The sequence below is a fragment of the Malurus melanocephalus genome, unplaced genomic scaffold (assembly GCF_030028575.1).
Source record: "Malurus melanocephalus ecotype Western Australia unplaced genomic scaffold, MMel_1.1 scaffold_83, whole genome shotgun sequence".
In the NCBI taxonomy this organism is placed as follows: Eukaryota; Metazoa; Chordata; class Aves; order Passeriformes; family Maluridae; genus Malurus; species Malurus melanocephalus.
The window spans coordinates 1,800,684-1,861,631 of NW_026623315.1; the positions used below are offsets into that span (position 1 = coordinate 1,800,684).

A 60,948-nucleotide genomic window follows, 5' to 3' on the forward strand; every position below is an offset into this window, starting at 1 on the left:
TTCATTCCTTGACTTTATGCATTGGTTATGGCTTCCTCAAAGCAAAGGAGGAGCTAACAACTTCCTTTCCTGTAAATTAAATACACAGCTCCTTCTTCATATGGCAAGAGATCCATCTTGGCAAGTCTGTGCCCAAATCATGAGAAAGGGCATCAGCCAGCCACTGCTTAGGCTACCTTATGGTCTACCATGGTATCTGCCTTCAGCCCAACTCCCAGGAAAGCAGAGACACAAGTTATCCTGCCAGCAAGAGCTTGGTAGAATACACTGAGGATAAAATTTCTATTCTAATTTTTCCAAATCTCACTGCCTCTTATACAGAAGGTGAAAGACAGGGTTCATTCCAAAATTAGACTATTCCTATTCTGTTCTGAAACACCACTCTTCCCATCTCAAAGACAGTGCCAGGTGTAAGCGGCACAGATCATGTGACAATTCCCAAGMATCTCAGCAGCCTGTTCTGCTTTAACTGCAGGGGGCTGATAACTGGGCTGCAAATACCCATAGCTTGCAGCAATCAACACATTTACTTTCACCAAGACAATCAAAAGGTACTCCCCCGATGAGGCAGTAAACACTCCTGAGTACTTGCAATGGTTGCCTAATTCGTTGTGCTAATTTGTTGCTCTATTTAACAGCACTGTTACTTGCTGTGGCAAAGCCCTAACAAAATCGTCTGCTGGTGAAAGCCTAGTGAAATCATCTGCCACAGATTTACTAGAGTGGTACTTTGCTTTTTAGTTCAGTACTTTCCCCATATAAATTTGCAAGGGAGAGCTACTTCYTTTACAGATGTCTTGATTGTAACTGCACTTTTGTATCTTATCACCCCAGAAGGATTTGGCCTCAAGAAGGGCCAGTTCTCCAAAATCCTAAACAAGCTATCTGGTTAGACTGACAAATTTCTAGAAGCCCTAATGAGGCCAAACCCACAGGTGCTGATGTGGAACACCTCACAGTCAATCCACTGACCACTGAACTCAGACGAACAGACAAGTAGTGTTAAAATACACTATGTGGCCAAAGAACTAGCATTAGACTCTMCTGTATTCTGCCACCGACATTATGTGATATCGTTTTACTCAGAAAATGCTCGTTTCAGATGATGTCACTGCAAGGAAAGAAACTGGTGGACAAGACAGATCAAAACAGAGATTGAAGAGTAAAAGTTTTACCATGATCATTTCTTCTCTCAGCCATAATGCTCAAGCTAAATCTTATTTCCATRGAGGTCTCCATTTTATTCCCCTCACAATCCCTCTTGTCCTCTAAAACCCACATATATTCCATTAGGCAATAAGCTTAAGGATATCAAACAGCAGGCAATTAAYGTTAACAACTGACCCAGTCTTCCTTTTATTTCAGCAGTAGTTTGTGTTCTWATTGAGCAGACTTTAAAAGAAATARAAGAAACTGAATACATACCAAYTAGCAAAAAATAATATGCCCCTAAAAGGGAAAAACYCCAGAATCGGATGAGACTGCAGAACCTATATTCAACATGTATTCAATGCCTTGCCATTCACATGCACTTTCACTCGCTCCCAGCARGGAATAGAACAGCAGTAGACATTTGCCATCTTCTATATATGTCTATGTGTCTCCTCTTTACTCTTAACTRCACATATTTTTCTTATAAGTCATTATGCCACATGCCAGGACTTCAGCATTGAGCWGTGGCTTAGTATTCCAGACCTCATGAACCATGTTCAAGTTAGAGTAGCTTTTATAAGACAGTGCAAGATTATTTCCTTCTTTAAGGGTACCATCTAGAGTTAGGAAGTGGTTATACTATTCGTTGGTCAACAACATAATCTAAAATAGTTGTCAAAAAATGTAAAGTAGCTACTARAATTTATTTGCCATGATTAAACCCAGCAAATCCTCAGTGATCTACATTCTAATATGAAAACAATAATTCTCACATAGTCTGAAAAATTAAAAATCTCTACTGACTACACTTTATCTTCTAATGCAATGGACCAGAAATAATAGCAATGTTTTTGACAAAACCAGTGCAAACCCCTGGAGTTTCAGGAAGGCATTATGGATCGTAATCAAACTATTCTGTCACATGCTCCAATCATCTGATTGCTTTTATTCATTTCTACAGGGCCATTTATTAGAAAGTCTYTTGCTCATCTGAAGATACATTTCCACCCCCAAAGGCTTAGTCTGTAACACAAATAATCTGGAATTTCTGGCGCTCTTTCTAGCTAACATAGATGCAACAGCCTTTAGAAAATAAAAGCTAAAGAACATGCTTAGACCTGCATGCAAAATCCCCATACACACCAAGCATCTCTAATGTCCTCTCTCATCACTCAAGAGSGACATGTGGAAACTTCACTCAAAATATTTGCTACAACAAGAAGTATGTTCACCTTCTACTCCTGATGGGTGGTGATTTAAAAGCCCAGAGTGACAGTCTCACTACCGCACACAGAGACAGACTCCATGTTTAAACTTGTGCCAGGCTGAGCCCAGGACTTTAAGATGACTTTCAGTTCCCTGCACAATGGGAGGTCAAAACCCAAACCAAATAGAGGCTGTTCCTCATAAGATAGCACTGAAGTGCAGGGTGGAATAGGATAGAAATAATAGTCAAGTGGGTGTATAGTGCTTTCAAACCAACATTTTAAATGTTTTTCTTTGAACTTGGAAGTCAACCTGAAACAAAAGTACATACTGAGCAACACTCTGCAAACAGGCTGGCCTTCATAAGTTACCCARACTCTGTCACCAGGACCATCAAATTTGATGTTCTGGGAATAAGAGCTAGGCAAACACTGGTCCATTTGTATGCTTGTCTCTAAATCATCGTACAAGCATATACAAGCAGGTCTCCTGAACCCTGATGTTGCGCACAGAAGTGCACCACCAATAAAACATTTATCCTTGTGTTTCAGGGAGGAAAGTCTGTATACACACACCCATTGAAAAATAACAGCRTGTCCCTGCAAAGGACTCTTGGTATGACAAAACCTTTTCTCTCAGAGATCAGTCCTTGATTCTCCTTTCCCCCCAACAGAGAAGTCAGCCAACTGTTTGGTGTGAAAACAAATTCTCCCAGTGTGGCCACAAGCTGAGCTAACACAAGAAACATTTCCTCTTGACCAGCTTCTGCAGATGATGGGACTGGGTCCCAGGGCATTGTATTTAGTTTCAGTCTAGAGCTGCAGATCAGCCCGAGGCTGGGAATCCCACCCTTGCCCGGTTATGAAGGAACCAGTGTTGAAAGGAAAGCATTTGCCTCCAAGAGGGAGGATTATTTTTAAGGACTAAACATTTAGCTGTTTAGAGTACAAACGAAGCAAAGGACTTTAGCCAGAAGTCAACTAGGGGAATAACACACAAATTTTCTCAGTATAATGTAATGATTTTGTTAACTAAATTAAAAAAGGAGCAGCAATTTGGTGGTATTCAAAGAAGAGGCAGCTCGTATTTTAACAGAGCAACTTAGATCTGATGAAGTGTATATGCATTTATTTACCTTTGTCTTGGTCCATAACTCAAATCCATCTAGGCAGCTATCGTGGGCAGCAGTTCTGCGATGGAACAACAAACAGTGGTGCACATACACACAAATTCATGCTGACTTTATGAAACAGTCATCAAATTTTGACCAGATGTGAGCTATATTTAAAGAGATCCAGTTTAATGCTATTGCTTGGAAACCAGAGTAAGAACCCCATTCTTCAGCACCCAGATAAGAACACCTAAAAAAACCCCCCAAAAAAACGTGGTACTTGCATGGCATTGYTATGCAAAGACACTCATCCTCAGGGTCATATAGCTATGGAGAGCCAGATCCTCTCACTCATTGCATGACTTTCACATAAAGTCAGAGCATCCTACTGATTATTTTTGCACATGATCCAATTACTGGAGAGAGAAAAAAACAACGAACCAAAGAAAACCCACCCAAATCTCCTTTCCCCAACCTTTTTGCTTTAGCAGGAAAACAAAAAAATTAGTTTGAACATTGACATTAAACTTTTCAGGCTTCCTGGGAACTTCAAAGCACCATGGCTCTGGCACAAAAAGTGCCCAGATGATAAAACCCCAAAACTTGGACAGAATTAGGTGCCTAATGGGATACTCAYGGGTGTCTGATTGTGTTACGCCTACACTACAATCACCACTGTAACCACAGTTTGGTGCAGAGGTGTTTCAACCCAAAATTCAGCTGAGTAACAGAATTTCAGCGTTTCAACTYCGCTGAGCTCTGACCTAAACTCTGTTGGTTCCTGGATAGGCAGCATATAGTTCAAGAACAGCTGCCATGTACTTCAAATACAGCAGCTGTTGCAGTCTAAGAATAACATAGATGTGTCTCAACACAATTTCTATGAAGCTTTGAAGCCCAGCTTTAAGATCCAACTGGGAAAACAATTGGCTCTGAGAAGGAGGATAATTTCTGAGGGCTAAACATTTAGCTGCTAAGAGTACAAAACRTACAGTAATCTACCCAGATCTATGTGGTGAACTAAAACAAAATCCAGCATCAGAAAGCAACATGGGCTACCCATCTGTACAGTAAAGCTTTAGAACATCTACTGAGGAGTCTACATTCAAACTTTTTAAGAGTCAGGCACCAAACTGCACAGCCCTTCCCACATGTTAATTATGTTAAAAAATCAGAAAAAAATAATTAAGGGATGAAGAAAAAGTGAGACTGTACTTACATTAAGTCTGGCCACTTAATTTTTTTCTTCTCACTCTCATTTAAATAGCTAAGATTTCCTCTCCCAGTATCCTGGGACATGTGGTGGGAAAAATGGGACACATCAATTCACACCTCTAAAATTATGCTACTGTACCCAACACCCACACAGAGAGACTTGCTGGACCAAATCAAGGGGTCCTGTTAGTGCTGGGATTTGCARGCAAAAATCTTCATCACTCATTCTCCTGGCACCAGGCAGGAGCCTGGAGCTTTCAGAAGTTTATTATTCCTGTTCCACAGTGCAGAGTGTTTCACTGATGTATTTAAACAACCTCCAGTTAAAAATAAAAAACAACCAGATACATACTTATCACTGCTAGGGTGTGATGTCAAACTAACACCAGCCAGATCTGTGGGAAGGTCCAAGTCTGCAAGGAGGGAACCACTCAACCAGTGCAGCACAGGCAACACAACTCCCAGGAGAGGAGGCAGCCCAAACAGAGTTCACTGAAKACACATTTTAGCAGCTAGCTCTACTGAACCAAAGTGGATGGCCTCCAGCACAGCTTTATAAGCTGTTCTTYTCCAAGGATTTATTAGCTACTCAAGGCACCAAAATGAGATGGGAGATAGACATCCAGATGCCTTCAAGAAGTCTCAGCAAGTCATTCTGGGTTAGGATTGCTGACATTTCTTTTCTCCTCTTTCAGCTTCAAARTTGTTTTGCTGCACAGAATTTTTTCCTTTCTCTTCACTGAAAATTTTACTCCCTCTCTCCTATCAGCCTCCATGAAGGTCAGTTTTTYACTCAACTTTTAGCCACAAATCACTTGTAGCCATACCAGTCCACCCAAAAAAAAGGAACAGTATCCATTAAAATATGAACCTAGCTCTCTCCATCTATCCTCTCTTACACAGCACTCCTGCATTTTASTGCTGGTTCAGGGAGCTTCACCACTCTGAAAACTTGTGTTTATTAACACAGTCCACAAAGGACAATGATCTTCTTAGCTATTCACTATTCACACTCACATTAACTCAGATGATAACCCAAGATAACCCAACAACTCATTGCAACCCTAAGACTCACTTCTCCCACTCACCCCCTAAGGCTCACAGCCTTTCTCTGGGCTCTTGCTAATTCATAGCAGCTGCAGCTTGGAACAAGCTTTCTCCCAGCTGATGCTGTTTCAAGTCAGCACATACTGAGATAACAGAGCTTAGTAGACAACATTAATTTTTCTGTCTGATATATTTCTTCTTTTGAGGAAAAACCCACAGTGTCAACCGTAAAGGGCTTTTCCCTGATTYACTAGGGGAAAAAGACTAAAAATCTTGCAGTATGGGATCCTCAAGGTAACCAAATCATGCACCAGTTCCTATCCTATAACTACATGATGTTCCCCTTCACTGTCCTGGGGAAGTAACTGTTTTTCCTTAAAAAGTASTGACACAGAAGATCCCAAAGCCTCTCTTCTTCCCAAAAGAAAAGTTTGGCTTTTTAAAGAAATACTCAGAGGTGAGGACATATCAAGATCCATCCCAAATGAAGGAAACAATTAAATCTACACCTTGGCAGGTATTGGTTTCTCACTGAAGTCGGCAGATCTAAGTGTGCAAGTTTCTCTAAAGTTGAATAACAGGCTGAGCCCAGAAACACAAACCCTTGAAAGCCTGGTGGTAGGGTTTGGATCTCTGTAAAGCAATACGTACTTCCCTGAGCACTGCCCAGCCACAAGGCTCTTGTGCAGCTGCCAACACATGCTCTGATAAACTGAAGAAGGGTTTCGAAATTCGCCTGGATAAAAACTGGGCCACAGCTAAAGGACACCATCAGAAGTTTTGCTTAGCAAGGATTTGGATGACTGAGATTTAATAATGGACGATTAGAAAAGCATTGCTGCATTTCAACAATTTGAATAGTGCCACTACAGTACTAGGGAAAGCAATTCAAGTTTGTGAGAGCCAGTAGCAAAGGAAAACTATTTTCATGAGTTAGGCATTGACTAACTTTCACATACAGTATTAAGCTTTAATTTGCCATGGTGGGWAATGAATGATAGACAAAATTCTCTGTGGATTGAGAAGTCACTTTTTACCTCTATTTTAAAAATTATTYTATACATCCAAGGTTACTTGTGGGAAAAAATTAATGGTTAGTCAAACACATAGCACTTAGTTTCAAAAATAATAAAGAACTTTTTAAAAGGAGAGAAATGGGAGTACCAAATTGACTTGAATTTATTTGACTTGAATTTTTTTCCCATATGGGAGGCAAATGAATATTTACATACTGTAAAGTCAAGTGTCTAGCCACCAAAATAATGTCATCAAAAAGCCATTCGGAGAAAAGGGCTTATTATTGGAATAGATTTTTTTTTCCTTCTGTGGTTCTTTCTTCTTGAAGTCTAAATAAACACTTGGGCTGCAGCCATGGTTCGTCTGTTGTAAGTTTGGGGAGGTGGTATCCCTGTCTCAAAAGATAAAAGGTTTTCCTCTTGGTGAGCAGCAATAGTAGGGCCCTGAGGAATCAAGGGAGAGGTTTCACAGCCCGAAACAATCACCCACTTAGACTGATTAAGATGAGACACTGCGAAGACACTTCCAATGCTCCCCAGCTGCAGCCAGAGGAAAGCAAATAGTCATAAGTACACTCCCAAAAGGAGCAGAGATCTCCAACCTTTTGTGATATACAACACAAAACACATGACAACAGTATCCAAGGGAACACCACCTGAAGTCCTAGAGCTGAGACATCTCTTCACTGGAAATCAATTAACCACCAGTGCAATGTGTTTGCCTACACATGTTTTAGGCAGCCATGTTGTTCTGTAAAGCCTTCATCTGTGAGGTGTGGAGGACTCTCACTCTCTTTGCATTGCAGCAGCAATTAAAAGCACTCCAAAATTTAGAAGGATTGGCCTCTAGACCTTCTGGGAAGTGACTGCACACCCAGCTTCAGAGCAGYAGTGAGCACCAACAGAGAAGTGCAGAAGAACAGGGAGGACTGCAGGGTTATGACTTCTCAGCCTGGCTGGGCTGCAGCTCCAAAGTGCCCAGGACATCACCTGGGAGATGCTGCTGGTGAGCCACAGATTTGGCAAAACAGCAACATCTGCCAATTTTCCTTCTGATTCACTGACCCACGTGGAACCCCTCACGCCAGCCAAAACATTGCTGTGAACAAGYTTAGGTTTCAGGTGAATAAGAGCTTGGGAGCTTGGAGCTGTTGTGGATTTTCATGTAAAATGACACTTGGATATTGTAGGACAAATGRCATTTTTCTTATTGAAACTTATTCTTAATTTAAAAAAAATTTCAATAGGAGTTTTCCCTCCTAGTGTAGGCTAGATATAAATATTGTGAAACAAACCCTTCCAGACATCAAAGCAAGAGTCATTGCTTCTGGGTTTCAGGCCGAGCCTGAAACTGGATCCAGACCAGTACTTGCAGACATACTTTTTCATTTTTAAGAGCCATTGCCCAATGTGTTTTCCCAAGGCCTCAAGCCTCACTCCATATGAGCTTCATCTCCCACATTCCTCCCAGTGGCCAGTCCATTGTTTGTGAGCACCCTCAGTAARGCTGCTGTAAATAATTTACACAGCCTTCAGCCAAACGAGGCTGAAACAGTACCACCAGGGCCACGTGAACATTTCAGGCTATAGCTGGGTTACTTTGCACGTGATGTGAAATGAAAAATAAAGCCCTGAGCATTCCAGTCATACCAAGTGTTCTCCTGATAGCACTTTTAAACAAACCTCCACTGTTTCAGGGACAGAGCAGAACTGGAGTCTGTCTGCTTCGATTTAAATCTGTCCCTGAATGATGTCCATGAGTTAACAGGGAGAATTACAAGGGAAGGAACAAATAAACATTACAAAAAGAAAAAGAAAACCAGACTTTTTAAACACTCAGATGCCAGCATAGTTCCCAGGCTAAGCATCCATGTGTTAAAGAAAAAAACTCAATCTTCCCAACAGAGCACAAGCTCTAGCAGCTCTGAGGCTGTGTAACCTATCCATGAATCAGGAAAACCTATCCATGGATTTACAGGGGTGAGGAGAGGGAGAGAGGAGAAGGGTAATCCCTGCCCTGTTCTCGTGACATGTGCCTTGCATGGCATGAGGTCTCAGGCCATACAACAAGGTTGTCTGTGGGCTGGCAYACAGTTTGTCCTCTCCAGAGAGGTRAGAAACCACCCTGGAAAGTGCYTTGGTCCGTCAAGAGGGACAGYACACCTGGTGGTATGGTCAAGTGCAAAGAGCCCTAGCTACTGTAGCTGAAGTATAGGTTGGACTGCTACTGGTTCTTAGGACCATTTCTGCCTTTGCCTTCTACTGGTACAAGGGAAAGATTTGAGTCTTTGTRTGTTTGTAGCTCAGCCAAGGGCATTCCAGTTTTAGGACACTGTCCCCATGAGTTGAGTCTCCATGGGCTCCCCTCCAGCAGGACCCCAAATCTGCAGCCACCAAACACAGGCTGGTGTTAATRTACAGTGCTGAAACATAGCAAGGCCCCAACAAGTGACAGTAGTTCACTTCAGTGGTGTGTGTCCCACAAAAAGCCATCTAAGTTCCAATTTGGCCCAGATATCATTCTTATGTGGTTCAAATTGATGACCACGTTTAATGCAGGAATGTTAGAGATTGAGCATAATTTGTGTTTGTACTTCTAATAGCTATCTAGAAAATATTAGACAAAGCCAATAAAAGGAAAAGCTTTCCCCATCTCTCTCCTGAAACTCCTCTTCAGCTTAACCCAATTTTCCAAGTCACTTAGAGGYCTTTAAATAAAATGAAATCCTAACGATGTTGCTGCCATGAATAATTAATTGTACCAGTAYAATCTCTCAAACAAAATCCATTCTCATTAGATTAGAGGTTTTCTCAAGACACACGAGTTCATTATGGCATTTTTACATCCTTCTTGTCTCTTACGTTYCTTTGTCTTTCCTTATCTATGTCTTTTCTTATTTGTGTCTGAGACACAAGACTCCATCACCTCCGTATCCTCCAAAGCAACATTCCATCACCCAGGGAAGAGAGTTCCTATATAACCAGGCATAAGGTGGCAGGAGTTTGAGAGCTCTGTCTGCAACTGTGCAGCCCAGTGGGGTGGGAAATTCAGTGGACACTCCTGTTTCCAGAGTTCAACGACTCTATTTGAAAGATTTACCCTTCTGCTAAAAGCTCTAAACCTTTAACAGTTTAAGGAGTACGGTCCTAATTCAGTGTGAAATCTTTGTTAAAGTCATTATCAGCATTTTAAGATATAGGAGGTTAACCAGTATTGTTATATATTATTCTGATATTAATAGCCAGACATTYATCTTTTTCTACACAGCTTTCTATTCAGATTAGTAAGGGTAACAGGTGAATTAAGGATAGAAGGTCATAACCCTTGCACATAAGAATTGTCTACAAACACTTTGGCAGGCAAAACTTCTGAGATATTCAGAGCTAYATTTATTCCAAGACCAAAGAAACTATTTTAAAGTATAATAGGAGTCATTCACGTACCCTTAGTAATAGCCTTTGCCACACAAAATAAATCATCTGATCAGACGYGACCCAATTTAAACTCCTGGTATCCAATGTTTTTTTCTTAAGCCTCTGACAGTCCAGGCTGATCCAGTGGAATTTACTTCTTTTGAAAGTGATGATAGTATAAGGAATGAGATCTCCCTGAAGTCTTCAAAAGCAACTATTGCAACTACTRTTATTCTTTTGGAAGAGGCATAAAATAAAGACCAGATCACCAAGTGTCTTCAGGAATCTGATTTTTCACAGAGGCAAGCATTACTTTCAGTGCCAAGGACAGATTCCAAGACAGATAAYTACATCTCTTACATGTGCCCTGTGACTTTAGTGGGATATGGAATCATAAAATTGTTTGGGTTTGAAGGCACTTCAAAGATCATCTAGTTCCAACCTCCTGCCATAGGCAGAACATAYTCCACTAGAACAGATTGCTCCGAGTCCCATCTAACCCAGCCTTGAACATTTTAAGGTGCACAACTTCTCTGTTCCAGTGCCTCACCAGCCTCACAGTAAAGAAATTCTTTCTCATATCTAATTAAAACTATTCTCAGATTAAAGCCATTTCCCCTTGTCCCATTGCTACGTGTCCCTGTAACATAGCCCTCTCCAGCTCTCTTGTTGGCCCCTTTTACACACTGGAAGTCTACCCCAAAGTCTCCCAAGGMTCTCCCAGAGCCTTCTCTTCTCCAGGCTGAACAACCCCAGCTCTCTCAGCCTGTCATCACAGGAGAGGTGCTCCAGCCCTCTAAACATCTTTGTAGCCCTCCTGTGGACCTGCTCCAACAGGCCCATAACATTCCTGTGCTGGGGATCCCCGAGTTAGACTCAGTACTCCAGTTGGAGTCTCACAAGAGCAGAGTAGAGAGGAAGTATTACATCTCTGGACTTGCTGGTCTCATATGATATTGCCTCACCAATATAGAAATTATTGCCCTTCTACTTYGGATGCTTCCTCACACACTGCAAACCCTGAAAGAACATGGTGATAACAAGGTGCTGGATCAGAGAACTGAAAGGAAACTCTGACCTGTAACAGGATTCCTCAAGCACCACCTTACATTTGCTTCTGGTCTTCATCTCCATCACTCTTCTTGGGAAGATACTACTTCCATGGTTAGGAATCATCTTCTGCCCCAGATTTACTCTTGGAAATTATATAGATTCCTCTTTAGGCCAGTTTTGTCCTTCATGCTAAAGTGCTATTCCTCTTAACAGAATTTATCTCTTTGATCTGTTCATAAGCAACATTCATAATTTCTCACTTTTTACCTTCTTAGATGATTTAAATTCTCCTGGTCATCCAGCTGTTTCTTTCCTTCACACCACTCCATTGCGGAGATTATCTGTGGTGAAAATAAGAGAGTGGAACTACACATAGCAATGCAMACTAACCCCTTGAACAGTGGAGTTGGTAATTCCTACCTTTCTGCCAATTCCTCATTTGAGGTACCAGAAGACATCAGGCTTGTAGATATTTTTTTCTTGGTTATTTTGCACCCATGACTCCCTCTAAAMATCCGACCATGCACCGTGCCCTACATACTCTTCTTTTGCTGTTTCCAAGGGCTATGCTTTTGGTTTGTAAGCGTAATTCTTGTTATCATCATCCTCTTCATATTGCTGGTGCCTCYTAACTTCATGTCAGTACCAAGTTTCACTGGCACTCCAGAGCCTGGCCACAGACGTGCCCTGGCTAGGAGGACCRTAACCACAACATATAACCTACCACAGGAAAAGCCCACAGGGCAGGGATGTTACCCCATTACCATCTGACTGCCCATGGTAATCCATCCTTAGAAATACTGCTAGTTTTTATGCAAGATCATTACTTGAACGATTCAGTATGAACTCTTTTCCTCAGGGCTGTGTTTAAAACATGTCTCCAGTGCTATAATCCCCTGTCAGCAAAGCTTCCCATTATCTCTTCTTTATCTTGCTTTTGTATTCATCCCTATCTTAACCATCTAAACTAATAAATTATCTCAAAGGACTGTAAAAACTGGTCTGCCAGACGCAATGTTTCATGTTCCAGTRGTCTCTCCAGCACTTTCCTATGAARCTTTTGTCTTTATTTGAAGTCAAGTTCTGTACTTCTGATGTCARCAGCTTCAAGACACCTCTAATGCCAAGTCCTTGATCTCGTTACTTCCCTTTGATTCGTTTGTAACAACTCACAAGGTTTGCTCTCCTAAAATAAAGCATCATAAAGCAGTTTTATTTAACAACATCTTGACTTAAAAGAACTCTATGGACATTCAGTCAATCCAAGCAGTTTGGTTCAATTTTGACAATCACTTCTTTGGTAATATCCTTGCTGCTGGAGTTTGTAGCACTGATGACTCCTATTATGACTAGTGAAGAAATGTGCAAATTACCAAACAAACTATCTAGATCCTACTAGTCCTAGCTACTGTTTTCCTACTTAGATTTTACAGATGAATTCTAATTATAGACCCAGCCATTTGTAAATCTAAGCCTGAGTACCTGCAAGCAGGACTCACAACATTATTCCAGCAGATTTTTTCTTTTACCATTTTTCCCATAAATATTTAATCCAAAGTGTGTCTGTTTGACTAGTGTTATCCCTYTTTCCTTCTTTGTCATACTGTGAAAAGAGAATTATCACTGCCTTTAGCTTTATTTATCTGTCCTGAATAATGCACTTCTTTGAACACCTGATTTTCTTTTATGATCTCTGCTCCCAAAGTGTATTTACAATCCCACWGAGATTCTTCACCAGGAGTTCATATGATTTTATTGCAGTGTTAATTACATGTTTGTTTTAATACCCTGATGACAATTGGCCTTGACATGACAATTTTCTTTTTAAAAAAAAAAAAAAACTGAAAGGTTTGTATAATTATACATAACATTAYGCATATACATATGCCCTGGCAGAAAATCTGACAGTCTAAGACCCATATTTCCTCTTTTACACATAAAACATCTTGTGACAGATTCTGCTAGTGTATGTGAGTAGATTAGAATTGAGCAGTAGCTCCTTGGATACACATGTCATTGAAGGTGAGTGCTTGTATGTCTATGTGAATATACAAAGTGAGTCAGTCTGTTATCCCTACGAGGAAGATTACTATAGCTATTAAATTACAATGGGCAAAAACATTAATGCAGCCATTAAAATCAAAATCAAATTGATTTTTGAGGATCACTATCCATGTATGCAATTCCAATTCTTCCTCTTAAAAATGGAAAATTCTACACAGATAGAAGGGCAGTGCAATAAACTCTATAGAGAACATAGAAAATCAGGATAATTCACCCTTGATGTTCTTTGACCTAATTTCTTTATCTTCTGGCATCACAAGGACTAGAGAATATGAAGTATGTCATCTGCATTGTGGATACCAAGGCAACAGGCTCTCTCTCTCAGTTTAAGGATGCAGTAAAATCTCATGGTATCAACAAAGCCCTCTGAAACCTGTTTCAAGGATGTTAATTGTGCTCTCAAATATCTGATTTGAAAACTCACTTGTATTTGTTATCTCACTATTGTTTRTACTGTTGGGACGCTGCAGACCCTCAGTGATGGGCAATTATATGGCTTGAAGTGAAAGACTCTTCCCAAGAAATGCAGGAACAGTTTAACCTGATATCTTAYGGGACATGCTTTCACAATCTTCATTTCAATCAGTGGCATTTTATACTGCCAAATTCTTCACAATAGGACCAGTACAATTAAAAGCCTTGGGCAAGCTCAGTTTTTAAACTGACATGAAACTACCAGAAGAGGAGAGAAGGGCCAAGAGAAAAGCAAAAGATTTTCCCAAGTGATCATTCACTCTTTTCAAACACCACAAAAGCCAACTTCCAAACAGCTTTTCTGCAGCAGCTCTGAATGCACAAGAGTCCAGGATCTCTGTCCACATTAATAGAGARGTTCCAAAAGCAGAACGAAGCAAAGTGCTAACCAAAAAGAAAACACCATGTATGTGTACTATGGAATGAAAAGATAACCACTGGATATTTCTTATTCAAAAAATAATAGAATCCCATTGTATAATAACCTACAATTTCCTGTACAAGTTCTTTTGGTTGACAAAAAAAAAATCTGGTATTATTTCATTTCAACAAATATTAAAATTCTACCTCCTTCTTTAACAGACATCAGGCATTTCAGAATGTTTACAAACACACACCAAAGAGGAGGAGACCGTCCCAACACTTTTTCCTCACAACATATTCCTTGAGCTTCACCATCTGTTTTCTGCCCCTGCCCATCTTCATGTTATGCCAATGTCCTAGAAAAAAAAGCAGTGCCAAAACAAGAAAAACAAACTTTAACTGTATAGTTTACACATTAATCCATGCTTCACATTTGACACATGGAAGCTCCTTAAAGTGCAATCACAAAAAYGGGCGTGAAGTCAGTACAGAGAAAAATGAAAGGAAATTGGGATCACTTTAGACACACAAATAAACCAGGGAAGAGAGAAACTGAAGGATAAACGACATATGATATAACTGAGGGATATGTTTCACAAACAAGTAAAATTATGCATATCTGTAACAGCTCAGATAACTTTGGGGTCAGATCTTTGTATTGTGCAAACAGGCCCAAATCTACCSAGCTTATTAACTGGCTTCATATGATGTGCAAGTACCAGACGAAGTGGGACAATCATTTTAGGGTTCTGCCTACATTTTATTTTCCCCAGAAATTCAAACTCAAGATGCTGTCCAGGCCAGTTTAGTGCCTTAAAAATGTGCATTCCTAGACCCTGAACAAGACTTTGGAACAATAACTATGGTCTCATGAGACAGAATCTTTGACAGTAATGTCCCCTTAAGATATTGCTGCTGCAGAATAATGCTCTCATGACACATCCTGCTGCGTCCCCTCCATTGCACCRACTGCACTACTCATGTGCCTGTGCTGGGATTCAGACCAGAGAACTGATCCAGCCTTTGAAACCTCCTAAAAACAGCTACCTCTACAAGCTTCAGCCCCTGCCTGGTGCTATGCTGTGACACTGGGCAATGTCACCAGTATTACAGTATTGAATCTCTGCAGGTCCTGYCATCTCACTTTAGTAAAGGGCCTCAAAAGCCCTTGGGCCAAGGCCATAGRAATTCCAGCCCTGACCAGGGAAATAGAATTGGAAAAGCAGCAGTAAGAAGGTATCAATTGTCCTCCACAGCAATGCCTGGRAAAAGTTATTCAGATGACTCAAGACAAATGTTTGCTTCAGCAATTAAAAAAAACTTGCTCTGAAGTGAAAAAGGATACATACATCTTAGCTATTTGCTATGAAGACCCGCAAGGACTTTTGCATTACATCTAACTAGTAGGAAGATTAATTTAAGACATATCAAAACGAAGTAATGCACAATCATCTTAATTAACAATATTCATGCTATAACTTATGTATTGCACCGTATCCTTCTGGCCACAGGGCAAAAAAAAATTCCTTTAAATCAACAGCATTGGAAAAGTAGCATACAACCCAACAAACTGATGATTCCACGTTTCCCAGAGCCTACTCTGTGTCACATAATCTGGAGGCTGGGTTTTTTCAACCAGATGAAGACAGCGGGGTGCCTAGCTTGTTAAAGMACTGCTCCACCAAGCAGCAGCATTACCACAAGCATCTGAATGGGAGAATCTAGCGGCTCGGGAACAGGCAAGCTACAGACACGGCTGTTTGGAAGCAGCCTGGAATATGAAGCCCTAGAGCCAGAGAAAAACTACAACAATGGGAGCAATTTAGCAGCTCCCTCGCAACACTTGATCCACTTATCTCAAGCAGGACTCATGGAGTGAGCGAGCCTTCATGCCAGCTGTAGGAACTCACCTCTGCTATGGCTACCGCGGGAGGCTTTGCGTTAGGGAAGCTTTGGGTTAGGAATGCTTTTTGGAAGGGAAAGCTACCCAGCCTTCTCTGGCAGCATTGGCTCTCTCCTGAAGGTGAACGCCACACTCCTGCTGGCAAGGAGACTTGGTAACAGTGAAAAACCCCATCTTTTCACACGCACAACCCCTGCTCAGAACATTCACTARCGGCAGTGACACGCTGCCGCGGGACAAGCACACAACGGGCTTTCCCTGCGCTCGATGCGCACCCGGGAGCGCCGTCCGCGGCCCAAGCGGCAATTGGGCAGCCCGATCCCCGCCTGCAGCAGCGCAGCGCAAGGCCGGCCCGCAGCCGATCCCCGGTAGGCAGATCCCCGGTAGCCCGATCCCCGATAGCCGGATCCCCGATAGCCCGATCCCCGATAGCCGGATCCCGAGTAGCCCGATCCCCGATAGCCCGATCCCCGGTAGCCCGATCCCCGATAGCCGGATCCCGAGTAGCCCGATCCCCGATAGCCGGACCCCGAGTAGCCCGATCCTCGGTAGCCGGATCCCCGACAGCCCGATCCCCGATAGCCCAATCCCCTATAGCCCGATCCCCTATAGCCGGATCCCCTATAGCCCGATCCCGGATAGCCCGATCCCCGGTAGCCCGATCCCCTATAGCCGGATCCCCGCTGCCCCCGGTGCCCTCGAGCCCCCTCAGCCCGGGCGGGCGGCGCGGTGACGGCGCCATCTAGCGGCGCGCGTGTGCAGCAGCGCCGCCCCGCCTGGGCCCCGGCCCTGCCCTCAGCGCCCCCAGTTACCCCGTCACCGAKCGTGTGCTCTCTTATTTTACCTATTACTCATTTCCTTAATTATCTCTGGCTGACAAATTAGAGCTCAAGTGGCTCACCGGCTAGACAAGTGGCTCATATATTTTTACAACAGCGTATTTTCACATCGCTGCGGTTATTTCATGGCTATGGTTTAACCTTGCATCAAGTTACTAAACAAAAYACTCCAAGAAYGCCACCCAAACACGATACCTTTAAMACAAAGATCAGGGTTTGGCTTTCCTTTCCAACCAACAGTTAAGGTCAGCAGTCTTTCTAAGCCATAAAGAAAATATGAGTGCAAATCCACAAAAAAMCTCTCATATTTTAAAATCTAACATATCTACAATCCAATTTAAATCTGTCTCATGAACTTCTCATACCTCGCTTCTCCCTCTCTAGAGTTCTGCAAAGCTAGGGACAAAAAATGTCAAAAGTGTTTCTGTAAGTTGTCCCCCGCTTAAACGCACTCACCACTGTGCCAGAAAATTCCAGTTGCAGCTGCCCTGGTATAAGCTCTCTACTCCAAAAATTACCAGTAATTTTGCACTTTATTCCAAGGACAGCTAAAACTATGTGARAATCACCCATCAGTATCACTGACTTATCACCACTGTCACACATTAGGGGAAAAAATATTGTTATAGAGCAACATTTCTTCATGTTATTTTAAACCAAGTCTAAAACAAGCACAAACTAATCTTGATAGAGAGAAGAAAAATTGTCTTGGTAGAGGAGTAGAAATGCTGCTTATGTACAACAGGAATTCTCCCACTGGACACTGCTTGCCTCTGCAAATGCAAAAGAAGTTAACCAGTCCTAGCCTCTTTATGGACAGCTCCTTCAGGTCCAGTATGTGCTTCCCTCCTGTCCAATCAGTTCGACTGGGTTGACTGTCCTGTAAATAAGTCTAAACTGCTAAGCATTCACATCAGTCACTCGCCTTCCTTCAAAAGCAAGAGTTTGCACAGACAGCTACAAGTGAATAAATCCAGCCAACAAGAAGCTGCAGCTGAACACATACTCCAGATCTAGCATTCTTGCAGAGCCACCACCATGAAAAATGGTCAAATGCTCTTCTTTTGGGGGTGGGAATCATAAGGAAACCTACAGAGTACTTGTATTATCTTGTTACCTGGCCAAGAAGCAGCTTTGAAACAAAGAAAGGTGGTGAGTGATGGGGTAACTCATTTCCAGTTTGCATCATCCATCTATACTACCACTGAAATCTGAAAGAGGAGTAACTCATCCACAGGAACAGGCACACTGGCATTAACCCCCTTAATTTGAATGCGAAGATCATCAAAGCTTTCATATCACACCCTGGAGGCTTTGGCAGCTGGCTGGCACTAGAGTAAAGGCAGGTCCCCAACCTTACTAACAAGGGTGCCCCCAGCTAGGCTGCAGTTGGGTCTGCAACAGCACATCTAAACATATCCTAAAATWGGTCACTGGGGTAAATTCTGAACTGTTTCCTGTCAGCAGCAAAGACTGCTAAAAACATATTACACCAGAAAACTTCCAGTAAGTACAGGAAAGAAGCAGCAGAAACATGACTAATTGCACCATCTGACAGAAGCGTCAGTCATTTTGCATGAGCTATTAAGACTACAAACATCACCCACAATGCTTTGAGGCATTTTCCTTCTGCTGCAGCAATAGTAAGGTCTTAGACAAACTTTTCCTGGAGTATCAGGTGGTAACTTCTCTATGAGTCACCTAAATTTAAGAGCAACAGGGAGCAAGTGGAAAGCCAATTCTGCCTYTCAAGGTCTCCAAACCAACCAGCAGCATGAGCAAGAGATTGCAAGCTCACAACAGGAGAAAAAGGATCCCTTGTCTGCAATTTTGTACCTAAGAATTCTCCAGTTTGACTTTATGTTACATTTGTGGCCTAGTTTCAGCTGGGATAGAATTAATTTTCTTCTCAGCTGCAAGTACTAAGAAGTGCTCTGTTTTGGATTCAGTGTGAGAACAACACTGATAATGCATGGAAGTTTTGGTTGTTGCAGAGCAGTGCTTACCCTAAATCAAGGTCTCCTCAGTTTCTCATGCTCTGCCGGAGAGCAGCTGCACAAGAGGCCGTGAGAGAGCATGGCCAAGACAGCTGACTTAAACTGGCTAAAGGGACATTTCACAGCACAGAATGCCATACACAGCATATAAACTGGGGAAAGCTAAAATGGTGCCTAGTGCAGCTCAGTGACTGGCTGGGCATTCATCAGAACGTGGTGAAGAACTGTATTGTGCCTCCTTTTTCTTGGTTTTTCTCTCTACACTTTCTACTACAATTATTAGCATTACCATTATATTTAAATGTATCTCAGTTATTAGACCACTCTTATCTCACCCTGTTAAGTTTTACTTCTTTCCTGGCTCTCCTCTATTCYATGGGGGAGATAGATGGAAGTGAACAAGCAGCTGCATGTACATAGTTGCCAGCTGAGATTAAACCATGACAAYTTCTTGAGCCAACAGTGGCACTGCTAAACTAAGCGTATGCTGTGGTTGAGAAATTAATGCAGTTCTACCAATACACATCAGTTGCAAAGTGTTTTTCAAAGCATGACAGTAAGAAATCATGCAAAGGAGTAGCTGTGTGTTGCTCTTTTCATACACTTGCTCCACCAGCACTGCTGATCTATTCTCTCTCTTCACAGCAAGAAGTATGATGGATATAAYATGCTACACTTGTGTCTGTTTCTGATGTGAGTTGTCTCTTACATTAACACACCACAAAGGTATTGCACATGTTGCCACAGACTCGCTGCTAACCTACATTTAGAGGAATCAAAATGCATCTGTCATGTCAGGTCTTCCTGCAAGGTAAAGGTAAGAATTAATTTTAATCACTTTTTCTATATTCAAAGCTGCAAAAGTGGTTGATGCACAGGTCAATTAGGGCCCAAACTATGCTGCCTTAATCCTCATGCCTCTTGTTCCATTTTATWCCAGTTTTACTACAGTTCTGCATTTAACTTTGCCTAGAACCATATACTACGTAACTATGTTTTGCTTTATGCTATTGAACAGTTTCTACAAGGATACACTAAGAAAAAGCAACTATTTTTCCCAGTTTTTTGATTTCTCTCTCATCATCACCTGTTATACTTCATAACTTTGAAGTATACTTCATATACTTTTGCTGTTCAATTCTTTACCCAAATTGCTCAAAAACACATACAACAGATCCAGTTCAACTAATTTTCAACAAGTTCTTTCYTTTTCTAAAAAGTGCATCTTTCTTACCTCAATCTGCTTTTCAGTGCTTGCTTTGTATTTACTCATGATCACAGCCTTATCTTACTTTTGCTTCTGCCAGTTGCTTTCCCCTGCCTCCAACTCTTTGGTAASGCTTCCTATCTCACTGTTATTTCCCACTCACTTTCCTCAATAACCATATTTTTGCTTTTCCTTCCTTGTATCTTGATGATTTGACCTTAAGACAATCTCATGGAAGTGTGGCCTCTATGACGCATCGCTCCAGCTCTGTGTTCTGGTTAAAGCTCTCAGAACACCTCCCTCAACATCCAACCAAATGCCAGGATCTCCCATTTCMCTACTTCAACCTTCTGAAACCTGTCAACAAATTTATCCTTGTCTGAATACAAACCTGCAGTGACAATTCTSCACCTTTTAACCAAACCAGGGCTAACAATGTAACAACAACTTTCTTAGTCTAGTCTGCTAGCAGCAGAGAACTGCCACCAATTGCTGCCTATAGCATCRAAAACAAATAAACCTGAACAACATCAGTAAGAAGGAATAAATGGCTGYTGATAGCTGGATACTGGCAGGTCATAACTGCACAGCTTACAAGAATGCTAACACAGAACAAAAAGAAAAATGGTAAAAGAAAAASTTTGGCAAAATTGAGAGGGTGAACACTCACATGAAACAGCTGAAACTTCTTCAATGTATTCCAGAAATAAGGCCTACAACATCCAAGACTGACACTTGGAACAGTGCTTTAAAAATGTAAGTTTTTGTCACAGCTTTTAAATATTAGTCAAGTTAGATCAATCYGCCAAACTAAAAAGGTAACACTTCAGGGAAAGGTCTACAAATTTTATGTATATATAGTAAAGAACCTAAATTATGAGCTGCTTTCCATAGTAAAAATACAAAGMAAACATCATAATTAAACATGACTTATCACTGCTGCCCATACAGCAAATAAAATAATTGATATTTTCAAGACATATATTTGTCCTCTGACAAACTTGTAAATTAGAAATATTTTGTAACTCAAGATTGTTTAACTTAGACACCTCAAAACCATTGTTCAGATTTATTTTTTGCAATTGAGTCATCTCTCAGTGAGGCCTAGAAATCCTTACAGATGTTTCAGAGCTTAAAATTTTAAAGGTTTTCTTTGAGTTTAAAACTTCGTTGCATAGCAGTTTAAGATAAGCAAGCGAAAAATAAATCTCTAYTTATCACTTTTTCAGACTATTCAAGAGTTTTGCCCTTTACTTGGAAATTAGAAAGTCAAATAGCTTTTCCTTTGGTAGTAGTGTAACAGAATCTTTGCAGACATTTTTAAGTGAGAGAGCACATGGCAACTTCAGAATTAAGAATAAACTCAAATGTACCTTCTTGACTATGATTAAAATCTAAAGAAAGCAACCAAAAACCTGACACTGTGCTACTCTCCCATGTACCATTTTCCTTTTCTCAGTTTTAATTAGGTTACTGAAGTCAAAGAATACAGAGAGTCTGCTGTTGAGATCATACTTGCAACTGTATACTGCTACAAACACATCACTTTAGTCAACGTCAGTAATGCCACCATGATAACTTTATTACACTCTCAAATTAATCATATCCTCATCCTTAATGAGGCACTATTTAGCCATTTGCATTCAAATATGCATATAAACATCCAAAAGAGTTACCATAACAGTTTTTATTAAAAAACCTAATGTACATGTTTCGCCCCAGCGCAGTTATATTTTCCTTAAAAAGTACTGTATTTATCAAACATTTAAGGTTTATGCCATCACTGTCAATTGTCTTTGAAGAGCTGTCAAATAACTCCAACTTTAATGAACTTCAGTACAGTGTCAAGAAAAAGCTCTCATTTTTTAAAATTAAAAAGCTTACTATTTTCTGACATGAAGACAACACCGTTAACAAGTAATYCTTGTGTTGATGACATTCTCTCAGGAATGGTATAAGTTCCAAATCCCATGTGATAATTCATACCCTGCATCAAACTAACACAAGATACATTATTCAGAGAAATAGCATTTGTAAAGGTCTGTCAACATTCATATTTTTAACAGCTCTTTAAAGAGGTAATGGTGCAGATTACATACAAGCTCTTTGCCTCAGTGTAACACACATTTGAAATTAAAACAAAACATGGAAGACCAGTAWCTTTACATTTTATTCTTCAGAAAAAGAAGAATTTTAAAGAAAGCATTTAGTAGTCCACTTGTGCTTAAAATATTCAATGCATGAGAAAGCCAAAAGAAAAAAAAAATACACATTTTTGTACACCATGATCAGAAAGATAACATTATAAATTTTCAGAAATTGCACTGTATTTAGAACACTCTCTAGAATCTGCTCCACTTCTACATATGGCTACTGAGGCTGCCTGACACAGTTCCTTTTCCACTTTAATTGCCAACCTGTGGAGGCCCTTCAGGGATCAGTGATGTGAAGAAGGTCGTGATAAAGGACCAAGCAGAAGCCATGAATCCAGGCTGCTGCTCTGTATTGCCATCTTCACCTGCATCTTCTCCGTTGTCTTCATCAATCCCATCATCCATAAGTCGCTCCTTTAAAAACAGAAATTGAAGCAATTCAACTGCTTCTTTTCAGAATTCTGACACAAGGTAACCAGCAGTATTCTTCCTACATTAAGTGACCTCTCTCAGAATAACCTTYTGAAGTAACTAGCATGAAGAAAGTCTGTGACTGGAGACCATCAGTAACTGTCAGACTGRAGAAACAGAATTTAAGCAGCAGGCACAACCCGAGGACAATGCTGAAAAGCTTTCTGGTTAAAMCAGCTTCATTTCACAAAAGTTGACTTCCTGTCCAGGCACTACCACACACTTTACAATATAATACATAGGAGTCTCAAAAGACATGTSTGCCCTTACTCACCATCTCTTCAAGATCAGGATTATTTGCATGTTGCCCATCACGGTTCACTTCTGCATTATTGGCTGCCTGTTGTTGGCCTCCCTCTTGCCTAAAGGGAAACCATCCAGCTTGGTGTCTATGTAAGAAAGTGGAACAGTTGAAAACCTCTCTTTCAAAAGGAACAAAAAGTTTTTTCTTCTACAGCTGACTACTGCAGCAAATTCTGTAAGTACTTTCAAACAAATGAAGTTACATCTATTTTTCTGTAATTCATCCTTCTAGATTGAACAGCTATCCTTAAATGTCTGTGTTAAGGTCTTGCTGTTCCAAAAGACAAAGAATGTGCCATGATTAGGTGATTAAATGTGTAGAATACTTTTTATATTTAAAAAGCATTAACTTTTTATAGGTCTCCTCCCCATTTTTAAGTACTTAAGTTAAATAACTTTCCAAAGGCAGCCGTTATTTTCTTAAATATGGTTTTCTGTGGAAAAAAGGAATTTAACCTTCAGCTAATGCTTGAACCACATCACCATCGTAAATTAAATGAGCCTCTCCTACATTTCCAAGTGTCTGTATTCTGACTTCAMCTACCCTACCTGTCTGAAAGAACCAGGTGAGGACTGAAACTACAATGTAAAGAAGCTCTCAGTGAATGACGTGAGTCCAAACTATCAAGCATATCCACTTCTATTTACATCATTAAGGTATCTTTGTACGCAAAAGGAAGTGATGACAACAGTACTAGTATTACTCAAACAAACACAGTGCTTAGGTCTTTATGACGGGTAGTTAAAAAATTTCTAAGTTTCCGTAATTCTACCAGATTTACTGCTCAGCATTACAGCACTGCTACCTCACCKCTGCCTAACAAAATTCATCGCACACATTCCGTAAGTTATTTTGGAAATATACATGAGCTTAGCTCTGCAATTTCATATCCAAGCAGTAAGTTTAAGTTCATGCAAGTATATGTTTGACCAGTGAGCTTTCCTCCACTTACCTCCACTTTCTAAATATTCATCCCAAAATGCTATATGTCAACAATATGTAAAAACATTGTGTTTCAGGTATAAGTGGAATCCCAACTTACTGTAAAAACATTCTGAGAATTACTTCTTTCTTCACATAGTTTCTCTATTTGTTTAATTATATTTTTTTAACAGACACACCCTACTGTAAAGGAATAGTGTGTAAATTTTTGCAGGAGGGTAATTTTTTAGTTTTAAATTGAATAAACATTAGCACCATACTTCACATCTCAGATCAGCAGCTATACTCAGCTGTTGTACTCACAAATAAACCAGCAGCATGGCTCCCATTACCATGACAAACCGACTGAAAGAAGAATAGAAGTATACAATGCTCAGAAGAATTGCTGCTCTAGAGAACATGTACATCCAGTCCAGCCAGTCCCGGTTGAAATCCTCTTCATTCACTACTGGGCCACCCTGTGCATTCATCTGAACATTTTGGTTTACAGGCCTGTTCTCCTGGACGGCTACATTTGGCACTGCTGCAGGCTCATTTGCAGGAGCATGTTCTGAATTTACAGCCTGGGCAACTGCAGATCTYGCTGGCTCAGTACTGGAAGTCACTTGGGCTGAAACAGCAGCTTGGCTGAAAATTTAAACATAAACTTGGTTTGTCAAAAAACATGCACCGTAATTACTAAGCCTGTCTTCTCTGCTACAGTTTCAGATGTAACACATGTCAAAACAAATTGCATTTTCCCTTAGATTTTTACTTACTAAAACATTAATTTAATTCTAATCCAATAATGATTTCATAATTTTCTGGACAAAACTAAGTATAAAACAGAGCCAGACAAAATAAACAGACATTTTGATCCTGGAAAAAACATTTTAACATATTCTTTTCACTAGTATAGCTCAGTTCTAAGACAATGCAAACTTACTATTGCATGTAGTAYTGACGGACATACATCTGTTGCCACCATATCATCTGTAAGGGACTGAATGCAGGATACATAGAAAATCCAGCAGGAGCACCTTGGCCTGGAAACTGGTTGCCTATATTGCTAGAAAATGATTTAAAGAAAAATATTTAGCTCTGAATTGTGACATTTATCAAGGGTGCTAGTATTAAAAAACAAAGTAGCATCTGTCCTCTCATTCATTACTAAAATAATGCACTGAAATAACATATAGTGAGATCATCCAACACATCCCAAAAAAGCACCGCATTTTCATAAAAGAAATTAAGAAGCAAAGTTATTTGTTTTTGTATTTCGTATGTCACTAGCTGCATCTCTGGGACAAAACAATGACAAAACTTTTTYAAGACTGCTAACTGCAGAAATTGTTCCACACAATTCCTTTTAAATTCAGAGACCACCCTTAAAGGTGCTAAAAGAGCTGWAAAGTGAAAACTTACTATGTTCTGTATCTTTTAGAAGCAATACCTGAAATATCACTGTGATCAGAGACATGAAGAAATAACATAAGACAAAGACAACAAACTAATCTTTCAAATACAGCTTCTGAAGATTGCAACTAAGAACACTAAAGGATTTCCCGCCCCTTCAATATTTTGAGCATATGTGATTCTTCTCCCTATGGCCTTTTAACTCCAATTCACATGCAAGAGAGACAAAACTCTTGTACATAAGTTTTACGTTTGATTTTGTCTGATATTAGACTTCTTATCCTCTCTTACCTCCTAGAGCATATAGCATGTTTTGGCAAGATTTCCAACTCTTTCCCAAAAGATTTTGATGTAGTGAACTGTAGTAAACCAGGACWTCTTTCAGGACAGCATGAGAGTATAAAGCATGAAGAAAAGTTTATTCAGATTGCAGGCAGCAAAAGCTGAGACTGCTGTAATTGTACTGCAGACTACACCTTTCCCTAAGTAAGGCACTCCCTGCAAAGATATCACCAAGAGATTTCATTAGTCTACCAGGCATTCAGATATACACGACATGCCCAGAAAGAAAGATGGGAGGAAGACATTAAAATCTTTTTTTCCGTGTTACACATGAATAAATATTTCACTGTAATTCTGGACAAGAACCTGCCATGCAACTCCATGACCTCTGCTAAAACTGTCAGGTTTGCATTTAGCCATAACCTGTTTTGACAACCGTTTGAGGGGGGAATGGGAGGTGGGGAAGCAAAAGTAGTTTCCTGACACCAAACACAWAGAAGCATTAGTCTAGGTTTGTTTAAAAAATATAAAGGGTTAACTTGCAGCCCCGCTGATGCTATTKATTTTATGCATAATAAACATGTTGAAACAGCAATGCTGTGAAGCTATTACTGAAAAACATTAATTATGATTTACAGTTGCAAGAATTTCTTTTTCTATCCCCTGAACTGGCAAACACTTTGAGAGATAGGATTCCCCCAAAATTCATAAAACATTTGACYTCAAAATGTAAAGATGATTTTAATATTCTACATGAGTGRCAGTTAAGTACTATGCTGAGGCAAACTACTGAGCAATGTCTCAATTTCAATCAGGTAGATAATCAAATGGGGTTCTGAACAGGCAGAATCACTCACTTCTATATCAGTCACCAAAACACATGCTACCCAGCTTGCCCAAGTGAATTCTGAAGGAATTCAGCWGTTGCTTTTCTCATCAGATACAGATTTTAGGGCTCTTCTTTGTAACAGCTATGTTGAGCTCAAAAAARAGTTGAGAAGCCTTGGGCTAACACCTTGCCCTCACAGATACATCTTTCAGAAATATTACTGGACTTGAGCCTCTGCTTTCTTCTAAACTCTTTCAAAAGCAGCTTTCTTGATGTCTTAAAGTTTAGTAGTAGATTAAGTAGACAGTCAAAAAAGACAAACCACAGAAGTTCAGTTATGTCRCGTTCTTTTCTCTCACATTCAATTTTGGTGGGTTTTTAATTTTTTTCCTAACATCTTTTCTAGAAGACGTGACTTTTTAAAAAGCAAGACTTAGTTTTTCAAGATCTGGCTCCATTAATTGAGCAAAAGTAGACTGGCTTACAGCTGGCTTCTGGCTTAGAATGACAACTAGTACAGCAGTATTTTGTTCACTCATCAAAAATCAAAATGAGGCAGATGTTGCCAAATTATACAGCTATTACACTTCCCAGTGTATTAAGCTAGCTTATGAAATTCAGAATCACCACTAAACAGTGTAAGAATGTACTTCAGTGAGAAGAATCTCCCCAGAGGAACAGGATCTTTCTCAGCAAAGAAAGGCAGCTTGCTGTTCAATAAAAAAAAGGAAAGTAGCACATACTTTCTCCTCATCTTTTTTTCCAGAAGGAGGAGAAAGAGGTAGGAAGCAGAGTATTTCAAAAGAATGGCAGCAACAGTGTAAGAACAAAGAAGCAAACAGGAACTGCACAGGCATTCCAAGACTGGAGAACAAAGCAGAGCAGACAATCAAAGAACAGTTGGATAAACCAGAAAACAGTTCAAACGGTAGCTTCAGAATATTCTGGAAAGACACATAGTGCTTCTCAGGATGGTTAGAAAACTCAAAATTACTTACTTAGGTCTATGGAAGACACCCAAAGGAACTAAACAGCACTGAATTTGAGGGTAAGGTCATCATGAAGATACTGCTCACCACCAGTGGAAAAATAAGCCTTTTTATATTCAGACTTAAAAGCTCATTCTCTGTAACCTACCTGATTGATAATAACTGCATTTGTTTAACCGTGACCCACACRCATCTCATTTATGGTTCATCTCATATGAGCCCGGGATATCACTGATATGTCAGTATCCTCTGCTATGCTATTTGCTACTTAGAGGAAAAYACAGTGAGCAAAGGTGACTAATGCAGCGAAGTATTTATGTACTAGAATATACTGCATGCTGTCAGTATGTCATTCTGTTGTTTGCTTTCAAACATTAGTGTGTGCACAATATGAAACATTTCACTAAATGGGCCACCCACACTTGACAAATGATTTCACTGCCTTGACATTTCTGTCTGTTTACTGTTTCCAGCTGCTCTTCAGTGTGAAATGGAAGCCCTGTCAGGGCTAAGCCCATCTGTYCTTTTTGTACCTGCATGGCACAGTAGAGGCCCTGATTCCAACTAAGTCCACAGGAGCAGACAATGCTGTGCTTGCTCCCCACAGTTACGACTAACTCAGTAGATATATAAACTACTTGCCCAGTCCCACCTCAAAAAGTTTACATTTTCTGAAAACAGAATTTGCAAAAACTCAAAAGCAATAGAAAGTTTTAATTTGTTTCCTTGTAATACTTCAACAATCTGAACTAAATGCTCTTTTCCCAAAGTATATTTAACTCACACACTGCAGCTTTAAGCCAGAAGCTGGAAAAAAACAGCAAAACCATAATTTAATCATCTAACATTCACATTACTTATCTGCATAAATCAATGGAAGTATTGCAAAATGCTCAAAGAAACTGACCCTCACAGAAATTTTCAGACACCTGGACTTTTCCCCATCAGTAGTGCCTATAGATCATCTTGTAGCTAGAGTATTTTTCTTATATTTTCATGACCAAACACAACAAAGTAATGCCAGTTTCAGCTATGAATCTTCCTAACAAGTCCTGATCTGCATGTAGTTACATTAAAGCCAGATCCTATTGTCCCAAATGATTTTTAAGAGACAGCTAAAAAAAAAGAGGGCATTTCTTATTGCTGGAATACAAGCAGCAATGGCCAAAAGCAAAACCAGATGAATCTGAGAAGATTACTAAAGCATTAAARAGGGTTTTTAAAGAAGCAAGCAGACTCCAGCAGGCACTGGGAACAGATTATTTGGAGTTGAGCAGAGCCAGCACACAGCAGTTCACAAAGATCTACTTTAAGTTCTGACAGCATTCCATTAAAATACTTAAAAAAAAAAGGCTAGGATTATTTAGGGTTTGTTTATTTTGGCATTTCTGTTCAGATTAGGAATGCACTCCTGGAAACCTCCAATCACTTCCTCTTACTACAGTTCTGTTTGCACCACAGAATGCTCTTGGATCATCATCTGGATTCCTTTTAGATTATACAAAATAGAAATGTGTGATTTGGGTGCACTGCTAATGCACCTTAGCCACATGCAGGACCCGATTCCAGGTAACCAAGCTAGTGACAGCCCAAGTAAGACTCAAGCCCCTGAAATACGTACAGTGGTATCACGTTCTCAGCACTTCTTTCAGTCTACAGATCCACTCCTCTCAATCCACATAACAAGCTTCACATAGCACGTCAGACTCAGTATTTTTAATTTACTTTTAAGTTATTCTTTCTTTCCAAGACAGCAATGTCTCCCAAACTAACATGAATTAATTCAGCCCAAAGACTGAACAATGGTTTTGTTGCCTTTCCGAAATCCACAGCCTATTCAGTTCATCACACTTGACAAAAACTCACTATATGTCTATGTGAAAAGATAATTAGAAAAACAGTAAAACTTCTTACAGGTTAGTAATTTACACAAGACRTAATAAATTGCTTCTAGAATTGATCTACATGACATCAACATCAGTCTTGACAGTCAACCTGGTCTCTCCTAGCTTTGTCAGAAAGGCAAGTATGACCACTTCTGTGAAGATGCATTAGCTCAGAATGACATAAGTGCTCCACCCACTCCAAAGGCAATCTCTTCCTAGCAGACAGTACATTTCCGATCATAAAAAAAAGAAATTAACAAATTCAAGATGAAAACTAGCAATAGTAAAGTCTAAGTTAACTCTAATGAGAACATGTAAATTAAACTGAAACTAAATAAACTTCCAACAGCTCTTGGCACCTKTTTTCTTTCCAGCAGCAGAAACAATTGTTGCTGTTAGCACATTCATACCTTAGGGTTTTTTGTTTCAACATTTTCCAAAGTAGGTTTCTAGAATCTATGCAGTGCTGGGAGAACACCCTCTCAGAAAGAAAACTTGAAAATTCTCCCTGAGGAAATGACAACCATCATCTCAGAACATACCATCCTCCCGTTTCCCCCTTGGAAGAAACTATTACTACTACTAAAAACAAAAACATGTTTGAGCAGTTGCAAAGATCACATGGGTTAAAATTCCTAAAGCTGCTTTTTAAGCACAAAATAAATAACAGATCTGATCTAGAAATGTACACTGGTATGTATGAAAATCCTGATCTAGAAATGTACACTGGCTACCTTTCACTGGTATGTATGAAAATCCTTAAAATTCTGTTGYAGATACACAAGCACTTGCACGTACTCAAAACACCTGCCTACTATTTTTGCACTTTAATCCAATATGGAAAAACRAAGAATTACATTTCTTATGTGTCAGAAACTAAAAACCATCATATTCTGATAAGAATTTAGTGTTGACTACTACAATAAAAGACAACCAGAATTAATAATTCTCAGTTCTATTATTAACTATATCCACTACATGCCCTTGTCCAAGAAATTTGAGCAAAGAAAACTTAAAGAAAAATATGAAAAACCAGCCTGAAGGGGAGCACCAAGAGGACTTCATCTTTCACTGACTCTGGCCAAAAMCACTAATTTCATGCATTTCTAATATGACTTATGCTTCAAGGTGAACTAGCCAAATCATTCTGCAGACTGTGTAAGAAACATAATTGCAACTGAACATTTTAAGCACTTTAAAGAGCATCAAAGAGTAAGGATTGTTTCAGTCTCACTTACCCTTGCATTAAATAAGGGAACTGGTGGCTTGGCGTGGGATTGCTGTGTGCTTGTGGAAGATTACGATGCCTCACTCCATCTGCACTAGTGTTCAAAGACGTAGAAGAAGCTTCTTGGTTTGTGGGTGAGGMAGCAGTTGATCCAGAACGGTCTAAATTCTTAAAAATAAATGAAATCGAGGTTGTGGATCTTTTGCCACAGTTACAAGATTTATTACTGAGTCTTAAAAAAACTRCTTGCTTTAATGTTTTGTCACAAGTTTTATTAAGAATGTAAACACTGGGTAAGTCATCTGTGGTTTCATCGTTTCTGGSAAGCCTTTGTAAAAACAGAAATTTAAAATTGCACTTAGGTGCATGGGGAAAAAAAGGAATTTTTCAGAAAGACTCAATACTTGATAGTTTTCAGACAAAACCACAGGTCACTGGGAATCACAGTTTCAAAAAGCTGAAGCAAACTTAATTGAAAGAATATTTAGCAGGAACAAAAATTCTAGTGGCTATCATTAACAGAAGTAACTACAACCTTAGGATATGACTACCTTCAGAGACAACAGTGCCTGCCTGCAGTCGCTTAAAATACTATTCCTCTATCCTTGTCTTTAGTTGCCACTTCTATTCTTCATCCTGTTCACTGTGCCAGCTGCCCAATCCAAATTGCTGTGCTCACCACTGGAAGGGGGCTATCAATTAATATTAACTTTGGAAGTAAGACAACACCTGGCTTCTGAACTGTCACCTTAACAAGATTACAATTGGGCCACTGAGATGCATTATTTCAGTTTTAATGAATCCCCAAATCCTGTTGCTAAGAACTACTGTAATGTTTACTCAGTAGAAAATCCTCTTTAACTTGGACAACTCAGGAAGTGAGAAGGTTTAATTTCATATGACATCCATATCACATTTGCCCTACAAAGGAAACAAGAAAAATCTACCACTAGTAAGTGGGGGTGGAACGGAGTAAAAAGAAAAAACAAATGGAAGGACAAGGACCATTGAAGCTTTGGGTTTAAGCTGTTGCCTCCAAAGTATGATGAACTTAGCACTTTGCACACTGCCTGCTTTAAGCAGTCATTAATACAGTCATTCAAATACAACATTTACAACTGATGTACACAGCAGCAAAACACTCACAAAGGAGGCCCCTTGCGTCCTACTTGCAAACAGAAATATAAACAGTCTTTGAAAAGATGTTGTAGCCACAATCTCCTCTCTACCAGTGCTTAAACTGCTCATGTTTCCAACTGTCACACTGCAGCCTAACACAGGCCCTTATCAACAGCAGAATGAAGACATCTTAAAAGGGCATTTCCCAAATGCTGACAAYACACATACCTCAGATGAAAAGTACCTACAATGGTACTTTTATATCCCTTTCTGACTAACCTTCAATAGTTGCTTAGTGATACTACCAACTCTGGAAAAAGCAAAGAATTACARTAATGACTACCAAGTCCTCAACAGAAATCATAACTGTATTTAAAACACAGTGCAACCAAAGATCATMATCATTTTTAGAGGGTGTGAAGAGGGGAAGGCTCCAAACGCCATAAASAAACGTGTTCTGTTAACAATTTAATTAATGAAAGTATAAAGAACTGTTTCTACTTTTCACRGTCTTACAGACACTATGACTACCTCAAAGTTCATACATAAATACCGGYCAATTCCTGTCAAACAGAATAAATCCTGGCCAAGTTCCATCTGTATCTCATGACAACACCAATATTTTGACTGGTCTCTCTTCAACTTTYACAAAGCAAACCTGAACTCAGTTTTTTTTTAAAATTCTGAATACACTGTTCAATTTCTGCCAAAGATACGGRTATATGGAAAGAAAGGAAAATAYACTTTTCAATACAGTRYTAAAAAGAAAGAATAGCTTAGAAAAAGTAGTGAGTTATCCTCTAATAAACATAATTGTACTACAATTTGAAAAAAGGTCATATTTGTTTAAATAAAATGGCACCCTTAGATAAACAAGTCCAATTGCACAAATTCATATGGCATGCTCTACTTTCAACATACAATTTTACAGACAAATATAAAAAGTTAAAAGAGAAATTARTGGCAAATTTCCTTAGCATAGAAGGAATTCATGTCCTGTGTATGAAAAAACTCACTGAGCTACTGCTGGAGGTTGAAGCTCCGTGACCTTCTCTACTGGTGCTGGGTTTTGGAGAACTTGGGGGTGTCCGAGATGTACATACCAGATGAACCATATGATATTCATCTTGCTAAAAATTAAAGACATTGAAGAGCTAAAGCAACAATATTAGAGAAATTTACAAGTAAAAATGGTCTTTAAAAATTCACTTTCAAAGTTGCAAGCAACATAGAAACATTATACAAAACAGTGAGACCATAAAGCAACACTYGAGTGTAGCACAAGAGAATCCTACTGTTTCAAAGCTAATGTCTTCTTAGAAGCTGTCCACAATAACATGGAACACTGACTTCATCCCAGTTTTCCCTAGAACTGCAGTGGAAGAACCCTGGGAGAAACATGAGGAAGTCTATCACATGCTTTAACTTTTATTTTGGAAAAATCTCAAACCTTTTAAGGGCTCAGYTTCCCTAAAGTTAAGAATGCTTACATTTGCACTGAGATATATAAAGAGTGTTATTCAATAGACACATCAGGGTACAGGAAAAAATTCAGGCACTGGAATGCCACAAGCAGACCAAGATAAGAACAACGTGCCAGCCACTGCATTCACCTCACTCCTTAGCTTAGCTCAAGCCTAACCTTGAAGGGCCCCTGCAGATATTCCAAGCTCAGGGAATGCTATTCAAAATGCTAGGTGAAGCTTGAGTATTCCTAAATATTTTGAAAATGAGAAAGCAAACGCATACCACCATTTAGCAAGGCCATGCCAATTCTGCAGGAACATACTCATCCCCAATCTGGAGGCCAAAACAACTTTTATCTGAAGCTATTTCACTGCACCAAATGAGAATATCCCTTTACATAGCCATAGCAACAGAATAGCTATGGTTGCATATTTAAATTGCACACTGCAGCTTCCTCAGTARCTAAATTTTAAACAAGAGGAGAAACAAAAACATCCCTCTGTCTTCTTCTGAATTACTATGATGCAGGCAAGCTGCCATTTTTAATGAGATGACATTCAAAAATACTGCATTTGGAGGGTTTTTTTTAAACTATATATAAAAGTGCTGTGACAGCCATTTACCCAGTTTTGAGGTTTTGATCTCTAGGAATAAAGAAAACTAGATAAATACTTTTATACACCACTGTGCACTACTGCTAGCATAGCCAATGCACACTGATAGTCATTTAAACTCCTCCCCATGTACTGGTCCCTAACCCCAAGCACAGCCTCTCTGTTACATTAAGWGTAATTTCTAACCAGTCAGTGATAGCAAGGATAAGAAAGCACTGAACCCAGGTGATCAGCACTTTGACCATGTCAAAAGCCTTTAACCTAACTAATCACCTTCTTCTTAGATAAGGATGTATGCCCTGGGAAAGACAAGGGGAGCTAGACATATCACTGGCAAGCCTACAGCATATGATTTTATTAAATGTGACAGTTTATTGTAACATATTTCTATTCATAAGTAACGTGTTGGACATCACTGTGCTRGAAAACTGTCACAACTTCAAGCCTCAAGGCATTTTGTATCACTGAAATGACACTGGTCAGCACCAAGGAACAAGCATTACAAAGCTAAACTGAATGATTCAGTAAATCCTCAGATAATACTAGGAATTTATAGATAAACCAGTARGAATAATATGGCAGAGAATGAGATTGAATTTAAATTTAATCATACTTTTTTTCCAAAATCTCTTAAAAGCTTTAGCACAAAAAATTCCTCTTCTTCCAACACAGATTTCTAACTTTGGGCTTAAGACTGGTGTGTTTTCAAATCCACCAAATTTCTTTAAATACACCCAAGGCCTGTAACTACGAAAATGCTTTAAAGTCAAGTAAAACCCTTGCATAGTGAAGGAAGACATTAGTTACAAAGTTTCTCCCCTAGCACATATGCACTTTGAAACCTTGTTTTCTAAAACCAGGGTGCAGCAAGAAAGCCAAGTGAATTTAAGGAATTCAGATTTCATTTTGTCCTTAGCAAGCAAAACTGAGCTTTGAGATAAGTTATATAAGCATTTCCTTGAACTTTTAAATGGTAGAGGAGATAGACTGGCTTGCAAYAGTCCTGATTCAGTTTTCTAGTAAACCTACACATAGTAAACTGCAATAATTTTCTTTGGTAAGGAGTTTAATCCCATTTAATAAAMTCTATTTCAGAATAAAGATTACAAAGGAACAGCAGTGTTAATCTGCTGAAGTAATACTCAAGACTCCTCTGCATCTGTTAATACTGAAGTTCAGTTGCCCACTTTCACTAAAGCACAATCCACCTTTAGAGACTTTCCTCCATATGAAGTTTTAAAATGTGACCCACCCACTCTCACATTATCTCAATATWTTACAAAAAAGTATCATTACCAACAGCCAGGCCCTGTATTACAGAGTTACCTATTTCACAGGATTTAAAATTGTGCAAGGACCTGAAGTATTTCCTCAATAACAGCTATTGATTCATCCTGAGCTGTATACAAAGAATTCAGACTSCTCAACAGAATGCATCATGATTTCAGTCACCATCAAAACTGAAACAAAAGTTCTTTATAATCTACTCTAAATATCTTGTTCTATACATTCTTAAGAACTTTACTAACTTAATGAAGTCCTTATTACTTGGTGTCATCAACCCRAACTATTTGAATCAGTTTGAAAACCAAGTGCATGTATTCCAAAATTTTCTCTGCCATGAGATGTCATGCATATTCAGGATTGGGATTTAAATGCTAACTGAAGAATTCAAAATCATATTAATAGAATTATTTGTTCCAATAGGAACCAACAGAATAAAAAAAAAAGGAAATGAAAAGAGCAAGAACCAAAAATCAATCAGGAATGGGTAATAACTCACAAATCATAAACACAACAAACAGCCTTCCCAAGAAATTATTCAGGAATCTAGAATTCTGTTTTTGTGTATTACTCTTTTATATATATTAATTATATATTACTCTTTATCTGCTTGCACARGGGCCATTCTTAATTTAAGTTCCAGATTTAAGCCTGTATGAGAATTTAAATGATGTCCCAAATCAACACAAATACATTGTATTACTCCATTTACATGACAGTGGTARCTGACCAAWKAARTCTATACCAGGTCSGATGGAGCTCTAAGCAACCTARTCTAGTGGAAGGTGCCCTGGCCCAYGGCAGGAGGGTTGAAACTAGGAAAGATCTGTTCCAACACAAATCATTCCATGACTCTGTCATACACMACATATCGCTTGGGACTTAACATAGCCTCCTTGCTCTCCCACCAATTGAAAACATGCCTCAATCCACAATTATCATAACCCTACACACAAGGGATACTCAAAAATACATTTCCCAGAACATAACATTATATGGGTACATGCCTCAATATAAAAATGAAAATGTGAAGTTAAAGAACACAAATCTAAATTCCTATTTTCCAAAAAGGGAGTTTGATCAAATATTGTATGGTGTTGATATAACGCTTACTTTTCTGAGAACGTCTTTCAGCTGCAGATGATCAGGAAGCAGTCTGCCAGAATACACCAGTCTCTGATCCTTTGTAGACTAGGAGATGGGGACAAAGAAAGCAATTTAGCTTTTATCCTGCTGTGCAGGTACAGCTGGAGATAACATTTGCAAATGAGAAAATTCCTTCTAAGCCCAACCACCAAGTCCAGCTCACAAATTACTTCTGAAAAAGAATTCTGCTATTAAGCACTCAGCAAGACAACCATAACAATTAACAGCACTTCATGGCAAATGCTTGTCAGGAAAACTTTAAAGTATATTCAGAAATTCCTGTCTTTTAGTGATTTGTTCTTTACCCTGCTCCTGGTCTCAGGTACTCTCTGAAAATATAGATGGAAAAGTAGCTGGTTAGTGGTCACTAAAGAAAGTCAGAAGAATGATGGAATGCCAATTAAAATATGCAGAAGAGCACAAATTTCAATTTTTTTCAATGTGAACTTTCTGTTATTAGTCCTTGCCCCAACCCTCACACCGCCCAAAGAAAAAAAAAAAACAAAACAAAACCAGTATCATAAAACAAAAAGGAAAGCATTAAAAAGCAAGAAGCAGCAAAAGCATTTTTTAAGGTAGCCTTCCAACCTGAATAAGCGTTTTTCCTTATTCTTACAGTTTCACAACTTAAAATAATCTAGTATTGTAAACAAAGGGATTTTTAAAAAAATACGACATRCTGTTCATATGACAGTAACTTTGAACTATTCTACACAATAGAAATAACAAAATTATTTTTAAAAGGAAACTATTTGGGTACCTATCTACAGTAAGATATCCGGGATGCTAAAGCAAGCAGCTTACTTGGTTAAACACGAGAAAGGAAAACATCAACCCCACTCAACTCAGTTTATGCTGTCAAAAAAAAGGTGTTAATAGTCACTAATATGCTGTAACTACATAAATGCATAGCTCCTTTTTTCCTTAAAAAAAAAAAGCTCCAAAATATTCACCAGTTTTGAGAGAATATTAAAGAAAATCCAATGGTCACATCAGCTCAGTTTAATGACTACTTGCCCCCCAAATTAATTCAGCAGCATTTATCACTTGAAAGTGAGCACTACCATAAGCAAGTGCTAAATGAAGATATCTAGCCTAACATCAATGGAACAGACATGTRTTATCAACATGAACTATTTGAAGAATTTCCCCATCACGAAAACAGCAAGTCTTCCACCTCTCCTCCTTCTATCCCAGCCTTCTGGTGCCCACTCTGATGTCTTGTTCACATTAAAATACTAAGACAAATAACTGAGACCCAAATCTCTGTGATTAGAAAAGGCTTTCACAGAAGTTTTGACATTTTTTTCTTGCAATAGCTTTCTACAGATCCCAAATAACTTAGCAGAATATAGGAACAATACAGATCTGTTTGGGTTTTTTTTAACCTGGAAAAAAAATTCRTATCACTAGAACAAAACAGGTACTCAAAGCAGATAATTCTAACAAGTACACAGTAAATCTGAAAAGCTTTTCCTTTAACTTTTTTCCCAAAGCCCTACCAGCCATTCATGATTCAGAACATGTTTTTAAAAAGAACGAGTTCATAACCTGCCACATACTGTGCAGAACTGTTTATCACTTCTATTTAAAAATCATTTTCTCTATTCTTCTGTGGTTTTCTGTATTTTTAATTAGTGACATAGGACACTATTTTTCTAAGTCTCACAACACAGCAGCTGTTATTAGCAGCTCAAGTTCATAAAATATGACAGTACATTCAACAACAATGCTGTGCTATTTCTATWTACATTTAAACAACAAAAATGCCTGACTCATGTCAGTAATTTCCTTTGAACTATACCATTTTGTTGCTCCTTTCAAGCTGGAACAAGCTGCTAACAGAATGCAAAACTGCATTTTATATTTTGGAAAGACCTTCTTAAAGAAATCAGAATTTTTAGCATCAAGATTAGAGAAAACTTTAATTTCCTGTAAATTGGAAACTTGCTGCTTTASATTGACCAGTGAAGTCAGAAGAAAAATCTTAGTATACTTAATTCTGGGTCCTGAGACAGACAATCTAGAGATTAATTAGAGCAGATAAGAATTTAAAACAAGCAAAGTACAACAGCAAAAACCCCTTAAACTCCAAATCTTCAAATCACCATCCAGCACTCACTCCTAATGCAGGTTTCTACATGGTCAGTCAATTCTTCTTTTCAGTACCTCATGAACGAGTCCCTCTTTGACCCCCTCTAATTAAGTATCTTCTCAAACATGATACAAGTAACTTTTTAATATGAATACTTTACAAAGGTGAGGCTGTCAGATTAAAACAACTCGTCAAAGCTGACTACATGGCCTTCAGAAATGAGTTTCAGCTCCCTAGAAAACCACAAAATAAAAGGTTAAACATACATCTATTAAGACACTGACTTTAAWGGGGAAGATGAGGCCTTAAACCCCATACTACCACCTTTGTAAATTAAAYATCTACCTGAGCACTACAGGATTATCACTTGCAATTCTCATGGTGAAAGCCTGGAATTCTGAAATATGCTCTTTTTTTTTTAATATAGATGGAAGAAGAGGTAATAAATGTGGAAACACAGTAGTCCACACATATGCCAAAGTAAATGGAAAAGGCATTCAACTCATCCTCTGCCAGAGAAAATTTCACTACCTCACCTTCTGCTTCAAGGAACAATAYGCTCACTGGTAGCTCAAACACTGAACTGTGATTGAAAAACACCTAAAACCACATAATTGGAGTAGCCCCATTTTCAGAAGCAAGCACATGGCATCAGAAAATATWATTCAAGAACCTAAAGTTTAGAGTGAGATGGGAAACAATTTGCAGATCAGAATCTAAAAGGTACGTATTCAAAACTAAGACCTTCAGAGCTACTGGTTTTTGGGGCTTTTTTTTCCCCTCCATTTTTCAGGCAAGGTTTTTTTTGCAACGCTTAGTCCAAATCAGCTATGCCCAGCACATTACCAAACACCAAAACTAAGATAGTGTAGTGAACACAAGCAACCTCTGAGCTATACCATTGCAGTTACCTGACAGATATTATTTTAGTTCACTAAGCCTCCCTTCCCATTCTTCTACAGGAAATAAAAATCCAAACAATCACATCTGGTTAGAATTGTAGGCAAACTCTAGATGGTAGATATTACAGGAAATGWGAAATAGCACTTTTAAGTTACTATTTAGGGGTGGAAACAATGCAGCAGTTAATGTACTGAAAGTAGGATCTGCCAGATATAGACTCACTGGCTGTTTTTAAAACAACTTTGTGGTTTTTTATGTATGTATTTCCTTTAGGGACATTATAATTGCAGTACTCTGTGAAAACTGGTCCACTCAGGGAGCAAAAGTATTGATGAACGGGAATCTTAGCAAAGACTCACGAAGTAATTTAACACTTACTTAGCAAAGTATATCAACTTTAACAGCATCTAAACCAATTTAAATCTGCCTGTATTTGAAATTTATATGTATTTAGGCAAGTCATTTACACATATTAATCCAGAAAAATSACAAACAACACTGCCTCAAGACTTAACTTCTCACTTGCATATTCTAATCACCTCACCTTCTGCAGATACTCAATAACCTGCAAATTTAATTAGGACACTTACAGTTACCATCAGTTTACCGACTAATTTACAGATGCACATACGGGAATGAGGTTCAAGCCACACAGAAAACTTGAGGTTCAAGCCACACAGAAAAAAAGTGTGTCCAGCAGTGACAGCAAGTGATTTCTATTTTGCACCCTTAACTTCAAGAACACTGCAAGGCCTGTGTACAGTCTCTGTGTTCTGGTGTATTCTCACCACCTTAAAATAGCATTGTAATAGAAGTTATTTCCAGGACCTATCATACTGAGGRAACAGAAAAATCTTATCAACTTTTAAGAAAGCTTTTAACACTAATATTGTTTTAAAGAGGGAAAAAAAAGGAGAGGAAGAAGAGCTCCTAAAAGCAAAAAGTCTTACACAAATTTGAAAAAAGCAGTAATAATCAACAATAAAAATGTATCAAGGCAAAAATATACTTTTTGATTTTACTATACATAGGAGCCATCCTATTGAATACCTTTCTCCTCTCCCATGTTATTACTTTAATTTGAAAGGTCCTATGAAGTAAAAATACTGTATTCAGTTTTAGTTTAACTGCAAGTGTGGTATATASCAATTAAATTGGAATTACTGAGATAATTTTCATTGAAGAAACTCTCCATTCTTTAACCCAGAACGAAGTTGGGTTGAACTAGTCATTTAATAATGAGAGGCACGTTGAGGAATCTATTTTCAACAGAAGAAARATTCTGAAGGAATCAGCAGAACAAGAAAACTGAAATGCAATACTATGCTACTGTTTAAAGCCTACAGTGCAGCACGAAAACCTCTTGCTCATTAAGGTTCCTTCCTTTCAGGAGCTCAATTTAGCAGGATCATTCATAAGATGAGTCAGAAAACTAGTATTTAAACACAAACACGTCACTGGAGGAGAGTCTAGTGAGAAGGATGAAGCAGCAATCAGCTGGAGTCATATTTTTGTTTTCACAGCAGATAGGCTCTTTTAGCAGAGTCACTCACGGCTGTAACTATATCCACAAACTCTTAAAACTGTTTAACAGATATCAATGTACCAGTGACATAGCCGAAGCTGTTGGCTGCTTTTCTTTTTTCTCCAAAAGGCAGAAACCGTTTTTGAAACAAAGTTACTATTTTACTTTCCTCYGCCAAATAAATCAACAATCGAAATAGGGGAAAAATAATTTACAGCATAAATGCCACCTTCTTCAGATGTTTTTTAAAGCCTCGTTGTAGGCCCTACATGCTGCTGCAGTTCTCTGGAATAAATTTTTTAATATACCATTCTGCATGACTGCCATTCTACACGTATACAGTATTATATATTATTGCCTCTGTTTTTTTCATAGACTCTTTTTAATTGCCAAATTTAGAATTTACAAGAATTCAGAAATAAACCATATTTCATTCAGGAACAAAAACAGCTATAGGTGTTAAGTTTCAAAATATAGTCACAGCTGTCATAGAAGTTTGTGTAACACCTGACAGCAGAAATTTCAGCACAGCCGAGAGAAAAACAGCTTTTCGAACAGGAAATAATTTTGGAGGTTGTTCAACTCCATGTTTCAAATAATATTATGAATAAACATCTATATGCTCCACACTTCAGTGAATTCCCTAGATCATGCTAACCTTCCGTATATCACTTATATTTTAGGACAGACAGAACTCTTAGAGCTCTTTCACTTAACTRAGATACCTAAATCTCAGTTCCCAAAAAAAAACCTAAATGAAGCATTAGCAAGCATCTTTAGCGATACCGCCTTTCAAGATGCTACAGTAAGATCTTCTCACACGATGTAAAAGAACAGCTTCATATTTGTTGCACTGCCAACTTCTCTGAAAGCAGAGGGACGGCCATCACCTTCACGCAGGTCACTCTTCGTCAGCAGGGCTCGTTTGTTTATTTTGAAGGGTCTAAGGGAAGTCTYGACCGCCTATCCCCAAGTCACCGCAGTGCCAGCCTTACCGACAAGGCGAGGGAAAAGGGCTGGCCAACAACTCACCGGCTTACTGGGGTACACCTTGGAGAGGTGGGACTTGAGCTTGCCCACAGTCCACTCCAGAAAGCAGCTGATGGTCTGGTCGGTGTACTTCTGGTTGGGGGCCTTGATGATGAGGGTCACCGGGTGCTCTACCACGCTCTGCTCCATGCTGCCCGCGGGGCCGGCCGGCTCTGCCCCGCTCTCCCCGTGCCCGGGGACACGACGCCGCTCGAACCTTTGGGAGGGGGGACTCCGGGCGGGTTCAGCGGCCGGGGGCGAACTTCCCGGGAGAGCTGGGGGAGCCCATCCCCGTGCTGGCGTTCCGGAACCGCAGCCACGGGGAGATCGCACCCTCGTCCCCCACGCCCACAAGGAGCGAAGGAAGAAAGACTAGCGCGACACCCGGCACACGCCCGCCGGTACCGGGCCCCTCCACCGCGGCACCGCCTCGGCCTCCGGCCGCTGCCACCGCGTAAAATGGAGGCCGGAAGCGCCGCCGCTGCGCCGCCCCCGCCGCTCCCGCCCGGCGGCACCGGGGGGCGCCCGCGAGCCGGGCCGGCCGCGCCTGACGCAATGGCGGGCGGGGGATTGTGCTCCGCTGTGCTGTGCTGTCGTGAGTGCGGCTGTGGGCGTTCACCGCTGTGCTCATTCACAAGAAGGTCTCAACGACTGGAACGCTTAAATGCATCTTAGCGGCGGAATTAAAGCTYTGCTGCTTGTGTGTCTTCCCTCCGTCGCCATTGCGTGGGAACGCCGCAGTGTGTTTGTCCCAAATATCCTTGTGAGGTCAGGAAATGCTGTTTTATAATCAGAATGGAGGCCATTGAATCACAAAGACTCACAAAATCACAGAATAGTTGGAAAGGACCTTAAAGATAAATAGTTCCAACCCCCTTGCCAAGCGCAGGGACATCTTGCACTAGGCCCAGGTTACTCGGAGCCCCACCCAGCCTGGCCTTGAGCCCTGCCCGGGATGTGGCATCCACAAATTCTTCCCTGGGCAACCTGTGCCAGTGCCTCACCACCGTCACAATAAAGAATCTCTTCCTAATACATAAACCTACTCTCTTTCAGTTTGAATCCATTCCCTCTTGTCCTGTCACTACATGCTCTTGTAAAAGTCCCTCTTCGTCTTTCTCATAGATTTCCTTCATGTACTGGAAGGCTGCAATTAGGTCATCCTGGAGCCTTCTCCTCTTCATGCTGAACAATCCCAATTCTCTCAGCCTTTCCTCATAGGAGAGKTSCTMCATCCCTCTAATTGTYTTGGTGGCCTMYTCTGGACTTGCTCCAACASGTATTTGTCCTTCCTGTGCTGGGGACCCCAGATCTGGATGCAGCACTGCAGATGGGGTCTCACCAGAGTGAAAGGGCAGAATYSCCTCCCTCACCCTGCTGCCCACACTGCTTTTCATGCAGTCCAGGACACATTTGGCACTCTGGGCCGTGAGAGCACTTTGCTGGGTCATGTCCAGCCTCTCATCCACCAGCACTGCCAAGTCCTTCTCACCAGGGCTATTCTTAATTAGTTTATTCCAAGCCTGTGTTGGTCCCAGGGGTTGCCCTGACCCAGGTGCAGCACCTTGTACTTGGTCTCATTAAACCTCATTAGATTCCCATGGGCCCACTGCTTGAGCTTGTCCGGGTCCCTCTGGATGACATCCCCACATCACTCAGCCTGGTGTCATCAACACATTTGCTGAGAGTGCACTCAATCCCTCTGTTTGTATAATTAATGGAGGTTTTAAATAACCCTTGTCTCATKATGGACCCCTTATGTCGCTCAAGAACTCTGTGAAAAACCATAAAATAAGTTTCTGAATTTCCAGGTTAACACTGCAAACTTTTAATCGTCAATGTGCTTTTTCAATTGCTGGGAAGAAAGTACTTTAAMGGATAACCATCAAAGTAGATGGGTAAAATAACAAGGAATAAGGGAAAAGTTCAGTTCAGTATATTTCTGCTAAGTCTTTACAATAAAATTTGGCCTCATTAACTTGATAAAAATAAAAATTGCTTTTAAAACCCCAAATTGTCTCTTGAACAAACAAACCATGTTTCCTCCTATTCCTTTCTCTCATCAAACAGAAGGCACAAGAGTTTCAGACAGGTTTGATTTTTCCAGTAGATAGTGTCCCTTTAATGCCACAGAATCAGACCTTTCATTAAGCTGGAGTGAGGCATGGAGAAGTTTGCTAATAAAGAAAGGACCRTGAGGAACTCCAGCTTCTGAAATGAAAGATAAAAAGAAAAGCCTGAAGGAATATCATTAGCCTTCAGGACCTAATTCTCCTATGAAATGAAACCCGGATGCAGACAACAGCAATGTTAGAATTTGCAAAAGTAGAGGAAACAGTTTTTATTTTTATGTTTATTATCTTTTAATTATGTTTACTATCTTTTAATTATCTTCCCCTACAACCATGCCTTTGCAAACATAATGTTTGAGATGAAGCATGAGACCTCAGGTGTGTTCCTACAGCACCTGTTGTCTTTGAGATGGCTTATCAAATTATAAATGTGGACAACTGGTACTTGACAGCATCTTCAGCTGCAACACTTGACATGCTCATACCAGTTCCCCAGTTCCCTCCCTTGTTATATAAAAATATTGTTTGCTGAAACAATTCTGAAAATGCTGTAACTACCAGAGCATGTTACAGCGTATTCCTGTGGAATTCCTGGGAAYTTCCAGGAATAAACTAGCATTTCCAAGCACTAGGGAAATATTTGTACATAAGGCAATGCACCAAAGTGGATCAGCTAGCTGATCATGAGCACTTGGAAGGATTAATATGGAAAAATCAAGGCAAATAGTACATGGAACTTTCCATTCAGAGTGGTTGCAATTTTATTGCTTGACAATTTGGTGGACTATATATACAGACAGGATTTCTATAGTACACATTTTAGCTACTATACAAAATATTAGACTTGGGAAGACTGAGCAATCTGAGTTATAACCTGAGAACAGTAAGAGCTCTTCTGTGGCGGCATTTTAGAAGCTGCRTGTTGTGCCAGCTCTGTGAGCAGATCCCTGCACAGGCTGTTGGGGGACAGAATGACACTTGCAACAACCTCGTTTTAGGACTGAAACTTGAAACCTTGTAAAAATGGTTCAGCATTGATTTATGTTYCAGAAAATCAGACTTATAGAACTACAGAATTATTTGGGTTGGAAGGGACCTTAAAGATCATTCCAAACCCCTGCCATGGGGGAATAAATGTCTTATGAATATAYATTGTGATCATATCTCACCAAGAATCCATTTGATATTTCCACATGCAATAAAGTATGTCATTATTCTTAATACTTCTCTGGCTTGACATACCTTGACGCATCCACAGTAATCTTTCTGCATATTTTTATCATCTCTGACATCTCTAGAGGAAAAATTCTAGCAAATCTTTAAGAATGCCAAAAGTATTATATATATATTTATATATATATATAAAGGAATTCATGTATTAAAATGTTATGGAAGACTGAGGGATCATCTTCTGACACTTGAAATGTCTAAACCAAATACCTGATGTGAGAGTTGGGCCTTCTTATACAACCACTAGACTATTAATGGCAAAATCATAGCCTGTGAGATACTGTATCTCTAGGCTCTTAACTAAGGCACAAGAAGACACATGTATGATTAAGTTGTTAGAGAGTATCCAAAGGAGGCCGTGAAGATGGTGACTGATCTGGAGGGGAATTCATGTAGGGAGTGGCTGAGGTCACTTGGCTWGTTCAGCCTGGAGGAGACCTCACTGCAATCAACAGCTTCCTCCTGTGGGGAAGAGGGTCTGGCACTGATCTCTTCTCTGTGGTGACCAGCAACAGGACCTGAAGGAACAGCATGGAGCTGAGTCGGGAGGTTTAGGTTGGGCAACCACCAGAGAGTGGCTGGGCACCGGAACAGGCTCCCCAGGGAAGTGGTCATGGCACCAAGCCTGACTGAGTTCAAGAAGCATTTGGACAATGCTCTCAGGCATGTGGTGTAACTCTTCAGGCTGTCTTGCACAGGGTCGGGAGTTGGACTCAATGATCCTTGTGGGTCCCTTTTAATTCAGTAATTCTTTGATTCTAGTCCCTGCTGATATCCATTTATCAGGCTGGAATAGACCAGACTCGCAAGTTATTGGCAGTAAAATACCATCTCTGTTTCTCAATTATTTGTATTTATTTATTTATCTCCTGATAAGATAATATACAGTCTAAAAACTTGGATCATTTCTTTTTTTAATTCCTCTGCAGGAGACASCAGGGCACAGCTTAGGAGCTGTAACACAAAGTAAAATCACAGCGGTTGCAATCTGAGCTACAAGCTGAATTGCAACTAAAAAATTCAGCCTCTTCTTTTGTTATTTATACTAATTGTTGGGGTCATGTGAAATGAATGACCTGTATGTGGGAAGACAACCAGAAAGAACTTGAGAATCTCTACGCTCAGACACATCAATTTTCTCCAGACTTTTTAAAAACGCTGCCATTCCATGAAACAATCGCAAGGATTCTCACATTCCTTCTTCAGAACAAATGACTTTGAGAAAATCGATATTTCAGTCCTTGCCAAGATTTTTTCTTATATATCACAGAAYTTACATTTCAATTAATGATTTGGAAAACTTGATTTATGAGGAAGAAAGAGTGTGTTTGTGCTCTCTTCACTTGTATACATGCAGCCAGAGTGGTTTATCCTGTAAGATAAGTAAGGGAAAGGTCATGTTCACATGGGTTTTCCCACTCTGGAAGTGTGTATCATCTTCTCAGTGCTAGAGATATTGCTAATTCCCAACAGTACTATAGGAATTTCCATAATGGATTTCCATCAGGAAAAATGTCTCTCTAAGCCTTTTTGTTGCCCTGTTAACAACACTGACAAATAGGCTTGACTGCATGTCTTTTGACCAGAGGTATATAATTTGTCAGTGATATTTCTGTAAGCAAACAAGCTGAAATGCATATGTTTTTAAATATAATAATGACTCAGTTTTTTGTCAGGACTTACATGCTTATGTTTTTCTATGTGTACCAGCTGATCCTCCCTCTAACCTTTGAGCTCAGAGCCCAATTTCCATCAAACATCACAAGGGGCAGCAGTYAGATATCACTGAAGGCTGCAAGAACTACAGGGCTATTAAGATAGAGAGAGACCTTACAAATATATTCACTGATAAGAAAGCTAATAAGCTTTTCCTTTCTAGCCACCAGAGAATTCAAATGGAGCAGACTCAGAGGGAAATACAGAATTACTTGTTTTCACTTGCAAATAATGTAAAGAATGAGACAGTTTAAGGCCCCACCAGTCTGCAAGGGGTGGCTGGCGAACATAGGGCAACATGGAAATGGACTTCTAATGCATTCAGCTGRGCTACACAGTTTCAACTTTATTCTGGAATAAAGTCCTACAAGATCTGATTTCTATCAGGAGTGTGAAGATGGTTTTATTGGCAATTCCTGAACACACATTTAACTGCATGCAATGTTACTAGCTGTGGTGATCCAGTTCRGGACACATATATAGCATAACTTCTTGAACTCATTAAATGAAAATTTGATTCATCTGCAAACATTTTTGTCTTGGTGGTATCTCCCTGACTAAAGAGGAGTAGCAGTTACCTATGCATTTTCCTTCTTACATGTCAGGTACTTTAAAAGAGTGAGACAGATAAGAGAATGTCCTGGTATTTTATTGTTTTCAAGGAAAAGCAAATAGTTAATATGTCAGTTAAACAGGGATACAAAAGTTTTAGGCAAKCAGTAACATTCTGGAACAGAACTTGAATGGACCCTTCTTTATCCTGTAAAACTGCCATACAAAAGAGCTAGASTTCTGTGTTATTTGGTGTCAGATCAGATCTCTGGTCTGAGCTCAGAAGTGGACTAAGGTTGGATAGAATGGCTTTTTGCTTGCAGATCTAGCGTCGTGATTTGGTTTTTGGTTTGGTTTTTTTTTTTTTGTGTGTGCTATTAATTATTCCCAAGCACTGGTTCAAATTACATCTATATTTTTAATAATTTGTCATTCATTTCCAACATTATGAAAACATTGCTAAAATGTCAACAAATTGTTTTGTTGCAGAATGCAAAAGAAAACTTTTCAAATACCTAATTTAAAACATTGCCAAAATGACCATGGGAAATCTATCAAAACTGGCTATATCATGATGGGGTTTTTTTTTTTTTCAGAAGGGCATTTGTTTTTCTAAAAAATACTATTTTTGTTTAGGAAACATCTTTCTTTTTAAATTTCAAATAATTCTAAGATACTATGAAGAAAAATTGGAGACAAATCTTCATTTCTACAAAAAAAGGTCTCTTGCAAAGCAGTGAATACAGGAAAACCTACTGATATAATTGATTGTTAATTTTCAGAAGCCTTTGACCTTACTGCCCACATGAGGCCACTGATGAGATCACTGCTGTGACCCAGCTTCTGCTTCTTTACTCATGTGACACCCCATAAACATTAAGGGACCTATCAGTCTGCCCACATGAAAGTAATTGCAGTCAGCTGCCACAAAGACAGTGATAGGGTAGTGCAAGATAAAATGACACTGAGATCTGAAATAGTTTCCTTGTTTTCTGCTACTGGCTCGACTTTCTATTGAGGTTATAAGCCCTTTGGAACAGAGGCTCTTCTCCACAGTGCTTAGCTGTAGACCAAGCAACAAGCTGGTTGTGCTTTATGGACATGTATGAAATGTGGGAGGTGCATAACTGTCTGCAGGAATTGGGGCTTCTTTGTGCCCCACACATCATGGCACAGCCCTTGCTGCCCCACAGTTCTGGGTCCATAACCACGGAAACAATAAACCCTAAAAGATCCCTCATAATTTGAGAGCGAATAAATCCCTTAATTAAACTTAGAAGAAACAAAATGCGACCATTTTTTATTAGTTCTTCTTACATCAGCATATAATTATTCTGTGGAACTTGCTATCTGGTGATACTCTCAAGCCTCAGTTTTGATGGCAGTGTTAGGAAGCATTTGATTAGGGAAGGGTATAGTTCATGGCAGGAATGGAGTAACTTGTCCCCCAGCTAAGAATTGCYCAAGTGCAGACTGAAAAGGTGCCTGTTTCATTCTCTATAGCATACAAACTATGTTGAGATATTGCCAATGAGAGTATCATCCCTTTCACCTCCAGGAAGAAGTAATGGACTCATCTGGATCAATGGCAATGTAAAATTTACTGTCACTGGAAAGATTGCTCCATCCTAGTCTTATTTTTTTCTTTGAGTGTGTTCAGAGCTAAAAACCTAAGAAAAAAAAAAGAAAAAAAAAACAAGAGACTTGATGGTAACCAGAATTTTTCATGCTCAAAGGAAAAGTTGCTTTGAAACGTGATAGGTTCCTGCTTTACATTACAGGGGCTCTGTCAGATATTTTTAAATTGTTTTATCTTTTCTTGTGTAAAGTTTGTGTCAGCATCTCTAATTTCAGCTCAGGACAACWCAGGCAGAAAAAGGGATACAGGCATCTCTTGGCATATGCTCAGATAACTGGCACCTGCACAGTAAGAGTGACATGCTCCAGATACCACGGATTTTTATTCACTTCAAGTACAGTTGATCTATGTATGTTTGCTGGCCAGTTTTCAGGACAGCCATCACTTATCTGCACTATTGCACATTCACTTAGGTCACTAGCTATCCAGAAATCCCAGACACGAGACCAAATTCCTGGTTTTCTGTTTCAACAAAATTTAGGGGATGAGGGCAAGAAAGGACATTMATGGAAAGAATTAAGATATGTAAGCAAATACTCAGCTTTTTATAAAAGATGTGATTGTTCCTTCACTAACCATTACAGTGCTGTTTGTCRCTCAGTGCCTCCCCAGCTCCCGGCACAATGCACAAGGAAATTACAAGGGCAGAGCAGATTATAAAATATTTATCTTTCCTCATTCTTGTCTTTATATGCCTTGTTATTATTTATAATGAAAATGACCAAATACTTGCTAAGTTTTATCCAGTCCACAGAAAAGGAACCATTGCTCTTCAGAACAATTTATCATTTTTGAAGTTCCAGTCCTACAGGTTTGCAAATGTCACTGCACATGACTGGAGATTTACAGACTCTACGAACTTTACTCATGAATAGTCCCAGGAAACTTCATGCATCCATTCCAGTGCTTAAGTATTTACAGAAACAAGATCCAATTGTCCTGGAAATCCATATAGTTTGTGTAATTRTAATTTGTTATGTCTGAGCCATTGTCTCATGTCTGTTGTGATGACACTTTTGTTTATTTTTGAGTGGAAACAAGCTGGTTTAGATTTTGCTTCCAAATATTTTGTTTCCAAATGCTTCTCTGTGCTTGTTTTTCTTTTTAGGTGTCATCCTGACCTCTGTACTCTGAAAAATATAGCCTTCTCAGTCTGAAATGCTCTTCTTGTAGCAAAAAGATTTTATAAAAACATTTATCTTTGTCCACTAAACATTGCACTCTTATTTGAAGAAAGATTTTACAAGTTCTTGAATATGATAAGGAAAGTCTTGAGTCTCATTTTAAAGTCTCAAAAGCTTGTTGCTCATATATGTGAAGTTTTAAACTGTGTTCTGAGAATCTATAGTCATGTCTCATTTACAATAGCAAGATACAATGAAATAACCTAGGAGGGGTACTGTGCCTGCAGTTCTTGATGCCTTGGCTTTTTGTTTTTTCTAAAAATTGCAAAGGATGAATTCAGCCTATAGGCTTTGTAAGCAGTAGGGATTAAGCCTAGTTATAATTTAATTCAAGCCATGCAGAATTGGTTGCAAGAGGAAGAAAGACACAATTTCCTCATAGCAAYACTTCAAAGAGAAGTCTCAGCCGTGTAAATCTGGATGCTCCAGTTCTAGCAAGGGTAGGAATCCTGTGTGTGTATRTAATCTGCCTAACAGAGCACTTAGAGCTTCCACAGCAGCACTGCAGGTTACACAGCTCCTCCTAAACCCAAGGGGGATYGTGGCACTTCATTCACCGTTTGTGAAGACCAAGTTCTACCAGCTGTCATGAGGCTTATTGGGCAGAGWCAGTTGCTTTGGCCAATGTTGATCCCTACAGTCATTTCACAACAATGCAAGACTTTTTATATTGACAGTCTGCTCTTTGACTAAGTTTTCCTGAGTGCCTTTTGGACTGTTCAGCCAGCTACTTGTGCAGCAAGTATACCAGGTATTTTCTCAGTTTGCTGGCACAGACTTYCTGCTGAACCTTCTATGATTATTAGAAGGTTCCAGCCAACAGAAGGTTGGTAAGAGGGAGCTTCTTCACATCTATCYGGGATCTAGGTGTCACCATAACACGAGTGGTCTTTAAAAGCAGTTTTTCATCCACTTTMACTCCATTTTAATATCTGTCATTATTATAAGTTGCATGGACTTTAAACATTCTTTGTATGTTTTAATGAGAGTCTGTGGCAAGACATGGTCTTCCAGCAAGGCTCCRTGGTCTTAGGACATGTGAGCCCTCAGGTCACATAGTACACTGGGTGTTGCATGTCAGGCTCCATTTTCAAACACCTGCATTGGCACACAACCTACAAACAGCTCTTAAACACAATTAAGTATCCTCAATAATTCTCAAGTCAAAGATTCCCACCCCCTGATTTTGCCAGTTTGCTCCAATAACATTGCATTGACATCCAGAGTGTTTCTCTGCCTTCTACAATGTCATCAGTGTTCAGCACATGCCAACCTTACTTTTCAACCATGAGTTGTAATGTCGTCTCATGCTTAGAAAAATATATGGCACATGCTTCGAAGTACTTATTCACACAGCTACCTAACCAGAYGTCAAAGCAATGAGTAACAGGGACACTCAGCAAGTTGCTAATCAGCTATTAATTGTGTGCTTCAGTAATTAGCTTCTGCTGAAAACCAGTTCTCCACAGGCCACAATTTTAGGGTGGAAATGGCAAATTGAATGAGAAGCACCTAAAGATGCTGTGGTTAACCTTGTCAGTCAGTAGATGGCTCTATTGCTTCTAGCCATTTTCAKGGACAACGCTGCATTGCCATGGCCGAGGAGACTGCCCTTCCCCAGGGACACAAGGAGCAACTCACAGAGCACTCAGACCTTTTCACTGTTGTTTATAAATGGTTCAATTTGCACACAATATTGCTCATGTATCTATTTTTATGTAAGTTTTTGTTAGTTGCACAAAATCTTTGTAACTCTCTGATTGAGCAGTCGATCCATGGCTGTTTTATACAGCCTGKCTTAAGTGATTGTCATCTGCTCTTGACATCACCATATTTTCACAGCAACAGGTTACGAATACCCACTGYGAAGGAGCTGCTTACTTCAACAGTTTAAAAGGGGGCTGTGAGTTTCTTCATTTGTGTTGTGGGCTCAGGTCTGTATTCATAGTCATTGTCCTGGTTCCTTCTCACTCTCATTTTGTGGCCTAGAAATTGTGCTAGTGATGGGTTTCCTGTCAGCTTAAAACATGGCAACACTCACATTACCAAAAAATTACAATTGCTTCATTGATTAGCCCCAGCAGTGAGAATGAATAAGCACAGAGTTCAAGCTACTCTTCCCTTCCAAAGAAACAGTCACACCAAATTGGAATTGCAGGAGACTGCCAGGGCATCAGGAGGAAGCTCGCAGTGTTAAGCACTCTCTATTCTGCAGATAAAAACAACATTTCAGTTACCCAGAAAATCTATTAATGAGTTTTCTCATGCATTAAATGACCACACAAAACCCTCTTCTCCTTGTCCTAAAAACACAAGCCAGCATGATGCCAGAAGAGCTCAGTGGTGGCAGAATTYGCAATGGGCACAAGGAGATTGTATTGACTGCAATGGAAAGAAACGAAAAGCAGACAARTTTAATCTTTGGCAGTTGTGGAAAAATACATCAAAACTTGCATCAAATGTAAAAAGTTCAGGAAAATAAAGTAAATAGTCTCAGATGCAGGTGGATTAATGTTCAGAAGGTGTAATATTATCCTGGAGCAAGGAAAGGATCTTGTAGGCAGGATCTGCAGTGCTCTGAAAGCACTGCTAATGTTTTTATGGGTTTCAATAGCCAATAGAGCTGCCAAATGTTCACACAGGCAAGTGAGGACCTTCTCACGYTGGCCTGGCTTTCAGCTGGTTTCTCAGGCACTCAGGCTGGCAATGGGAAAATATGTCAGGCTTCTGGCTTGTAGTTCTGTCTTTGGACTGTTAGGGGCCCCCATGGCTCTATTCCTGTGTAACCATGGCCTGTCTGTAACTGSAGTATGGCCCTAAGCAGYGGACCTGATCCRGGGCMAGGGTAYCAGGATAAAGKTTGCCAAGCTGACACCCACCTGTCSTCAGTGAACACAAGATCCCCTCCAACATTTTGCTCCACAGCTAAAGTAGCTTCTACCTCTAAAAAAAGTCCAAGTCAGAGTAGCCACTGCTTTTTTTCGCCCACCAATGTCTTATTCATCATTCTTCTGCACTGAAACAACACAGGTCTGTGGTTCTCTGTGCTTCCCTCCTGATGGTACTGTCAGCCTTGGAGACCATCTCTTCCTATCAATCCCTTGCCACTTCCCAGCAGCATCCATCTAGCAATCCTCTGCAGTGCTGCACTACCCCACACCTCTGCTGTGCATGGATTAGAGAAATGTGTGTYGCCTGCAAGTCTGAAAATTGTTTGCAAGCATGTGTCAAATAGCACACAGGGAGTGTGGCACMTTTCGGAACTGCTGTTCCAGTCGCAGTCTGGGGTGAGACAATGAGGACAATAACAATCACAAAATGAAAGAAACAGCAGAAGTTGAGGCCCTTCAAATTTTCAACTTCTGGAATACRCCTGTAGTTAAGGAATGACTGCACAGCATGTGGAAATGAATGACCAAGGTCTGGAAAAGGATAGGATTTATATTGCCAGAGATTTCATACTGGATGGCAAAAAACATCAAACAGATTGAAATAGCAGAGGAATTTATCTAGAAAATGCTGTCTTACAGAGCTATGAGAATATGGAACGCTAAAAATCTGTATTCAGTGAGGGGTCAAGGGAGATATTTAACCTTTCTTGGACTGTACACACACAAAAACTTGTGTTAGATGGTTACAAGCTTTAAAGAGGGCTGACCCATTTTGCTGTTTAAAATATTCTGAGACTTCCATGGAGACTTATCTGATACCACCTATATATAATGACCTAGATTTTAAAAACAGTTGGGAAGCAGACGTCTGGAAATCTGCTGTGAATGTTAACATTTTCCATGCAAAGATTGAGYGTAAACTGGCAGTTTTATTTCATTTGTGAAGGACCAAAATGCTTTTAGGACTTCCCAGTTATATAATTAGGACTGCCTTGTTTGGAAGATGACCATGAAGTGACAATAGAGCCATCATTTCCCCGCCAGATTCCAATCCTAAAGGACACTCAGGTAAGCACAGGTCTAAAATCAATGCTATCTAATAACTGTATGGATGTCTGTGTGCCATATCTTAATGTGCTTATTAATAAATGGGTGTCAGTGTCACAAAATTCACAGGCAGCACTAGTGCCTGMTGGCTGAGTTATCACAGTGACCGACTAATGAAGCAGTGAAGAGAATGAATTACTTTTGCCAATATAAAGTGCTCAGAATAAAACAGACATGTGAGGACCAGGATGAAGCAATTTACAGGATAGCTTCCCCTCTCCTCAGATTAGCAGGCTTCAGTCCACAGGTTTTTCTTCCCAGCTATATTCTCTGGAGCTCACTCAACCATCCAAAGCATGGACTATGTGAAGTGGCATTTCTAGAGTTCAGYAGGCAGGCTGCCAAAAGAATCTCTTCCACTCCTATTTTAACGTGAATTTCTATGAGTTGGGGAAACTAAATCAAGCAGTCATATGAAAGRGAATTACTGGCAGCAAATATTTTAGGAAAAAAATAGAAAAGGAAACGAAAATGTCTCTTTTTGTATTTTAAATAGGAAAAAATATCCCAGAGCCTCGTAGGTTCAGGGATCCAAAAGTCAGCAGAAACAATAAGTAGTAAGCCTTAAAAAAACAAACAATCTAGTAGAGGGGGAAAAAAGAAAATTTGTAAAAATAAGCAAAAACAAGTTAAAGGGTAATTAGTGAGATAAATAATACTGATTTCCAAAAAAATATTTCAGCTGACAGCAAGGGGACACAAATATGTTTTTAGTGGAAGCCGACCAAAGATAACTAAATATTGGTCCGTTGGAGCATAATTGACTTGATTGCTACAGCTCTTTAAATAAGAGTTTTGAGATTATGAAAACAGTTGTGTGATACTACTGAAAGTGCTCATTAAAATAAAGCAGGCAYTTCTGCAGGCTGCTAGCAAAAATTTTCCATGAAAAGGTTTGATTAGTTTGTTCTTCAGAAAGTCTCTGCACAACTTTTGGAGGCCAGAATGCACATGGAGCCAGAGAAAAGTAGAATTAACTAGGCACTTTCTCCCACAGTTTCATCAAAACCTTAGTGAATCACATTATAATCACATTATAAAATAAATGCTTGTTTTAATCCCCTGCAAGTCTCACAAATGCTATACCTTTTATACAAACAAGGATGACTCCAGACACAACAGTTATGTCTTGAAAAATATCAAACTAGATCATCTTTCACCAGAGCAAATAAAGGCCAAAAGAGATAAAATACTGTGAAATTATGTTATCCTTTTTAGCAGATGTCAAGGAAAATTCTGTGTTGTAATACTGAATTCAGTCAGGGCTAAATACTAAAGTGATTATTGTTGTGTAGAATGATACAATGGCAGACATCTGTGCTATGAATTGGAACATACCAGATGCTTGTTCAGACGAATCTTTGCAAAAATTAAGTCCAGTGCAATAAATTTCAGAGCTTCAGCTTCTCAGAAGAATGTGCTTTGAACTACCTCTCATAAATATTCRGTGGTTACTCCTGCAACTCTTCTTATTCCTGAATGCAGTCCCGTTAGTATYAGATGATGTTCCTTGAGTCGCTTGAAGCCCAGTGTCAGAGGGGACTGCCACCTGTTTTATGCTGGCTCCRTGGCAGAACAAACTGGTTTTGGATGAGGCAAGCATCAAGGGCATTTGAATGTCAACTGGAAGGACCAGGTGGAAATCCTGRGCAAAGGAAAGCTTGCAGCAGAGCAGCAGACACAAAGAGACTGAGTAAAAGGCAAGCAAAAAAAACTAGGGATGAACAGAAGACTAATGTTAGCAGAAGCTTTGACATCACSTGAGTAATATCAAATAATTTTCACTTAACTGCTCTTTCTTACAACTGCTACACAAAGAAGCTTTGCCAATGCCTCCCATTCTTAACTGYACTTTTGCAGCGGAGAATTTAAACYTCACAGAAGCCAATATGGTACTGCTGGCAGAAGAATGGATTTTGCACAGGATTTTCTAAATGCAAATTAAACAAAACTTTTCTTAGCCTATATTGTGATTTCCAGAAATTGTTAGATTTCCAGAAATTGCCTGTCTTTTATACCAACTTTAATTAAGAATAGCACAGGTAGTAAAAATGTATAGCCACTCAACCATCTCATAGGTTGCAAAGTTATCTTCCTGACAACTTACAGTTCATGCCCTCCACAAACATGACAAGAGTCAGCCCCCAGAAGTTAAATGAACCACATCCTCTGTGAATATACCAGCCCCCAACCATCTGCAGAAGGCCTGAGAAAATAGAGCTAGTAGTATAACCCAGAAGGTCAATAAACCGATTCTCTCAGAACTGCACTGTTTTGGATTTGGAGATAAAAGCCAGGATGTGAGCTTTCTTAGGCTGTTGCTTCTTCATGTAGACCTGCATGTTCATAAACTGTCTAAAGACAATTCAGGGCTATGTTAGTCTACAGCTCCTCACATTATTTGTTATTTTCTAATTACAATTCCCCTCACTGACAGGACGAGTGAAATTCCTATAATTGCTGTTGGAGCTATTTTGCAGGCTTCCTTTATCTACATAAACATTTCCTGTTCTGCTTTCTCATCCTCCCCCAGTGTCCTATAATGGCTTCCTATTGTCATTTTTTTACCCTTTCTTTCACTTGAGTCCAAATTGACTGGTGACAACTCCGTCTGCGATATTTCTCAAGTCAGAAATATATCACAGCTTCTCCCCAAGTGAAGAGGTTTTCTGTACACTACTAAATGCTTTACATAAATGTGTAGTGTAATGTTTAAAATTCTCAGCTGCATCTTCATTTGTCCAGAACTACAGCACAACTGATTCAAGTTCTGCATCTTACCCTTGCCTAATTTTCACTCCTGAGTAGTTTATTACTTATAGAACACCATAGGTGTTATTTAGCTGCTGTTTCGGTGCTGTACTTCTCTGTGATTAATACTTTACCACTATAATGATTTACTATGGACCCCGCAGGCTGACTGAGATAGTTACAGACCATGGAAAGACCAATGCTGAAGAGTATGGATTTTAAGTCACTAAAGTAAAGTCAAACTCAAAGGCCTTCAAAAAGAAGAGGAGTCTTAAGGAGGCACTTCTTAAGTTTTTGTTAYGTGGAATAACAGATGCACCTGAGGAAAGTCTGGGCAAAGAGCCCGAGCAATGTTTGTCTATCTTCMCCCCCAGTGCTGTGCTCTGGCTGAAAATCTTGCCTCCAGGGACTGCTTCATCCCTCCCCTAATGGCCTTAAATCATGCTAGTCACTTTTACGGCCTTTGTTTCTCATCATCTTCCTTTCTAGACATAAAATTTATGAATATCCCCCAGCTACCACCACTGGCCCTGTCCCCTTTAGGGGTAGCTTTACCAGTCTCTTGTTTTTTCTCTCRTTCCATTCTGGATGTCATCATCATGTGCAGTTAATCTTCAGCAAATTTTGCTGCCAGTACTCAAACCTCCCCTACACTACAGCCCAAGGGAGTCTCACAGTAACTCTTACAAGTGCTTTGGTGTTTCTTCTTCGGTGCTTTTCATTCCAAAAATGAAGAAGCCTGGTCCTTTTCCCTTCCCTGAAGGGCTTTCATGAAACACAAGTTTGCAGCATGCATCCTTCTCTGAGATGATGAGTGACTCCATCCTGTATACCTGCAGATCCTGTTCCATTAGTGGGCCTCAGTTTCCAAGTAAGAGCGCTCMTCATTAACTTGTATGTGTTCCCATCATAATTGTCATTATTATGTATGCCCACCAAAATAATTTTCTGACTTACTAAAACAAGTGGCTGTTTTTTTAGGGTTCTGCATGTTGCTTAAGAGGAAGATATTGTAAACATGGCTTCTCCTCCATCTAAGAATTATATTGATTTATGCTCAGCTGGAATATCTCTCCATCAGCTTTCATCTTCTGAGAAATTAGTATTCTAAATTCTGTGATTTAATGTAGTTAAAATAAGAGACAAAGGAGATAATTTAGCAGGAAATATATTCCTGCTTCTGTTGAAGCAAGGCTTAGAATAGGATATAAAACAGGATATAAAGTATATCATATAGAATATAGGATATAGGATATAMGATATTGAACGTAGAATATGGAATAGAATAGTTCAGCTGGATGGGACCTAAAATGATCACCACTTCAGGGCTGACAAGTTAAATCATGATATTAAGGGCTTTGTCCAAATAAATGCCTCTTGAACACTGACAAGTGTGGCGCATCAACCATCTCTCTAGAAAGCCTATTCCAATGYTTAACCACYYTCTTGGTAAAGAAATGCTTCCCAATGTCCAGTCTAAACCTTCCCTGGTGCAGCTTTGAACCATTCCCATGTGTCCTGTCACTGGATCCCAGGAAGAAGAGGAAGTCAAAGGATATGACCTCCTGTGCTTTCACCCTCTTTGGTGTCCTCTGGACACATGCAAGGATTTTCACATTCTTTTCAAGTTTTAGGGCCCAGAACTACACAACACGCTCACAATTAGGTTGCACCAGCTCAATAYATTGGGATAATCATCCCTCTTGGCTGGTCTGTGCTGTGTTTGATGCACCCCAGGATACAGTTTGCCCTCTTGGCTGCCAGGGCACACACTRCTGACTACTTCTGAGCCTCCTGTCAATTGGCACCCCCAGGCCCCTTTCCATGGGGCTGCTCTCCAGCCACTCCTATCCTGGTTTATATTTGTACCCAGCAGTACTCTGTCCTAGGTGGAGAATCTGTGGATTTCAAGTGGTTAAATTTCATCCCATTAATCATGTTCCAATCCATCCATATCCTTCTTCAAGGCCTCTTGTCCTTCAAAATAGTCAACAACACTTCCCAGTTGAGCAAATGCTTGGTAATGGTGCATTCAACTTCTGTATCCAGATCACTGAAAATGTACTGTACAGAACTGTCCCCAGGATTGAGCCATGAGGAACACTGCTGGTGACTGATCTCCACCTAGACATAGCCTCATTCCCTAYAACACTTTCAATTCTCTCCTCCAGTCAGACAAAACTTGAGTAAACAATATGCACCTTGCAATCTTTAAAAAAACAGCAAGCAATTATCTTCTGCTCTTTTTTTCCTTCGACACATGAATTTCATTAGCAAATGGGTGTTCTTCACACTGTCTCCTCAGCTGATCTGAATTTCATTTCAGTCATAACAATTACATCATCCCCTTTGAGCCAAGTATCCTTGGAGTGGTAAGGAGGGAAATACAGTCATTAATGGGGTTAAACCCTATTCTGCAGAAAGACAAAATGAGAGATGTTTAAAACAGCTACTGAATGTGGAATCACTAAGCTGCAGAGAAATACACTCTGAGATGTACCCATTTGCCCTTGCAGCTCAAGAGATGCATACCTGTAGAATGGACTGGTTAATGCTTCTGAACAGCTTTCTGGACAGTTTAAAAGACAGAACATTCTCATCTTCTGTTTTAGAAATAGACACAGGGACTAATGGATGCCCCAGCCCCAAGAAGCAGTTTGGGTTAAGACAGAAGGTGTATGAAGATGGCTTCATGGGTGTTCAAGCATTTACCAGAATTAAGTATTACCTGGGTGCTGATATTCTTGATACTCTCTTATATATAATCTCTCCTTAGCAACTGATGGAAGAAGGGGAAAGTCGTGATTTCCTTGAAGTGCAGTACCATCTGTTGGCTATATTCATCTTTTCTTCAAACTTATTTTGAGTTAGCTTCTTTTCTCCTTCTGGCATTCTCTATTCTCAGGCTTGGCTATAGTTGGATGATTGTTATGTTCGGTTACAGATGATGAGATACATACAACTGTTCACTTTAGAAACCTGAGGTATCTCATCAAATGACATCCCATTGACGCAAATGTTGATAGCTAGTTTTCCACAAGGGGGATGTGAAGGAAGGAAGATAACCAATATGATTCTCTAAGATATTTCTGCAGTGAGTGCAGATAGTTTTCATCTTTAGCATGACCCCATTGATCCCAGATARCTTCTGTAGAAAAGCAGCCGAATCTGAAGTTCATTTGTTTTGAGAACTSATGATAAACCTTGCAGATTTTTACCAGAGATAAGAGGATCACATTGGACAATGGCCATAAACCGCGCTAAGAAAGGCTTGTATTCCCGTGGAAGCTGTGAATTACTGAACCTGGCTTTTTCACATTTTTCTTGAACTTAAAAAATACAGTGATTATGCAATGCAATAAATATGGGTCTTTTATATTTAAATGTGATTCCTTTATGGAGTAACATCTGGATTATGTATGTGGGAAGAAATTATGCAGCTTTTGAAATCCTGMGTCTGTTCTATTAATTTTAACTTTGTCAAGACTGTTTTTTGGCTTTTAAATTTTCTTCTTGCTGTTAGTAGGACTTTAGCGTTTTAATTTTTTTTACTTCCCTCTGCAGTCTCCAACAGAGCACTAAGGCTGAAGATGTTAAAATGACAAAAAAGGCACATCCTTATACAATCAGGATGCTAAACCCAGCTGAGCAAAGCAAGCAGAGTGCAGATGSAAGACAGAAATAAAATATGCAGCATACTCAGAAGTGAAAGAATAAAGAAGTCAGTATGGCAKACAGTGAAAAACTAAACAAACACATTGGAAACACAGCCCATGAGAGAAGTAAACACACACCAACTATAATGAGGAAGAAAAAGTCAGGCTCAGGCCATCCCCACTCATTGGCAGCACATGAAGAGAGTCAGCAAATGTAAGCTGTATGGGTTTCYCTAAAAACAAAGGCTTGATTTTCAGAAATGGAATTTTCTTCTTCCCATGAAGCCATAGCTTGCTTTGTAAAAGTCAATCTCGCCAAAAAGTCGAGGTGAATACCAAAATGTGGTTTAGTGTTTTGTCTTCTGGGGAAATGTTTACCCACACTAACTGGGGGTAATTGGAGAGRAATCATTATAAATTATCTGTGG

The 60,948-nt window shown here is 39.6% G+C and overlaps 1 protein-coding gene across 5 annotated transcripts; it reads right to left on the reverse strand.

Annotated features, from left to right (window-relative positions):
* Positions 1-21,618: 21,618 nt before the first annotated feature.
* Positions 21,619-42,198, reverse strand: HERPUD2 (HERPUD family member 2). 5 transcript variants are annotated; one of them, XM_057367726.1, is made up of 8 exons: positions 41,726-42,198; positions 36,138-36,215; positions 32,676-32,789; positions 30,551-30,708; positions 24,857-24,979; positions 24,235-24,558; positions 22,960-23,047; positions 21,619-22,628 (listed from the first exon to the last, which is right to left on the reverse strand). In XM_057367726.1, the coding sequence occupies exons 1-8, from the start codon at positions 41,870-41,872 to the stop codon at positions 22,467-22,469; spliced, it is 1,194 nt and encodes a 397-aa protein (XP_057223709.1). In that variant the 5' UTR covers positions 41,873-42,198; the 3' UTR covers positions 21,619-22,466. The 5 variants fall into 5 exon arrangements, with proteins under 5 accessions (XP_057223709.1, XP_057223708.1, XP_057223710.1 ...); XM_057367725.1 differs by having other exon boundaries at positions 22,960-23,074; XM_057367727.1 differs by lacking the exon at positions 36,138-36,215 and having other exon boundaries at positions 22,960-23,074.
* Between the last annotated feature and the right edge of the window lie 18,750 nt (positions 42,199-60,948).